Source organism: Musa acuminata, chromosome BXJ3-11, assembly GCF_036884655.1.
Source record: "Musa acuminata AAA Group cultivar baxijiao chromosome BXJ3-11, Cavendish_Baxijiao_AAA, whole genome shotgun sequence".
Taxonomy (NCBI): domain Eukaryota; kingdom Viridiplantae; phylum Streptophyta; class Magnoliopsida; order Zingiberales; family Musaceae; genus Musa; species Musa acuminata.
Genome location: NC_088359.1, coordinates 24,827,003 through 24,897,788, shown reverse-complemented (window position 1 = coordinate 24,897,788; position 70,786 = coordinate 24,827,003). Strand labels below are relative to the sequence as shown.

Below are 70,786 nucleotides of genomic sequence, written 5' to 3'. Positions count from 1 at the left end.
GTAATCCAAGCGCTCGAGAGAAATTATGAAAACTTAACAAGTCAATATCAATATAAAAGTTATACACAATCGAGAACTTATAATATTTGTTCAAATGCTTGAAATATTAATAATATAAGTATTTCACCGACTTCTAGTTTTATTTTAACCTAATGGTATAGTCTTTGATATTATCGAGAGTAATATAAAGAATATTAGGGAGTTTCGTAAAGGCGAATGCCTTAATGCAAACATCTACAAAATTAATATGTTATGTTTTACTAGTTACATGGTTCATAAATAGAGGCTTCCCAATACCACTGATAATAGAATGGATAAACTTCAGTATCTATAGAAATAAATAAATATTAAAATTTTTTACCTAAATAGGATAACGAAAAAATTGATTCTTTCCTATTGAAAGTTATGTTCCAAAAGGGAAAAATATGAATAGTTTATTCCAAGCATACCATTACCCAAACTCTGATAGTATAGTTCAATTACCACTATTGTGAAATTGAAAGATAAAAAAACTTACATCCAAGGATAATATATCAAGGGATCCTTTAGGTTTTAACGTGGTCGAAACTATTTTTAATAGTAATGAAGGATGGACAAGAGCACATAAAGTAGCCAATCAAAGAGTTCTTCTACTACTCTTCACTCTTTAACATCTCTTTCTTAGAAATTAATATTCTAATGGTGCTATTGTAGGAAAATTTGAGGGGCGACATCAGATGCGCAGTAGAAGAACATAAAACAAAATCCCTAATTTTCCAAAGATATGTTCGTTATCGTTTGAAAATTAGTGCGCAAAATCCACAAAATAGAAAACTGTGTATATTAAATATTATATTATCCAGGGAGATCGTATATCCCCAAATCCCTACAGATCTCTAGAGATGATGAAGGAGGTCAAGCGTTCTCCTCTCTAGTAATGATCCACATAGTAGGGTTGCGATGATGCTCCTCAAAACTCCAAGCCTGGTATTTGAGGAGGAAAAAGGGAGGAGAATAGGAGAGACAACCCAAAAAGGCTTTTGTCTATGAACCATTGATTCTCTCCTATTTATAGAGGTCTCCTATCAACTTAACCCTAATGGATCCTATTCTATGTATTGGATCTCCATTCAACTATCCCGGCATCTTAGATTAGTAAATATCTATCTAATAATCTCTCATTGGCTCTTATTGGATCTCATCCATATGATCCAATAATTCAGGAGCTTATTGGATATCCAATAAGATATGGGCTCTAGCAGATATCTCATATCCGAACCTCTACTTATCGCAATGCCTACTATATGTGTGTGACCCTCTAGGCCCAATATTGAGCTGGGCGTGAGTTATACCTGTCAAAACTCCTTCTAACTCAGTGAATTATTATCTCCATAATAATTCACTCGACTCATCGACTACAGACGTACTAGGCCACTACGCCGCAGTCTCTAGACGATGTAGAAAAATCCAATCCATTAGACTTGTCTGTCCTTACTTATAATGTATCTATAGTCCCTCGTCCATATAATATCCTAGAGACTGTATATCGAGCATGATATCGTTAGACCCATACAGTTTCTACTCGAGTCTTGCTATAATCGGATTCTCCTAGAGAACTCTTTCTCTCTCAATCCGAATGACCCTGGCCAAGGATTTGTCTAAGAAAGAAAACATGAGATATTCTTCTCATGACACCGAGAGTGGATAATTCTCTAACAACACTCAATAATCTTCGTAAGGTTGGCTATCACTCTCGATAACCAACTGTGCTAGATCTGGAACTTCCAGACCTATAAGTTCGGTATCAAAGAGTGGAGTACTCATACAGGACATCCTTGGTGTCTCAAGTCTAAGGACCAGATACACCATTGGGACTCGGAATCATTATATGATAATAAAGCATCATCAATCATCTAGCATTTCGTAAGCGAATCAATCAGTGAACTAATTCCCTAATGAGCACTTATATTGTATCCCTATTGTCTCCACATGAGCAAGTATGAGACCAGCTACATCCATCATATGTATGGGTATACAACACACTAGTCTATTCGGTTATCTCAATGTCCCTCTTGAGTAACCTATGATCGAGATTATTTAGGATTTGTGTTTAAAGGTGAATCGATCTCATTATTGTGATCTCATCACGATATGATTCCCATTGCACAGATCCATGGAAATCACAATATATTCAAGCAATAGGTAATATAAAGTGATAAAATATCAAATAATAATAATAAACAAAAAGACTGTGTCAAGTCACACATGTCATCACTCACGTGATTGGCTTGTAGGGCACCTAGGATTAGCAATCTCCCACTTGATCTAAAGTTAATCACCTATATGTCTGATCCCCATCAGACCCCTTTGACGCTCAAAGATAATTTGAGACAATAGCTTTGTCAATGGATCTACGATGTTATCTTCGGATGGAACTCTTTTCACTGCTATATCTCCTCAGGCCATGATCTTTGTAATAAGCTGGAACCTCCTTAGAATACTTCTGATGAGACCCGGGTTCCCTTATTTGAGTATCCGCCCTGTTGTTGTTACAATATAAAGGAATCGACTCCTCGCTTCCCGGTACGACTTCTAGATCTATGATGAACTTCTTCATCTAGACTCCCTTATTTATTGTCTCTACTGCAGTAATATACTCTGCCTTTGTGGTCGAGTCAATAGTAGTATCTTGCTTAGAACTCTTCTAGCATACTAGTCCTCCATTAAGGGTGTACATATACCCCGAATTCGACTTGATATTATTGACATCGAATTGGAAACTCGAGTCTATGTAGCCTTCAACCTTGAGGCTACTACCTCTATATACTAGTAAAAGATCCTTAGTCCTTCTCAAGTACTTAAGGATATACTTTACTGCTTTTCAGTGCTCCAAGCCTAGATTCACTTGATACCTGCTCGTGACACTCAAAGCATGCGTTATATTAGGCCTGATATATAACATGACATACATGATAGACCCTATCACTGAGGCATAGGGTATCCTATCCATGTTCACCCTTTCTTCAGAAGTCTTTGGGGATATACTCCTAGAAAACGATATCCCATGTCTCATCGGTATGAGACATTTCTTAGAATTTTCTATACCAAACATTTTGACAATGGTGTCTATGTACCTGGACTAGGACAAGTCAAGTATCCTCTTGGATCTATCTCTATAGATCCGAATCCCTAAGATATAGGATGCTTCCCCTAAGTCCTTCATGGAGAAGTATCTAGATAACCAAGTCTTAAAGGTGGATAACATTCTTACATCATTCCCAATGATCAGGATATCATCCACATATAACACCAAGAAGGTGAGAGTGCTCCACTTATCTTCTTGTACACACAAGGCTCATCTTCATTCTTAATGAAGTTATAAGATATGATTGTCTCATCAAATCTTACGTTACAACTTTGGAAAACTTGCTTTAGTCTATAAATGGACCTAAGCAACATACATACCTTATCTAGGCAATCCTTGGACATAAATCCCTCAGGCTATATCATATACACTTCCTCCTTGAGGTTGCCATCGAGGAATATGATTTTCACGCCCATCTGCTATATCTTATAATTATAATGTGCTGTAATAACCAATAGAATTCGGATGGATTTTAGCATGGCTACGGGTGAGAAAGTTTTGTTATAGTCAACACCTTACCTTTAATGATACCCCTTAGCCACTAGTCTTGCTTTATAGGTCTCTACCTTTCCATATAATCCGATCTTCTTCTTGAAGATCCACTTGCAACTGATGGGTACGATACCCTCGGGTGCATTAACTAGGTTCCAAACCTTATTGGAGTACATGAAATTCATCTCAGAATGCATGGCTTCTTGCCACTTCCTGGAGTCTATACCCATAATAGCCTTCTCATAGGTCTGAGAATCAATATCCTCAACATCCTCTCCTCTAATATGTCTCATATATCTCTCAGGAGGATAAGATACTTTGTCAGACCTACGTAAAGTTGGAACTTGTGTGCTAGGTACTCGAACAGACTCAGGCTGTGGAGTGATGCTTGAGCTAGGTTCTCCAACCTCACTTAACTCTATCATGCTCCCATTATCTCTGCCAAGAATGTGTTCCTTCTCAAGAAACACCTCTCTTAGCTACAAAGATATTTTGGTCCTCGGGACGATAGAAATAATACTCATAAGTTTCCTTGGGGTATCCCATGAACTTGCATCGCTCCATCCTCGATTCAAACTTATCGGGGTTGTGTCTTTTGACGTGGGTAGGGCAGGCCCAAATCTTAATAACCTTAAGATCAAGCTTCTTCCCTTTCCATATCTTATATGTTGTATACACTATCGATTTAGTTGAAACTCTATTTAGAAGGTAAGCTGCGGTCTCTAGGGCATATCCCTAGAATGAGATGGGTAGGTCAGCGATACTCATCATGGACAACACCATGCCTAATAGTATATGATTCCTCTTTTCAGATACACCATTGAGCTAAGGTATACAAGGAAGTGTCCATCGGGATAGAATCACATAGTCTTTGGGGAATTATGTGAACTCTATACTTAAAGTACTCACCTCCTTGATCTAATCAAAGAGTCTTGATACTCTTTCTAGTCTGGTTCTCCACTTCATTTTTATACTGTCTGAATTTCTCAAAGACCTCGAACTTGTACTTTATTAAGTACACATGTCCATACCTTGAGAAATCATTAGTAAAGGTAATGAAGTAGGACTAACCACCAATAACATGAGTTGACATGGGTCCACATACATCACTATATATGAGTTCCAATAGCTTAGTGACTCTCTATCTAGTTCCACTAAATAGAGAGTTGGTTAGTTTTCCACGAAGGCATGACTTGCAAGTTACATATGACTCGTAGTTGAATGAATCTAGATATCCATCCTTTAGCAACTTTTGAATTCTTTCCTCATGGATGTGACCTAGCCTACATTGTCACAGGTATGCACCGTTCACCTCATCACATTTCCTCTTGGACCTACTTGCATCCATGATAGCATCTGAAGCTTCTCCAAGCTTTTGTTTCACCCTCTTTGCAAGGTACTCTTTGTAGTTTCTCTTCTAGTGCCCATCTTTACTATAGTGGAAATACTGGCCTTTGTCATTTGTTGGGTCTTTCTTAGCAATCTTTGTTTTACCTAGTCTACCATTGCCCTTCTTAAGGGACTTTTCTGCTTTCCTTTTCTTTCTGGTCTCACTAGTGTAGAAAATAGGCTTCTCTTTCTTGATAGTGCTCTCTGCCTCCCTCAACATATTAAGGAGCTCAAGGAGAGTCACCTCAAGCTTGTTCATATTAAAATTCATTATGAACTATAAAAAGAAATATGGTAGGGATTGAAGCACAAGATCTACACACAGGTTATCCTCTAGGACCATTCCTAAGTTTGTGAGTTTCTCTATCTACTCAATCATCTTTAGGACATGGTTCTGAACCGGTGTCCCCTAAGTCATTCTAGCACGGAAGAGACTCTTGGATATCTCATATCGCTGAGTCATTTCCTGTTCCTCAAACAGTTTACGAACATGTAGGAGAATGAATTTGGCATCCATCTTTTCATGTTGTCTTTGTAACTTAGGAGTCATGGAGCCTAATATGTAACACTAAGCAAGAGTGGAGTCATCTATGTACTTCACATAGCAAGCAATCTCATCCTCGCTTGCCCCTTCCTCGGGCGTAGGTATCACTATATTAAGGACGTACGCGATTTTCTCCATCGTGAGAACAATTCTCAAGTTGCGGAGCCAATTCGTATAATTCGGACCAATGAAGCGGTTGACATCAAGTATGCCACGTAAGAGATTTGAAAGCGATATTTTCTGAAAATAAAGATACAACAAATATAAATAACATACAGATTTTGTAAAAATAAACAAATAAGATATGGACTTCTATCTTAATGTGCTCCCACTATTTTACTAGCGAGTCACGTGACACCCTCAGCACGTGAAACGAAAGTCTCCGATAGACTTCTAGTGGGGATTGGGATCCAATTAACGTCTTAGTGTAACCTCGAGAGACTCGACCAATCACACTAAGCCCAAAAGGTAGGCAACTCTTGCCGATCATAACTCCTTATGATTCCCGTCCTATTCAACCTCCAAACCATCATAGTCTCGAGGGACTCGACTAATTATGATGTTCGGTTAAGTCAACACTATCGTTACAAGATGAGTCATGATAATATGATATACCCTCAAGGGACTCGACCAAGCATACCATATCCTCAAGTCACTAGTGATATCTTTATGTCATAGACAAGATAGCGAATCGCGATATATGTGAGTCTCGAGGGACTCGACCAACTTAACCTACATTGAAAATCGGTCCCTATCTATAACAATGGAAGGCCACGTGGGTCAATATAATTACCTCATGTTTATCGACTTAATATTCTCGAGAGATGAGATTTTAATTTAGTCTCCTAATATAACATGTCACACACATACATATTTAATATATATCTATATCGCATGCATGTGTGTATATATATATATATATATATATATATATATATATATATATATATATATATATATATATATATATATATATATATATATATATATATATATATATATATATATATATAGTAGGTGTATAATCAATCATACATCACATAAGAAATCATACAAGATGCTTATAGACCACAACCTAATATGATCAAGCTCGAGCCAATGGGCCTAATCACTCGCATCAAGATCTATGTGTGTAGCGATGCATCTCCTTGCACTGTGATCGTCCATCTCGTTCTCATCAGTTTCGTCGGCATCTCGATGCATCTTCATGCATCGTGATCGTCCGTCTCGTGGGTCCCACTATCGCTTCCATGCTCCTACTGCACCTCCTCATGTGATTACAACTTAATCATAGGCATGCAGGCCCGACAATAAACGAGAAAAAAAATAGAGGCTCATAGGCCCCAATAATAATAATCACAAGAACACACATCACACGGTCCATGATCATCCGTCCACATATCATACATTACATATACACATCATCATCATGTAGGACTACTATATAATAATAATAATAATAATAATAATAATAATAATACTAATAATAATAATAATAAATTAAACTTTTTAATTAATTAATATTTTTTAAAATCAGGGGTATGTAAGAAATTTTATGAATTGTGAAGGATAAAGGACAGAAACTAAAATTTCTCAAATTTCGAGGGACAAAACTATCTTTTACAAAAAAAAACCCTAACCCTCTTCTCTTCTCCCTTGTTGTGTTGCTGTCACCTTGCCGAAGGCAGCCACTTTAGGGGACGAGGGGCGTCGCCCTTGCCCATGGGCGACGTCGCCCTTGTGGTTATGCACCCTCGCGAGCGGGCGCCCCTACGGTCGAGCGCTGGCCACCTGCACACAGGTGGCCAAGGCTTGGCCAAAGGCTACAAGTAGCCATTGGCCAACCTACGATTTTGACATCAAAAGATTTTGACATCACCTTTTGCGTCAACGATTTTGACATCAAAAGATTTTCTAAAACACAATACACATAATTCAAAACCAATCTTTCACACAAACAACCTGGCTCTGATACTACTGTAGAAAAATCTGAGGGGCGATATCACATGCGCAGTGGAAGAACATAAAACAAAATCCCCAATTTCCTAAATATATGTTCGTCATCATGCAAAGATTGGTGCACAAAATCCATAAAACAAAAAACTATGTATATTAAAGATTGTGTTACTAGGGAGATCGTATATCCCTGAATCCTTATAGATCTCTAGGAGAGAGTGAAGGAGGTCAAGCGTCCTCTCTAGTAGTGATCCACACAATAGGGTTACGACGATGCTCCTCAAAACTCTAAGCCTGTTATTTGAGGAGGAGAAGAAGAGGAGAATAAGAGAGACAATCCAAAAAGGCTCTTTCCTATGAACCATTTTCCTCCTATTTATAGAGGTCCCCTATCAACTTAACTCTAATAGATCCTACCCTATTGGGTATTGGATCTCTATCCAATTACCAAAGCCTCTTAGATTAGTGGATCTCTATCCAACAATCTCTCATTGACTATTATTCATAAGATCCAATAATTTAGGAGCTTATTGGATATCCAATAAGATAGGGGCTCCAGTAGATATCTTATATTCAAACCTCTACTCATCGTAACGCATACTATATGTATGTAACCCTCTAGGCCTAATATTGAGTTGGCCATCGATCATATCTATCATAACTCCTTTTGGCTCAGTGAATTATTATCTTTATAATAATTTACTCAACTCATCGACTGGGACGTACTAGGCCACCACGCTGTAGTCCCCAAATGATACAGGGAAATCTAATCCATTAGACATGTCTGTCCTCAGTCACCATGTACATTTAGTCCCTCATCTATCTAATATCCCAGAGACCGTATATTGGGAATAGTGCCGTCAGACCCATACGATTTCTTCTCGAGTCTCACTCTAATCAGATTCTCTCAGAGAACTCTTTCTCTCTCAATCTGAATGATCCTAACTAGGGATTTGTCTGAGTAAGAACACATGAGATATTTCTCTTATGACATCGAGAGTGGATACTCTATCGATACTCAATAGTCCTCGTAAGGTTGGCTACCACTCCCAATGACCGGTTGTGCTAGATCTGGAACCTCTAGACCTATAAGTCTGGTATCAAAGAGTGGAGTACTCATACACGATATCCTTGGTGTCTCAAGTTTAAGGACCATATACATCACTGGGACTACGATATCGTTGTTTGACAATAAGACATTATCAATCATCTAACATTCTGTAAGCGGATCAATCAGTAAACTCATTCCCTAATGAGCACCTGTATTATATTCTTAGTGTCCCCATACAAGTAGTTATGAGACCAACTACATTCATCGTATGGATAAATATACAACAAATCAACAAATGGGGTGGTGGTGGTGGTTGTTACCTCAAACCCTTACCACTCCTACCACTCGTGATAACCAAGAGGGGAAAAGAGAAAGTGATAGTTCTCGAGATATCTTAAAACCTCAATAGAGAATGTTGTCCTTAAGCTTTTGATAAGGTAGAAGAGGTTGTTGGCACAATAATAATAGAATGTGGGGTAACAGATAGTAGAATAGTTGTAAGTAACTCAATGTGGGGTAACAAACTTTGAAAACCAAGAGTAGTGGAAGGGAAAGGCGGGCCCACCCTTGCTGCACTGTTGGCACCATACGCACCCTTTCTAGTGATTTCGATTGTCTAAAAGGACCCAAATATTCGAAGGAGTATATATATAGTAAAATATTAAATGACAAAAGTATACATATATGTAAAGGCATAAGCACTAATATTCTGTCCGATCTCTCACCACAGCTCATCACAGATCCTCCTTTACACAGCCTCTCATTCTCTAGAATCTTCTCTTATCTCTCTACTCGATCCGTTGTCCTTCTTACATGCCATCCCATCCAACCCCACACGTTCATGTGTTCTGACCGAGTACATAATTACAATCCAGTCCTTTGGAATCCAATATTAGAGGAGTACCTCATCATCCCCATCTATCAAATTAAGGGTAAAATTGCACACACACATATTTTATATATATATATATATATAAATATAAAATGTTTAATGATGAAACAGAGATTTGATCTAACGAGTTTATTATCAACCCATTAATATTTTTATCAATTAAATTACTGGATGTCCTCTAAAAATTGTCACACATATATTGTTGTAAACACCTACAAACTTACTTTTATAATATTCACTATTTAATACTCTTTATCTTTTAATTTATTTCGAACTAATTAATGTTAGTCATAATTATTCTTATATTTTATGAATGTTAAAGGAGAAATATATGGTTAGGTCTCTAATACTTGGAGATACATGGAAAGAATTTCCTCAAAATAAGTGAAAGATGAACATTTCATTTCTATATATTGTTTAGTATTTATATGTATATGTTGTTGCAAAACCTACAAAAATTTATGTATATTATTATGATTACCCTTTTGCATATTTAATCCTTACTTTGAACTCAAACCAATTAATAAATATACGTGTATATCAAAATTTGCAAGAATAAATGTTATAGTTCAAAATTGACAAGGATAAATATGTAAAATCATGTTTAGTACAACACTCTCATAGCTTTCAATAAATATTAACTCATTTCTTTAATTATTTATATGTGAATAATGTAGCGCAGTGGATTTTACTACTGCCTTCGTCTTCTTCCTGGGAATGCGGTCAATTGTAGCTGTTATCGTTGTGGTTGGGCCGTTGGTGGATTGCGAAGAGACAAGGGGAGGAGAGGACAGGAGAATATGGATCACTCGCTGCTGAACTCGTTGCTGAGGGGCCGCCAGCTGGAGAGCTGCCTCGAGGCGGGGTTCCCGTCGCCGGAAACCGAGGAGCCGGAGGAGGACGGTCGCGGGTTCGTGGACGAGGACGGGTGGGCCACGGTGGTCGTCTCGGCCCTCCGGATCGTCGCCTGCTTCCTCACCATGACGGTCACCACCTTCGTGTGGGCGGTGGCCATGATCCCGATGCTGCCGTGGCCCTACGAGCGGATCCGGCAGGGCAACCTCTACGGGCACGTCACCGGGCGATTGATGGTAAGCAAAATGAAAAATTAAAATAAGAAAGTTCCAATCTTGATCATCATGTTCTGCTTGGATTTGATAATAATGCGAAAAAAAATTGCATTTTTTTTATATCTTGATTTCAATGTGCTTATTGTTTGTCGTGTGGATATGTGATCGACTGGACTTGATTCTCCTCTTTTCGCTTGTCGATCGGTCTTCTAAATCAATCGATTGAAATTTCCGCTCGTGTACCTGATTGTGAAGTTAATAGCCTCGGACAGCTTCTTGGATGGCTTGAGTTTTCTGTCCACAATTTTTGGGGCATGAAGATGTCAATGCTGCGAGGGTATGTGGGTGACACGAATGGTGGATCAAATTTTGATAGCATTGAATGGGACAGTGGGTTTTGATATTGTGGTACCACATTATCATGATTGTTCTTGGCTAGTATGTGATATGGGTATCATCCAATTAAAATCGTCTTTTGTGTTTAGTGGGGTTCTGTAAATTTAATGAGGGGACGATTTACTGCTTTCAACTGCAACTAGTTGTTTATTTTGTTGATAGTGACTTGGATCGAACAGAATTGGGTACAAGGCAAACATAAAGACACAAAGTTGATTGTGCAGCCAAGTCCGGATTCATGAAATGAACAATCAGATTTGTTTCAGAAAAGAGTGCTCAGAGATCGAGAGAATCCCTTTAATTTATTAGCAGTAACTCTTGACAATGTATCTTCTTATAAATTGTATGCTTTCAAATAGGAAAAAAAATTCAATCTACAATTATCCGTTCCCCCTATAATTCAAGTTTATCTTCCTTTCAATTTGAATGTTACATGACACTATGATTCAGAGGAGACATGAATTAGTTAAAACAAGATTTCCAGGTTTATCGATGAGTCTGCAATCTCCAATCAATCACAACTAAGCATCTCTTATCATTTTAGCTAGTTACTACTCGGGGTCTTCTCTTCAGCTCCTCCTTCGACATAGTACATAATGTAGTGGAAAACTTTATAGAGTACAAAGCTATGAAAGTACAAGTGCATTATCTAGGAGCATTAAGACAAAGTGCACACAATAACCATTGTACTTAACGTAGTATCTCAGAGAAACTCAGTATGATGCTACTGAATCATATTTGACTGATGGCTGCATTATCGAAACAGAATTTCTATGGCTTACATGCTTTGTCCAGAATCTAGTAGCAAGAGTATCAGGAACAGCCATAGTTTCATTGATCAAAGAATGTTGATCCTTCCTCCAATAAATGGTATATCTTTTTGGTCGACAAGATTATTTATTTTACACAAGGGTTCTGACCCACATATCGTATTTTGCCTCAAATGCAGAGGACAACATTCTTGATTACAGCACAAAAGGATATTTATTCACGTAAACAGAGGAAATTGATAGATGGTCTTATGTGGATCTAGTTTGAACTCAAGATGAACATAAGGCACCAACAAACCTTTTATATAACTCGATAGTTAGCTTAGTATTAATTCTGTATACGTACGTACTTAAGTACCTGCCAAGTGACCACAAGTAGATTTTCACATTATGTTGTTTGGTGCAATGCACGACTTATTTCACACACTAGTAGTATAGATAACTACAAAAATATAGGTTATCTTTATATTTGATGGATTGTCATCAACAAACACTTTCTGATTATTGTAATGCATACTATAGCAAAGTGGGGGAGGTATATTGGGATAGATGGTGATATGTGCAGGGGCTATCAAGTATAAAGGATTTTAGTTTTGGATGATCTTCTAGCTGACAAGTAAAGGATACATGCCACAGAGGATGGATTGCACAGGGAGCATCAATTGTTGAGAGGTTTTCACAATATTTTCGGGGACAGTCACTGGTAGTATCTCAAGACTGATATGTGGAATTAACTAGATCTTGTAGATTAAAAATATCTGGTACAAAACCAATGATGGTGAGAGAACAAATTGTGGAGTAAAACCAAATTAAAGAATGCAAGTTGCTCCACAACATTTTGAGTTGCAGGGAAGTTGTATAATTTGCTAGGTAGTGGTTTGACATTGCAGGATCAATGGAATTACTACAGCAACTACACAAAAAAACTTAAAACTAGCATTCATATGAAGTTGGCTAGTATGATTGTGACAAGTATGCTTGCATTGGCTGTATAGCAGTAAAGTCTATATGGTGGCACTATGAGCTATGTGAAGTATCAGATCATGAGAAGCTTTAGGGCTTTCTAAACATCCAACTCTACTCAAAAAGCTCGTCTGACTTCTTGAGACACCATCGTGCATTTAGCTAAATCAGGGAATCCATCCGCTAATTGTTACCTCAGTCAGTTATTCCTCCGCTCATGGAATGTAGTTGCAGTGAATATGCCGTTAATAATGGTGGTGGGGCCCAAGCAGCAAATGTACTATCATACTGGTTTTGAACTTTGTTGCTTCAGTACCATTTCCCTACAGACTAACAAACTGATTCAAGTGCACAATTATTGAATTTAGACTCAATATCTTGAAAGAAGCTTGAACATATAAGATCTATGCAAATCTAGTTTGCATCTGCTCAGATCTAGCCGACATCTATGCAAATTTATGTCATGTTGGTATGGATCTATGTCTAATCCATATGAACTTAGTCTAGATCTAGGTGAATTCTTATAGTTCTATACTAGATCTATGAAAATCTATGAAAACTTAGGTCAAAGCACACATCTGTTTTTATGTAAATCTAGGTCAGAGCTGTGCAATCTGACCTAGATCTATATGCATCTAGACCAAAATTGAACAAATCTAGGTCAGGTCCAGATGGATTTTCATTGGATCTGCATTACTTTTGGTCCGATCTGGGTGGATTTATCTTAAAATCATGTAGATCTATGGTAGAGTTTCATTGATCTGTCTCCTTTCTATAAGAAATTACATAACATCCATAGATTTATGAACAATCCAAATTCTAAGTCAAAATCCATAAATTCGTGACTTCAAATGAAAAAAGAAGATGCTAACCTCATTCAACAAAAATTAAGGCAAATTTTTAAATGAGGTTTGGATATACCTTTGTTTTTGAGAAAAACAAGTTCTTGAGAGTGAGGCTTGACTTGTTTAAGATTGTCCTTGAATTTGAGAAAAGTCAACTTTGGAGAGTAAGATTGAGAATATTTGGTGAAACAATGGGGAAAGAAGTGGTTGAATAGGGGTTTAAAAGGGTGGAAGATTCAGGTGCTCTTGGATTTGCATACTGAGGGTATGCTTGCCACCCCATAAACCTAGTTCCAACATTCAAAACAGCGTGATGGGCCTGGTATGGTAACCACTGTAGGTGGTAAGCTCAGTAGGAACCTATACTAGGTGAAAACAACTGCTTCATGCATTGGGCTAGTTGTTGAGCCAGTAAATACCGGTCTGTGCCAAGAGCCTACATGTATAGGCTAAATTTTAAATCCTAAATTTGATAATAGTGATCATGAAACTCACGCAAATCAGAACATCTATTTTTTATGTGTGCCTCACATTGTACTCTTGGGAATAGCACAACATGTTGATATATTGCATAGTTGGTTGTGTTTTCAAGAAAATAATAGTTTCATAGGTGAACATCTGCAGTGCATCCATCCTAGAAGTCACAAAATTAAAGCTGACTGAGCAAAATAAACTTAGTAAAGAAGCATTTCCTTAAGAACTACTTTCTTTAAGTATTTATGTCGTAGATAACTGATATATCCCGGGAAAGACTTGGGTCCAGAAAAGGTCAAACATATAATACCAAAAAGAACAGTACATGAGACATACTTGTATGACCAACCTCCCACTAAAATGTCTTTGGTATTTTTTAGTGATGAAAAATATAATAAAAAAATAATGTACATATGTAGGGATTCATTTGTCATAAAGAAGATAAATATGTAAATTAATATAATGTTTGTCAGGCTACATGGTTGAGATTTGGTTTGTTATTACTGGGTATGCTTATTAGAAGCTTGTGTATTCACCTAAAAAATCCACCAGTGTATATTCAGATAACAGATGACAGAAAACTTTTATGTACTGTTTCTTCCTGAGTGCCATCTTATGTATTTCTGTAAGGTATTTAGTTACTTTTTCTCATTGTTTAAATGCTCAGCCACTCTCTCCAAGTGCTGTATCTCTGGTTATTGCATACATGAACTATTTACATTTCAAAATTATAATTTTTTTCTCATATATGATCTTTGATCCTTCTAATTCTTGCAGATGTGGATTCTAGGAAACCCCATAAAGATTGAAGGTTCTGAGTTTTCTGACACAAGGGCTATATTTATCTGTAATCACACGTCGCCCATAGACATTTTTCTTGTTATGTGGCTGACCCCAACAGGCACTGTTGGCATAGCCAAAAAAGAGGTCAGTGTGAAACTAAATTTTGTTGTCATCAAAGATTATCTCAGATATCAAGAATTAATCTTATACTGATAACACACATCTTTTTCCCAGATCATTTGGTATCCTCTGTTTGGGCAGCTTTACGTGTTGGCAAACCATCTCCGTATAGACCGCTCCAACCCTTCTGCTGCCATCGAATCCCTGAAAGAGGTTGCACTCATTCGTGAACAGCATATTCTTTAACAATTTTTAAGATATGTTTAACAAAGTTTTGTTCTTGAGTTCAGGCAGCTCATGCAATTGTGAACCATAACCTGTCACTTATCATTTTTCCAGAGGGTACTCGATCCAGATCAGGGAGGCTTCTTCCGTTTAAGAAGGTAATCATCTTAACTCTATTTGCATAAATAAATGCTTCTGTTTACATCATGAGCTGAATTTATCGATCTTCTTAGGGTTTCATGCATATTGCACTGCAAACACAGTTGCCAATTGTTCCGATGATATTCACTGGCACACATCTAGCTTGGAGGAAGAATAGTTTGAGAGTCAGACCAGCCCCAATCACAGTAAAGTACCTTCCACCAATAGAAACAGATGGGTGGAAAGCCGAAAACATGAACGAATACGTAGAAATGATACATTCATTATATGTTGAGCACTTGCCCGAGTCACAGAAGCCACTGATATCAGGCGGCGCTGATTTCTGTTAAGAACTGAAAGACATAGTAGGTTTTGCTGTGTTGTTTTGTATGGCATTTGTTACACTTGAGATGTAGTAGAAGATGATTGTAAAGTTGTCTTGTAAATTGAACTGCAGATTTAGCTTTCCTGTTACATTTTTGAGTGCTGTTGTTTAGAAGATATAGGTAGTAAATGTATTTTAGTTGGAACCATTGATCCTCAAGGCAAACAATGTATTGTGTTTTCTGGTATGGATGATGTAAATGGATCATATATGTCTCCTGAAATAGCCGAGCAAGATTGTTTTCCTAGTCAAAGTCAAGGTGGGTCATTACAGGCCTAATTAACTTGCTTTATTGAGAGAAAAAATAAAACACTTCATAATAATGTAATAGTTGTGCTGTATATGGAAAAAATGTCTTAGTATTATTACATCATAGTATATAAAATGAAGGCACATTGTATTTACAATGTGAAACCATCATTGGATTTGTTCACCTGCATGAATATGGGATTTGATTTTGGATTATAATTTGAACTTTGGATTTTGATGAGACTGTCAAATCTAAAGAGGCAAATCATAACAGCCCAAATTTTTTTCTTCTCTAGTACAAGCAGAATATAGCAAAGATGATATAACATGTCCAAATTTTTGATGATCCATGTCCAAGCAGAATATAGTACAAGCAGAATATAACAGCCCAAATTTTTGATGATCCATGTCCAATTTTTTTCTTCTCTAGTACAAGCAGAATATAACATACTTTCCATATATAACATCTCAAAGCAAAGATATTGAAATTAGCAATGCTCGGTAGAAACGGCTAAACATCCTTTAATAATAGGTAATAAAATCAATAACAAAATAAATATTAGTAAGTCAAAACATTCGATCATAAATCTGAGTAGCCGGTCTCAGTAACAAGATTCAATATCAGAACATTAGGTGGATCACTCTGCCATGAAATTATCTTATCTCATAACATGACAAGATGGATTCTCTATTCTCTTAATAACGGATGAATAAAATATATATTGTGTTAGAAAATAAATAGATAAACAAGTTGTAGAAGAAGTTGATTGTTATTAACATATCCCCCTTCCTTTTATACAGGTTAGAAGGAAGAATTTTTTTCAACAGGTTAGAGGATTTCCCTCAACAGAGTAGAGAGATTTCCTCAAACAGTTAGGGAAATCTCATCTACTTATCATGCCCCCGCAAGATGGTACTTCGATCAAGGAGGCTAATCTTGGACAGATGTAATGCAAAAAGTTTACGAGCTAGAGGCTTCGTAAATGAGTCGGCCAACTGATCAGCCGTATGAACATGAGAAACACGAAGTTGACGGCGGACAACTTGATCGCGTACAAAGTGGAAGTCGATAGCAATATGTTTCATGCGGGAGTGGAATACCGGATTAGCGCATAGATAGGTAGTTCCAATATTATCACAATATATTGTAGGGGTGGAATCGATGTTGAGTTCCTGGAGTAGATTCGTGATCCAATTGAGTTCTGCAGTGGTAGCGGCAATGGCATGGTATTCAGCTTCAGTTGTAGACCGGGCGACTGTCTTTTGCTTCTTAGAACTCCAATTGATTGGATGAGCACCAAGGAAGATAATATACCTCGATGTGGATGTTCTATTATCAAGGTTACCTGCCCAATTAGCATCGGTAAAGGCATGAAGACGAAGTGGAGAGTGTTTACGAAAAAAATAGACCATGATTTAGGGTCCCTTTAAGATATCGTAGAAGTCTCTTGATCGCAGACCAGTGTAAAGTAGATGGTTACTGCATAAACTGTGATAATTTGTTGACAGCAAATGAGATGTCTGGACGCGTGAGAGCTAAGTATTGTAAAGAGCCAACAACTTGACGGTATTGAGTGGGTTCCGTAGCAGGACTTCCATCCGATAATTTGAAAGAACCATTAGTAGAGATGGGGGTTGTAACTGCATTTGCATCCTGCATGTTTGTCTTTAATAACAAATCTTGAATGTACTTACGTTGTGATAAAAGGAGACCGGAAGACGTGAAGGTAGCTTCGACGCCCAAAAAGTAGCTCAAGGGTCCGAGATCCTTAAGCGAGAATCGAGCTGCCGCCTGTTTGATGAACACTTGGATGCTGATGGGATTGTTGCCTGTGATAATAATATCATCCACATATACCAGAATATACATTGTGTTTCCATGATGATGTCGCAAAAACAACGAAGTGTCAGATTTAGAGTTAAGAAAGCCGACAGAAGTCAAAAATGAGCTAAGTTCAGTGTACCAAGCTCTCGGAGCCTGACGAAATCCATAAATGGCTTTCCGAAGTTTGCAAACATGCTGTGGATACTGAGGATGAGTAAAACCAAGGGGTTGTTGCATAAAAATATCTTCGGATAGAGATCCCTGTAGAAAGGCATTATTAACATCTAATTGTCGTAATTGCCAGCCTTTAGTGGTAGCCAAACTCAAGATAAGCCGAATTGTAGTGGGTTTAACAACAGGATAAACGTCTCAGTGAAATCAACTCTAGGTCGTTGATGAAACCCTTTGGCGACCAGGCGTGTCTTATATCGGGCAACAGAGCCATCTGGGTTCCGCTTAACTCTAAAGACCCACTTACACCCGATGATGTTTTGTGAAGGATGGAAAGGAATGAGATCCCACGTTGAATTATGGAGGAGGGCATTATATTCCTCACTCATGGCAGTACGCCAATGCGGAGATTTTTGGGCTTGAGTGAAGGTGGTGGGTTCAACGTTGGGGGATGAGGAATTCATGATAGCTTGTAGGTTAAGTACTTGACGAGGTTTAAAAATACCATGCTTAGAGCGAGTGGTCATAGGATGATTGGAGACGACAGGATTGGGAGGTGATGTTGGGTGAGGATCTGTGGCACAAGCCGGGTCAAGTGGAGACACGTCAGGGGCACTTGGGCGAGAAGGAGGTAAAGAGGATGGTTGTGTTTCGGAACATATTGCCCAATCAATTGGGGAAGAGTGGAGTGGAGTAGGAATAGAGGAAACAGGCAAGTGTTGAACTGGAGTGATATAGTGCGGATCAGGAGGGGAGGAAGTAGACGAAGTCATGAGAGGCTCGTCCGATTGGTCCGAAGGTATACTCCAGTGAGATAGTGAAGTGGTCCGTATAGTAGGATATGAAAGGGTTTGGAAAGGAAAGTTAGACTCAATAAAGACAACGTGACGTGATATGAAGATTTTGTGAGTGTGGAGATTATAGCAGCGGAAAGCATTATGTTCAAGTGAGTAACCAATAAAGACGCAAGGAGTAGATCGAGATGTTAACTTATGAGAGGCATAGGGACGTAACCAAGGATAACATAAACAACCGAACACTCGGAGTTTACGAAGGTTAGGGGGTTTGTGAAATAGTGTGTCAAAGGGGGACTGGTATTGTAGAACTAGTGTAGGCATTCGATTAATTAGGTAGACAGCAGTTTGAAAGGCTGCTGTCCAAAAAGTTGAAGGCATGGAAGCCTGATGTAGAAGTGTGAGTCCAGTTTTTACTATATGCCGATGTTTGCGTTTGGTAGAACCAACTAATTGAGGAGTATGTGGGGGAGACTTGAGATGTTGAATGCCACAAGCTGAGAGATGGGATGCCAGGGCTTGATATTCACCGCCACCATCAGAGTAGATTGTTTTAATGGTAGACTGAAAATAGTTTTCGACCAACTTCTGAAAAGTGGAAAAAATACGAGAAACGTCAGATTTATGAGAAAGAGGATATATCCATGTGTACTTAGAGAAGTGATCTACAAAAATAACATAAAATCGAACCTTATCAAAAGATAAGATTGGAGCAGGACCCCAAACATCAGTATATATAATTTCAAAAGGTTTAGAGGAGGAAATGGAAGATGAGCTAAAAGGCTGCCGATGACTCTTATTACTAAGATAAGCATCACAATGCATCATAGAATTAGTGGACTTAAAAAGAGGAAGAGAGTGACGAGATATTAATTTCTGCTGAATAAAGGACGAGGGATGACCAAGCCGACGATGCCACACATCAACTGGAGCTGCAATAGAAGAATGAATAGTGGGCTGGGTTATTCGAGAGGCTGACGGCCATTCGTAAATGTTGTCTTTATTCGAGCCTTGGACCAATGATGCCCCCGTGCTCAAGTCCTTAACAAGAAATGAATCAGGAAAGAATTCAATGGAAGTATTGTTATGTTTGCAAAATTGAGAAACAGAAATGAGGTTGCGTTTAATATGAGGGGCGTATAAAACATCATCGAGGGTAAATGTATTAGAGTCAGAATTAAGCATTGTGGAACCAGTATGAGTTATAGGAAGTCCTTTACCATCACCGATGATGATATCTTCATCGCCGCCATAGGGATTGTGAAGAGACAAATTCTAAAGATCAGCGGTGATGTGATGAGAGGCACCAGAGTCGACAATCCAGTTGGACTGGCTAGGTGTCGGAGAAGTTAGGAGATTTGCCTGAGGCCAGTGTGACGGAGCAGGGAGGCGGGGACGAGACCGGCAAACTTTAGCGGAGTGGCCGACTTTGTCACACAGTTGGCAAACGACCCATCTTTGATGGCTCGGTAGGGCAGGACGCCAAGACGGATGATGGCTGGAGTTACCACTTTGCGAGAAGTGATGACTAGGAGGATAGGAGGGGTGTTGCATGGAACTCATAGAATCAAGAGGCGCATTAGCCAAACCTTGGGTGATGTTCGGCGAGTACCGAGTGCTCTTCCGTTTAGACTTGTGACTGACTTGAGCTGTGACAGTTGATCCAGGCAGTTTGTCCGCACGCTTCAAGTACATCTCGTAGTCAGTCAGTTTATCATAGAGATCTTCAAAAGAGACTGGCGAGTCGCGTGCTCAAATTGCAATAGCCAATTCCTTGTAGTTGGTGTCGAGACCATTGAGGGTATGAATGACAACCTCTTCGTCACATAGGGAATGACCTATCAAGGCTAAGTCATCAATGATAACCTTGATATGTTGTAGATAATCAAAGATAGTACTTCCCTCTTGTTTCGTCACCATAAGCTTGGATAGAAGACTGAGCTTGCGAGTACGCGAATGATTTGCCAGGGTGGTTTGCAGTGTAGACCATGCATCGGCAGTTGTCACACATGAAGAAATCAAGGGAGCAACGGATCCAGCAACTGATGCTTGAATAGCTTGGAGGATGAGACGATCTTGATGTAGCCACAGTTTGTGAGCTGGATTGGGTACTGGACTGGGATCGTCGGGGATGTTGAGCATGGCTAGAGGACAACTGAAAGAGCTATCAATGTAACCTAACAAGTCGTATCCAAATAAAAGATTAGAAAATTGAGCTCGCTAGGACGCATAGTTGCCACCCTTTGATAACTTAAAGGGGATCAGCGTGGCAGCATTGATGGAGATAAGCCCTGTAGAAGAACAAGAAGTGGGAGTCCCTACAGGAACTGAAACATCAGAAGAAGTGAATGAAGACTTTTTTTTTTTTTTTTTGTAGAAGATGCAGCGAACCTTGTGTGAGATACTCAGGTCACACAAGGTGGAGAATGAGGGAGGGGGCTGCTGCTGTAGATTGCTACTTGCTGCAGCAGATTGTAGAGGCTGCAGTTCGCCGGAAGATGGCCGTGAAAACTGCAACGATACTCAAGACTGCGGATTGCCGGGAAATGGCCACGAAAATCTGCAGCGGTACTCAAGGAAACTGCAGTGAGAGAAATCTGCGGCAATTAGATGTATAGAGGAAAGCGGCAGCGAAAGCTGCTGCGGTAGAGGAAGGAAGATGCAGCGGTTGTGGCTGATGCTGGCCGGGAAGCGACTGCGACAGCGAAGGAGGAAGACGCGGCAGCCGTCGTTAAGCAAGGAAGACTAAGCGAGGAAGACACCGTCGTTCGCCATTCGTCGCTATTGAGGAGGAGGACACCGCCGTTAAGGAGGCGTCATTGTGTAGAGGGAAGCGGCAGCGAAAGCTGCTGCGGTAGAGGAAGATGCAGCAGTTACGATTGCTGTTGGCCGAGAAGCGAGGAAGACACTGTTGTTCGCCGTTCACCGCTATTGAGGAGGCAGTGAGAGAATGTTTTCCTCCTTGCGTGACGGCGACGGAGAGTGTCTGCTGTAGGCAGCAAATAGGAGAAGGAGCAAGGCCGGCAAAGAAAAGCAAGACCGGCGATGAAGGAGTGGATGAGCAGAGCCAAGACGGTGCGACGATGCTCGTTAGCACTGGCTCTGAATCCGTGTCTTGTGCTTCTTCAATGACTCCGCTTAAGGCACCGTGTTACTGTGGCCGCTTGGCTAACACACGGCGATACTGCTGTCGCCAAGGAGGAACTGCTCTGATACCATGTTAGAAAATAAATAGATAAACAAGTTATAGAAGAAGTTGATTGTTATTAACATATCCCCTTCCTTTTATACATGTTAGAAGGGAGAATTTTCCTCAACAGGTTAGAGGATTTCCCTCAACAGGGTAGAGAGATTTCCTCAAACAGTTAGGGAAATCTCATCTACTTCTCATATTGTACTCCCAATAATAAATAGAGTGATCTTCCTTTCTCATCAAAATAAGAACATATTTATCTCAATAATGATAAAGAAACTATCTAATAATCCTTAAAAGGAATCGTGCTTGCTAGTCTTCTTATATAATTTTTATAACTTTCCTAGTATCATATTGGATACATTTATCATTTTTTGTATATTTTTATCTCTCATATAAATTATTAAAAACTCATAAATAATCAATCAACATAAGTAAGACGATGAGTCACACCCTATCAACCGACATAAACCCTAATTGAATTGGTTCGATTGACTTAAACTGAACTTAATTCAATTAGAACTGAATTGAATCAATATAAAATCCTACTAATCCAGAATCATCCTAAACTAATCTAATTTAAACTTAATTATATCTAATTTGAATTATACAGGGTAGAATCATCCTGAACCGGTCAAACCGGTCTCGTTCGGTGTAAATTAGGAGCCAATGAGACTTGCGCAGCAACGGGCTGTGCTCACCAGTGGACTGGGCATGCTCGCGTGCACTGCACGTGCGAGAGAGAGGCCGAAGACTGGGCTTAAACACCAGGCCGCAACGGCCCGAACCGAGCCTCACTTCGCAGGCCTAAGCCGGGTTCAGCCGCTCTACCAAGCCGGCCTGTTAAACCCGAGCCGATCCCTGGACCGCATGCGTCAGTCCCTTTGCGCCCGGTCCGAGTTGGGTCTGCGTCTTGGGTCGGGTGATCTGGTTCGGTCCATGAGACCCGAACCCAGTCAATTCTCAATCAATTTGTTTTCTTTTTTTTAATGGAACCTCTAAAAATTCGATAATAAAAATTTCAATTAAAATAATATCAGAATAAATATGTAAAATTCGCAGGTAATATATATATATATATATATATATATATATATATATATATATATATATATATATATATATATATATATATATATATATATATATGATTAATAAGATTCAAAAACTATTTTTTTGAATTAAAACATCAATAACTAGTATTTCCGAATTTTAAAAGTCAATAGTTCATGAATATTTCCGATGAAAACTTATGAAATAATTGCAGTTTATATCAAATACCATATGATCAGAATTATAATCTGAAACGAGGTTTTAAACATATAACAAACCACAGATTTCATGTATATTAATATAAAATATAAAAAAATAAATCTAAATTTCTCGACAATCTAAATATCACAACTTCTAAATGCTAAAATATGAAATTAATATAACAGAGCAGGGGATCCATTGCAATAATTTAAAACTTCTAATAATAATAAACATATAATTTAAATTCATTGCAATGAATCAAACCAAACTCAAAACCATTAAAGTTTGTGTAATTGTCAGATTCAGAATTATGTGGACAAAGTAATGCATTTATTAGGAATATAAATATCAGAAACTTTGAGCTTAAGCACAGTTGAGATGTTGTTCATTCAGACAAATAAATTTTCTGCATTCACCAACTTGAAAGAATAGAATAGCTTGTGGCAATCCAACAGTTTATTCTCGGAAGGCACACTCAAACCACTCAAACCAATGACGCCAAAAAGCTCGATAACTCCACAAGCGATTCATTTGCTCCCCACCTCACAAAGCAAGTAGTAGGACCGATCCAAGGAGGGAGCCAACCATGCCCATGAAGCCGACCTTCGTCGACGAAGCCATGTTTGGCGGAGAGGGAGGAGATGGAGGATTGGGTTCCTCACCCGAAGGTGCAGGTCCCGGTGCTGGTGTGACTTCGGCCGGGCTCGGTGGCGGCGACGGAGGAGGAGGAGGAGATGGCGCTGAGGCCGTCGAAGGAGAAGGCAACGGGCTCGGCTCCCTCGCGACTGGGGTCGAAGGAGAAGGCGACGGGCTCGGCTCGCTCGCACCTGGGGCTGCGGCTCGGTTGCTCCGATCCGCCATGACGACCACGACCACCGACTCGTTCTTCAGGCAGTTGGCTTCCACGCCACTGATGAAGTACACGGGCCCCGACCGGTTGAAAGTGACCACGGTGTTGCCGTGGTCGTACTTCTCGACGTAGGCATTGGTGTTGCAAGCGTCGTAGGCTTCCTTCCCGACTTGGAGGACGGAGTCCTTATCGGGTGGGTAGACGAACACTGCAAGAACACCAAAGTCAACGTACTCGATATCTTCGCAGATCGACTCAAAGTACACAACATAGAAGCTTTTCTGCTTGCTTACACAGTGAATCTCCCACACGAAACCTGTTTCTTTCAGCCCACTGGTTGTACGACATTGCACCGGGGTCAGGCACAGACCACCCCTTCGATCCTCCGACCCTGAACTGAATCGCACCCGCCATGGCTATCATCACAGCAACACAGGCTAACACCAGGCCACATGAGGTCGCCATGAGGGAGAAGGTGCAGGAGCTCAAGATGAGGGCCTCAGAGAAGAACGCTATGGTGTGGGGCATTTGTAGGCTTCCTGTGACCTTTACAAGTTGGCGCCTTAACCTCTAAAGCAAAGCATATGGATGTGCTGAGGTGCAAAGGTATTTGTTCTCGAGATATTTACCACAGAAAGTTATATACTTTGCTTGGTGCCTTGGAAATGTGCATTGCTTGTTCATCAGTTCATGTTATGTATTCATGCTGTCAACCATGTCCGAGTTGCAATTCCAATGCCTAACATTTGGTGTTTTGACTGTTCTTTACGAATATCATGATAAATTCTATAACACAATTGAACTTTTGATTTTTTTCATTTTTTTTCCCTTTTCTCTAAAATACAAGTAATTAATTGGATGTGCAGGAATTAACAGCTCAGTGCTGCTTAGGGTTATAGTCGAAAGCAAGCATCCAATGCTGGCTTCTTTGCACCTGAGTGAGGAAAAGAATAGAATGACAGTCAGACTTCAAAGAACAAGACAAAAGTAAACAAATCAAAGAATCATGCTTCATCCCAATCTAGTAAAATACTGTACACCGACCAAATCATTTTGTGTTCTTCAACTGAATCTATAGCTATAGAATCGAGTGTTGTTCAGGCAAAATAAAATTAAGATCGATATGTAGAACACTCCAGAGACCCTGTTATTTCACCACCATCCTCGATCGCAGTGAAGTACGAAGGTCTCGACGTCGACGACCTCGACGATCGCGCCGACGATGTGGGAGATGCCACCTTGTTCTTCTTCTTCTTCTGCTTGGTCTTCGACCGGGGGGCTTTTGGTATGCGAGGCAGACGGTGATCCATGAACATGGCAGAAGCTGTTTGAAGCTCTCTTGGTCGATCAAAATCTGCAGCAACAATTGTTAGCAAATCATGTAACGACAGACTCTTCAAGCAAAGAAAAAGAATGCACTGCTTAGCGTTGAATCCAACACAGTAGTAGAAGTTGAGCCAAGACACTTAAATTATGGGAAAATGAGCAATAACTGAAGAGATGTATGAGCACTTTGATAGGTAAGGAAATATGGGAGGAGGACTTACTGGTCTTCTGGTTATTGCTCAAGATAATTTATGGACTGCATTCTCTCAATAAACAGATTAACATATAATTATCAATTTATGTTTGGTTAAGATTTAATTATAGGAAAATATGCCAAACTACTGTGAATATGAGGACTACACATACATTAGCATGCAACTAATTGGCTTGGAAAGGTCATGTAATGACATTTGTGGCATTATATCATGCCAAATATAAGCTATGTTGATAATATTATGCCTACGTACTAAAAGAAGAATCTTATGTAGTGCCAAATGGATGAATAATTTAATCGGTGAAGACAAAAAATATGGTTGAAAATATGGATACATTATGTTAGGTTATGACCTAAAAAAGGTAGCTCTCAATGATAGAGATGATTAACATTAATCGTCGATGATCAAAATAACACCATGTACAATTTACGGTAGAATAGTTACACGTATGAGAGATGCAAATAACTCCATCGATCATTATATATCAGAATAATACTAATTTGTTTGGGGGTAAAGTGACTCCCTGATTATTATGTAAACATACATAAAATCATAGAATCATCCATGGATGTCATAGAGTTTCACTTTGCTCTCTTTTTGGGGATTACATGTTCTAAGTTTAACATAACACATGATTATTTGTTAGGCCTTCAAAATATTAACCTTAAATAAAAATGGTTTTCAAGTATTATATGATGATTCTGAATTTTTAGGGGACAATTTGAGAGATGTCTTGACTTTAGTACCTTTATATATATATATATATATATATATATATATATAGAGAGAGAGAGAGAGAGAGAGAGAGAGAGAGTATGCCTTGAGAAACCCAAGAGCTATGTGCAGACTCATAATTGCTGAGGGAGCCTGAGAAATCAGATGCTGACTTGAACTCATCCATCTGCACCACAATGTTGCAGACCAAAAATATATGAATTAGCAAATTGATCATCTCATGCATCCTCAACAACATCTATCTCACAAGCAGAGAAAGATTCAAAGTGATTACTTGAGAGAGAGGAAAGAAAAAAGGAAGAAAAAACAGAAGTTGCTCACCCAAAATGGATTGTCAAAACCAATATGAGCAACATGCTTCACATCTGTCGGGTACCCAATCTCCATCTCATGCTCCTTGTGCACTGCAAGTGACACAGCAAGAGGAAGAACCATGCCCAAAATCTAATCAGCAAACATAGGTTTAGACATCTGAGTGAAAAGCACATAAACAAAAACCAGTACCAAAGATGTGGGTGATGTATTTTATTCCCTTGAGGAGCCCTTTCATCTTGCAAGCCATGGAAGGAGGCTTTCAATCTCAGCAAGTCCTTGAGCATTAATAAAAGCAAGCAAAAGATGTTGCTAATGGAGAGAAAAAGAGAAGTATTTTGCTGGTGTATACAGTTGAATTATGCTCCACTCCATATGAGAGGCAGAGCCAAACAAAACTAGACTCTGTACTGCAAACAATGCCCAACTTGTGTGATGAGTAGCAGGGAATGCAATGGAAGCATACCGTGTGATGAGTAGCAGGGAATGCAATGGAAGCATACCTCAAAGATGTTTCGCAGTCTTCCTTGGACTTAAACTGAAATGGGATTCGGTGGAGAACTTCATCTAGATCAACAGCTCCATCCCCACCCACTTCATCTCTAGTGTTGCCAAAAACTCACAAGAACACAGACCATGTAAGTACTAAAACTACACAAGATCCCCCAAAGACAAAGGTAGTCGATTTTGTATATTGAAGAGAGAGAGAGAGAGAGCTGTTGCACAAAGGTCAGATAAGGTAGATTAAGAGGGGACATAGGTTTGGGAGATGGTGGGCAATATCAAAGGATGAGAAACCCTTAGCTGTCTTCAAACTAGTATTAATTGAAAGCTTAAATTAGATACATCAATTGTCTTCCATTGTCTATAATAGCCTACAAAATCCATTGTTTTCCTTGCAATACGAGACCTAAACTGATGGAAAGTTTTTGACTAAATTGATCAAGTCTACAAGATAGGATCCTCTCGAACTACCTCCATGAGACCTTAAAACAAGGTGCTAGCATGTATATGTTTAATGCTAATTTATCACCATCTAATTAAGAAGATAACAACAACACTACCATTAATTGTATTATTTGTCAGAGACAAAAAAAATAAAGGAAAAATTGCTTTGTCAATCCATAGCTTTATACAACCAAGGAATTCTCTGGTGATTACCAAGTTGCAAGTAATGGGTATCATGACATCACTTGTCTATTAAGCTCCAGCTCCAACTAGCTCTCCCCCAACACCATTTCCGCTGCCCATGAAACCAAAACAATCTTCTTCACTATTTCTTTCTTTCTTCTCCCATGAGTTGAATTCTTTTAACAAGTTCAAAGAACCCACATTAGCAACTTCATCTTATGAGATGAACCATTTTAATTAATTGATCAGTTGAGTTATGGGTTAATTAAGAAGAACTTCCTAAGATCTAGGTATCATACCAATAGTATAAGCTCTCATTTGTTGCCCACCATATGAGAACATCCCAATGATGGATCTCTTAAAGAATTCATCATTTTCTTTCTTTCTTTTTAGTCTCCACTAATCATGCCATTAGTTTGCATTGGATTTGCTAATGCTAAAGTGAGAAAAACAAAAAAAAAGGGAAAAAACATCTTTTCAATGTTCTTGTTTGAATTGTTTTCTGGACTATACAACTTGATGAATAAACATATTACTCATTGAGGTTAAGTTGGCATGTTAAACACCCAACCAAGGCCTTAAATTTTCTTCATTCCATATCAAAGAGTATAATATGTATGAATTCATTGCATTTAGTTATCTCATAAGTATATAAAAACCATATGATGCAGCTATGCACATCAACAGCAGTAGATCAATTTGCTGGCATCCATATCTAATAAGTGGGATTCAACTAACAAAGAAGGTAACATATATCTATTCCATTATTATGAAAGAACAAGAAATAAAAATAATATATTCTCTCAAAAAAAAAACTCATAATAGAAAAATTGCTTCTGTTGCTGTTGGACAACTGGAATAGCTGCTAATTTATGCTGTTATGAAATTTAGGTCAACTGCTTGGCTGGCTCCCATTGATGTGAATTTTTTCTGCAAGTCAACAAAGGCTTGGATCCATGGTTGACTTGGTCCTATGTATTCTTGCTCATATCTTGTGCAACTTAGGAGAAAAGAAAAGGAAAGCAGTAATTTCTCTAAACTGTTGCAGTAAACTCTATTTGCCCGTCTTATTTTGGACAATGCAAGAACCCTAACCCTCTGCAGCTGAAGCACTTCCATTCTAGCCTTAGGGAATGAAGATCAAAATGAAGTCACATCTCCAATACATAATCTCATAAATGATCAAAATCCATGGTGTTCATCAGATCACAGTTTAGTAGCTTCCCTGATTCCTAGTCTTATGGAAATTCCATGATCAAAATCCATGACATTAGGATCATTGCACTCGAGGATGGAAGATCTAGATTAACAAATACATTATCATCTCTGACCCACCATCATGATATGAACAAATTATGAAAATATTTGTAATATTAATGACATATAGTTAGTTATATGTATGCAAACAGAAACTTTAAATTGTCATCTAAAAAAACACATCACTTGAAAAAAGAAGCATATATATTTTAATCAATTTACATTCATAATTTAATGTAATGAAAACAAAATAAATCCTACACCAAATCCAAACTCAACTTTACAACATAATGTTCATCCAACAAAATATTTATGACAATCAAATCAAAGGATCAAGAAAGCACATCACTTTCGAATTATTTATGGTCAATGAATATCATTTAGAAAGAAATAAACAAAGTCTAATTACGTAGGAAAATCTTAGTCTATTAATGTAGGAAAATCTTAGGACGACATCATACGCACAGCGGAAGAATAAAAAATAAAAATCCCAAAATTTTTCATCATGGTACAAAAATTAGTATGCAAAAACCCGCAAAACCGAAAACTGTATAAGAAAGATGTGTTACCTAGATATGTAAGATGATGAATGAGGTTAATTGTCCTCCTCTCTAGTGGTGATCCACACGGTAGGGGCTATGAAGACGCTCCTTAAATCACTGTCCAAATCTCTTCCTCGTGCACACCATACAATAAAAAAATGGTTGCCCCTTATGTTCACACGCCACAAATAGGGGCTGTAGATCGAGGAGGAGAAGGGGAGAGGAGAATAGGAGGTGACAGCCAAAAAAGCCTAACCCATGACCCTTTGATTCCCTCCTATTTATAGAGGCCTCTATCAACTTAACCCTAATGGATCTTGCCATATTGGGTATTGGATCTCCATCCAACTACCAAAGCCTCTTATTAGGTATTGGGTAGTAGGTCTCTACCTAATAATCTCTCGTTGGTTCTTATTGGATTTCATCCATAGTATTTAATAATTCAAGGGCTTATTGGATATTCAATAAAAAAGAGGTTTCAGCGGATATCTCATATCTGAACCTCTACCCGTCGTAACACATACCATATGTATGTGACCCTCTATGCCCAATATCGAGCTGATTGTGAGTCATACATATCAAAACTCCTTCTGACTCAGTAAATTATTATCTCCATAATAATTCACTCGACTCATCGATTGCAGACGTACTAGGTCGTTACGTCATAGTTCATAGATGATACAAGGGAATCTAATCCATTGAACATGTCTATCCTCAGTTACCATATATATAGTTCTTCATCTATCTAATATCTCAAAGACTATATACCGGACGTGATACTGTTAAGCTCATACGGTTTCTACTCGAGTCTTGCTCTAACCGGATTCTCCCGAATAACTTTTTCTCTCAATCCGAATGACCATGGCCAAGGATTTGCTTAAGCAAAACACATGTGATATTCCTCTCATGACACCGAGAACGGATAATCCTCTATCGACACTCAATAACCTTCGTAAGGTTGATTGTCACTCCCGATAACCGATTATACTAGATATAGAACTTCCAGACATATAAGACTAATATCAAAGAGTGAAATACTCATACAGAACATCATTGGTGTCTTAAGTCTAAGGAACAGACAGACTATTGAGACGACGGAATCGCTGTCTGACAATGAGGTATCATCAACTATCCAACATTCTGTAAGCGGATTAATCAGTGAACTCATTCTTCAATGAGCACCTGCACTGTATCCATAGTGTCTCCACACGAGCAACTATAAGACCAACCGCCTCCATTATATAGACGAGTGTACAACACACCAATCTATTTGGTCATCTCGATGCCCCTTTCAAGTGACCTATGACCAGGATTATTTAGGGTCTGTGTTTAAAGGCGAATCGATCTCATTATCGTGATCTCAACACGATCTGATTCATATTGCACAGATCCACGGACATTATAATATATACAGCATGCATGATAAAATACCAAATAATATAATAAGCAAAAAGAATACGTATCATATCACACGTACCATCACTTACGTGATTGGCTTGTAAGGTACCTATGACTAGCAATTAATACGTCGACACCAAAATGACACTATCATAGACTCGACACATTGTCAACAATAATATTTAAACATTCACATAAATGACACATCATCGTCATTCACCCTAACTGGATAACATATCATAGTCAGAAAAGCAAAGAACATGGACATAGTTGTGTATGTACACATGATAATTTTTATAGTACCTTCAAAATAAGAATGAGTAATAAAGAAGAAAAAGGGATCAATCCACATAGCGAGTTTTGTGTCTCCTCCAACACTTAATCAAATGATGCGTGGTGTCCACTTACCTTCAGATGAGCAATATTATCAGGAGCATCCACTGATACATTGTACCCAGAAATATACATCTCATTTGGTTGCTGTCCACAGGATGTTGACTTCTGTCAGACCAAAAACACCATTTGATTCAACTGATGACACAAAGTAGGACTAGCCCCAATGCTCTTCGTTCAAATTAGAAGCAACAAAACAATTTACATCAAGCATAGCTAGTGAGTTGCATTCATGGCATTCCAAATGTACAATGGAAGGGCAATTACTGGAGAGAGATTGGTGACTCAGATACTCAAGTGACAATCTTAGCATGAAGCAAAAAGCTTCTCTTAGCATACATAATTGGTCACTCAAACGAGCTATCTTGATCGAGCGTCTTCGACGGTGAGAATTCCAAACATGTCATAAACAAGTTGAAACAAGCTTAGATGACAAACTAGTCGACTAAGTATTAAGAACCATGAATCTTATCGTCTTCCTTCTTAACAATGCCAGCCTCCACCAAAAACACAAGTTGGCAGTAGAAAGTCATTGAATCTCTAGAATCTAAAGCAACATTTGGGACAAAATTTAATGTACAAGAAGAACCCAGCATTAAACAAGTTGGTCTAAAGGATGAGTGTAGGCAGTCAGTGTGCTGAAATTTTTTCTAACTATTTCAGAAACTACAACATGTCTGTCTCAAAAATCAGTCAACAATCCACCATATCATGGAGAGAACAAAATATTGGAATCATCACAAACTATGCAAATTGTTGTATGCTAGCATCGTATTGAGGAACCACAAAATCAACATATACACAAGAATAGCTAATCACTCCAGGAAATTCCTAGACAGGTGAACAATTGATCAGAGTAGAAAAACAATTGGATGGGTACACATGATAATTTCTTAGCAATCCCAAATAGTTTAAGATATTAAGGGTTGCCGTTGCTGCTCCTGCTGTTCTTGTACATTAATGGTGATCTCTGATAACTTAGACCCTTTAATACCAAGACAGTAAGCCACTCGTCCCACTTGCCCATGCACACCATCCTACATACAAGTTCTAAAACAGGAGAAACACCCTTGATTATTTATTTAAGTTCTGCAACTTAAAACAACCTTCATTGACTCTTCTCTTTTTTAAACATGGGCTTGTATCTAGGTCACAAGTATTACTTATAAACAAAAACAAACTGGAAATGGTCTTGCAGTTTCCTATTTGCTTAATCACAACAGAAAAAACTGAAACATGGAGTTAAATGGAAAAATAAAATGAACCAATCCCTATGACTTGGTTGATACAATAGTTGCAAGTACAATATGTTAGAACATAGAGATACTGTACCTGAACTAGGAAATTCAAAACATTTATTCTCTAACCACCTTCGAGTTAAATAACCTGCCATCAGAGAGAGAACAACCATTTGCAGGCACCACACATGGCGGCAGCTGTAACTTATATCAGTGGAATACCTGGCTTAGTTCTGGATCTTAGATAACAATACCATTGTACCAGAACTCCTTCAAGTCCATCAAGATCTTGTTATAGCTGAACTCCTTTTACAGTGGTTAGACTTCCTACCGTTCTTCTGTTGTATACAAACACGCACATACTCCTTTGCACCAGCCCCAGAGTCGTCAACATTTGCCTCAGCAAATGGGCCTGCATAAAAAACATTTAGACATAAATCATAGTTCAAAAATGTATGAAACCAATTAATCCACTCACCAAAAGCAGTGGGAAAATGGACATCAAGATCAGACATGAACTCTTGGTCGTCGCAAACCGAGGACAAGCAAATACACTTCTGCCTTTCTTATCAGTTCAAGCTGAAAGAAGCTAATATCAATGATATTTAGAGGCTGACATGCAACTCACACAAAAAGCAAGCTCTGTCTTGTTTTCTTTCACTTGTTCCAGTAGTAGGGTAAAGAAACCACCTTGTATGAAATCACATGTAGTATCTTAAGTAAATTGTTTTTGTTTATAATTTTTCCTCAATCTCAATGGAGATGTCACAACATTTCATAGGCATTATTACATATTAAACTAAATATGTCAAAACATAGCTGTACCTAGTCAGCATATGAAAAAAATAAATAAAATTAAACTTATGATAATGGTAATCCGGTTCATCCCAGCGACACAAGTCTTCATCTTTATATATTATGTCAAACTTCATTTCTGTATATTCCACAAAATAGAAGCACAATGTTGATATAAGCATCAACAATGATGATCTATTTAAGAGCTAGACAAAGTACCTATTATCACCATAAGTTATAGATTCAGTAAGAAAAGGATAATGCATTATGTGCACCTCATTCTCTCTATCTCCACAATAGAAAAACAACAACAAAGCAGTAAGTACCAACTATTTCTGAATGTTATCCCTCGCTATCTCCACAATAGAAAAAGAAAAAAACTTTCAATATACTCATCCCTTCTTCCATTTCATGAAAACCGAAAAGAAAGGACTGTACAGAACTCCCAACAAATGCTTAGCAAGATTTCAAGACATTAAAAAGGATTTTGAGTTTTAGAGAAAAAAAGGATCAAAAGGTAAAAGTTACAGGAATATTTATTTGACATCCATCAAAATGCACAAATCTTTCCTCAAATGAGAGCCAAGGTCCAACATATTCTCAAAATGAAATACATTACTAATTTGCTCTATCCATATCGGTCTATGGAAGGGTGGCCTGCTGCACTAAAAAAAAATTATGAACCAGTGATAATAAGGTAGATATCATCAGCTCATCCAATACCCTATCTAATTAATACTCTTCTGATTTTATTGTAAGTTCTAAGACTCTGCCACATTCCCAAATCGAGTTCATGTAAGAGAATGGAAAAAAAAAGCTAGAAACAAAAAAATAAACTGTCTTTTAAAAGATAACCAAATTAAGAATACACAAAGAGGATTACACCCAATAAGAAAATAATAGTCCATTAATCAACCTCAAAAGTGTAAAAGGGAAGACACAAAGTTGTAATTAACAACTTTTTTTCCCTAATCATGATCTAATTAGTTGATTTTCAAATTTATTGTCAGATCTTAGGAAATGAATATTTCATATTTCATATTTGTTTGAGATATTTTAATAAGTATATTAAAAAATAAAAATAAATTAATTATGAAAAAAATATATTTCTTACCTATTGGGGAGGGCTCACCTCCTCCTATTTAAAGGTGATTCCTCTCCCTCGTTATGTACCAAGCTTGGTAGTGGGAGGAATGGAGTTTCGTTAAGAGATAGGTTCCTGCCTTTCTTGAAAATCTTTTTTTATTCTTTTTAGTTCTTTAAATCTTTATGCATTTAGATTATATCTAAATGAATTGACGATGTGTTTAATTTGAAATTATTTTTGGATTTCGATATTATGATCTTTACTGATTCAAAAGTTTAAAATATATATGGAAGAAGAAAAAAAATGTATATATACACGTTTGATGTTAAATTACTTTAGGTTATTAGAGTATTATTAATTGATTTTCTTTATGTTCACATGATAAAAGTTGATTAATTGAAATACTCTTTTTTAATATAATTTTTTCATGTTACAATTGAATTCATCTACTACCATTTAATCATGTACCAGTTTTCTTATGATTTAACCATTTGATAATAAACATTCTATGTTAATTTAATATTGATGCTGCAAAAAAAAAAGCTTAAATTGAATTGAACACGAGAGGGTCAATTGGGTTCGATCCAAGTTAGGCTAACAACTAGACTCGATCAACCCAATCACATGCACTTGGTTCTGGTCCAATAAGTCCAGGCTCAACCTAGCTTGCAAGCTAATGCTCGGCCCAATGCTATAAGGCCTAGCCTAAGTCTCTTTCCTATGATTGACTTAAGCCCTATAGTTGACTCATAATTGCACTAGACCGATTGATCGGTTCTAGTTCAGAGTGACTTCAAACTGATTTGACCAATTCAAGCCCATTTAACTAAAATTAAATTAAATAAAGTCCAAATTAGACCAATCTAAGGTAGTTCCAGACAAGATATAATTAGACCAGTCCAAATTCATTTGTAACATGATAAAATTACATTAAGAATTAGCATTTCAATGAATCAATTTTCATCATGCAAACAAAAGAAAAATCAATTAATAATACTCCAATATGCTAAAATAATTTAGCATGAACTTTTGAATCAATAAAGATCATAACATTGAAATCCAAAAATAAATTTTGAATTGAACACATCATGAATTCATTTAGATCTAATCTAAATACATAAATATTTACAGAACTAAAAAGAATAAAAAATATTTTTAGAAAAGGTAGCGGAACACTGAGAAGCACAAACATGTCGATTTGGTGGTTGCATCCATGTTGGACACGTCTCGGACACAGATACATCGCCGACACGGTTGGACACGTCTTTGCTTTCATTTATGTTTTTTGGACATGCATATCCATGTCGAATACATCTCCCACACCCTTCCTCACTGTTCACTTGTCCAGTGGATTTGCACCAAGCCCACCTGTGTGACTATGTCCAATGGAAGGCTGAAGCCACCATCATGTACCCTTGGCGACCACAACCCATTGCGCGATGCTCGCCCTCAGCGACTTGCAACCTCACCGACACCCTTTGTGCGACGCACATAGCCATAGCCACAACGACCCTTGATCTCACTGACACCCGCCATGCGACTCGTGCCTTGACGACTTACACCCTTAACGACCAGCGCCCTCGGTAACTCACAATGCGCACCATGACTTGTCACCTATCATCGTGTGCCCTCGGCATCCATCCCACCCTCAAGGATCCGTCACCTAACACCAAGAGCCTTACTCGTGCAAACCTCGGCATCCTTCCAGTCGACTAGTCACCTATCACCCACAGCCTCAACGCCTTGCTCGTGTAAAGCGCAAACCCATGACCTTGGTTGTGGAGGTGCCTTTTACCTTCTGTTTCTTTTTAGGATTTTTTTTTGAATTGATCACCACATAAAGGATATTTATGTTTTGACATATCCTTGTCACATAACTATATTGAACTGTTAATTTGTTAGTGCCTCTTATTCTAATTAACTTGTATTGTTAATTGTTTTATGTAATGCATAACAAGAGTAAGTTGTGTGGACAAACGTTAGGATTTTATTAAAAGATACCTATAAAAATCAGGTTAATTAAATATTATATATATTAAAAAATATATTTATCCTCACCATATCTGTGTTGTAATTTTTTTTTAAATGACATAGCACTGTCTGTCCTGTGTCTGTGCTTCTTAGGTGAAAAAATGAGGAAGAGGAATCTTGAGAAGACCCAATAGGTAAGACATATATATGTAAATGTATGTATATATATCTTACTTATTGGGGAGGCTAAAGATTCTTTTTTCTCGTTCTTTATATATATATATATATATATATAACCTATTGGGGAGGCTAAAGATTCAATTTTCACTTTCTTTATATATATATATATATATATATATATATATATATATATATATATAATTGATTTTTTAATAAGTTTACTAAAATATGTCAAACAAATATGGAATCCAAAAGAATCATTTTCTAAAATATTAATTTAGCTAAAAGAACACTAAAATGTAATAGAATCTAAAGAAAAACTCAATATCATACATACATACATACATACATACATACATACATACATACATATATATATATATATATATATATATATATATATATATATATAATTGAATTTTTTTAATAAGTTTACTAAAATATCTCAAACAAATATGGAATCCAAAAGAATCATTTTCTAAAATATTAATATAGCTAAAAGAACCCTAATGTAATAGAATATAAAGAAAAACTCAATATCACATTCACATCCTCTTAACATTTATACAACAGCTCAAATATCTATAGAACAAATAATTTAATGCATAAATGATTTCAAAGGAACCCGACCACAGGCTCCTCGCCCATCAATTTCCGAATGCAAGACAAGCAACAGAAATCGAAAAATAGTAAACCCTAAACCGATGCTAATAAAAATCCGAGATTCATTGCAAGAACTAACAAGATCAAGAACAGAAACCCTACTTTTATGCAAAAACAGAAGACTCGGAAGGGTAACGTCTCGCACCTGAATTGAGATTGGGGTCAGAAACACGACAACCTTCGATCGAAGCGCGAAGAACACCAAAGGCTAGATTCGTTTGATGGACCAGCTGACGATCCAACGAAGGATAAGCTTCCTTTTCACCGAGAGCCAACCGACCGAAGACAATAATCTCCGCGTTAATACCCGCGTTATGGTTGCAGGGAACGTTTATATGGGTCCCACATGAATCAATCACATCATCGAGTAAGCGTCATGCGTACATATTAAGAGTAGGTTTAGCGGCATCTTCATCGCCAGCTGTCACCGTTGACGGCGTCACGTAACGGAGACTTACCTTAACTCACGGAGGATTCTGGAGTGTTCAATTACATTCGCGAGGGTTCCACCGAATTCGCCGCCTTTCTCGATTTGGGCGGTAACGTCACCTGTGACTACCCCTAAGGCGCTCGGCAACGATAAATAGGGCTCCTCCCCACACAGTTTTCTCCGTTCCAACCTGATTCTCTCCGATCCAATCAAATCTTTTCGAAGCGACCCAAAAGGCTTTAGATTTCGCCTCTCAAGGTATCTTTCGTTGCCTTTCTTCTTGTTGCTGTTCTGTGTTAGACGATGACGGTGTTGATTCACATAGGAGTGGTGATCTTGTTACGTGTTTGTGTGTGTGATTGGTTGATCGTTTCGGGTTTGATGCTCGTTCTTGTCTACGATCTGTGGTAGATTCAATGTGCTTCGATGAAGATTTTATCTTCGGCGTGTTGTTTGTTAGGATCTGATGGTTGTTCTTGTTTAAATCTGATCACTATTTGAAAACATTTCTAAATATTTTTAGATGTTGATTTGATCTTTTGCGATCTCTTGCCTTCTATATACCTCCCTCCGATCATGTTTGTGGGTTCAATTGTTAGAACAAAGGGTTAAAATTGGTTCCTTTTTTATGGTTTGTCTCTTCTTTCTTTTGTTTTCTGCTTTAATCGTCTTTGATTGGCGTTCATGTCAGCGTTTTTCTTATTCAGTTATTCGCTTCTAACTTTTTGTCTTTTAATCTACAAAACAGATGCAGATCTTTGTGAAGACGCTCACCGGGAAGACGATCACCCTCGAAGTCGAGAGCTCGGACACCATCGACAACGTGAAGGCCAAGATTCAGGACAAGGAAGGCATTCCACCGGACCAGCAAAGGCTCATCTTTGCGGGCAAGCAGCTCGAGGACGGCCGTACTCTTGCAGACTACAACATCCAGAAGGAGTCCACTCTTCACCTCGTCCTCCGCCTCCGAGGTGGGATGCAAATCTTCGTGAAGACGCTGACGGGGAAGACCATCACCCTCGAGGTCGAGAGCTCGGACACCATCGACAACGTCAAAGCCAAGATTCAGGACAAGGAGGGCATCCCGCCGGACCAGCAAAGGCTTATCTTTGCCGGCAAGCAGCTCGAGGACGGCCGCACTCTTGCTGACTATAACATCCAGAAGGAGTCCACCCTCCACCTCGTCCTTCGCCTCCGAGGTGGGATGCAAATCTTCGTCAAGACTCTTACCGGGAAGACGATCACCCTCGAGGTCGAGAGCTCGGACACCATCGACAACGTGAAGGCCAAGATTCAGGACAAGGAAGGCATTCCACCGGACCAGCAAAGGCTCATCTTTGCGGGCAAGCAGCTCGAGGACGGCCGTACTCTTGCAGACTACAACATCCAGAAGGAGTCCACTCTTCACCTCGTCCTCCGCCTCCGAGGTGGGATGCAGATCTTCGTGAAGACGCTGACGGGGAAGACCATCACCCTTGAAGTCGAGAGCTCGGACACCATCGACAACGTCAAAGCCAAGATTCAGGACAAGGAGGGCATCCCGCCAGACCAGCAAAGGCTTATCTTTGCCGGCAAGCAGCTCGAGGACGGCCGCACCCTTGCTGACTATAACATCCAGAAGGAGTCCACCCTCCACCTCGTCCTTCGCCTCCGAGGTGGGATGCAAATCTTTGTCAAGACTCTTACCGGGAAGACGATCACCCTCGAGGTCGAGAGCTCGGACACCATCGACAACGTGAAGGCCAAGATTCAGGACAAGGAAGGCATTCCTCCGGACCAGCAACGGCTCATCTTTGCCGGCAAGCAGCTCGAGGACGGCCGCACCCTTGCTGACTATAACATCCAAAAGGAGTCCACCCTCCACCTCGTCCTTCGCCTCCGTGGTGGGATGCAGATCTTCGTCAAGACTCTTACCGGGAAGACGATCACCCTCGAGGTCGAGAGCTCGGACACCATCGACAACGTGAAGTCCAAGATTCAGGACAAGGAGGGCATCCCGCCGGACCAGCAAAGGCTCATTTTTGCCGGCAAGCAGCTCGAGGACGGACGCACTCTGGCCGACTACAACATCCAGAAGGAGTCCACCCTCCACCTCGTCCTCCGCCTCCGTGGCGGTTGCTGAACTCTGCCAGTCTCTCAGCGGCGGTGTTTGATTCGGAGGTGTCGTTACAAGTCCAGTTTATGAGTCGAAGCTTGTCTAGTCCTGTCTCCGTTCGTGCGATCTGCTGCCGCTATCGTCGTGTTATCTGCTGTGCTTTCCTCTTCCCATGCGAATGCTATGTCCCATCTGATAATAAGTGAACAATATTCTGCCTTTCTTCACCATTGTTGGTGCGTGGGCTTCGCCAGTTCATTCTCGGTGGTGATTGCTGTCAAATGCCTTCCAAAATACTCTGTTTTATGAAATCGTGTCGAGATTTTCCGTTTGTATTCACATTTTCATATTGTTGATTATATTATATTATATTTGTTTAAAGTGGTAAATTTTTATTTTAAGAACTGTTAATAATGGACTTTTACATATAGCATCGTCGTATTTGATTTTTCTCAAGATTTTTTTTATAATTTGATAAAAATATTTTTAATGGAATCATAAAAATATGATAATTATTTTTGTTTAGATTTGATTTTGTTTTTAGACGAACCGAATCAAATCTAAATCTTAAGTAATTTAATTTGATTTAATTAAATCTTAAATTATTTTTTATTTTTTTTAATTATCCTTATCTCCTCTTTGCTCGCCTCTTTTCCCTCCCTTCTCCTCCTCTATCCTCATCCTTTTCCCTCTCCCTCGATCTTTTTCTCTCTTCACAGTTTACTTAAAAAATTATTATTATGCTCGAGATTAAATATAAAAAATATATTATTTTAAAAATTTATCATCCTAAATATATTAAAGATTAAATATATTATTTTATAAAAATAAAAATATTAATTATTATCCTAATAGTTATACAGAAATTTAGATAGGTTTGATGAAAATTAAGAGGTACACTTAGACTCACCGATTTAATTTAAAAATATTTTATTTAAAAATTTATTCATCCTAAAATTATAAAAAAAAATTAAAAATAATATTAAATATATTATAATTATGTGCTAGTAATTTTAGAGAAATTTATATTGATTCGGTGAAAATACCACAATTACACTCATATTGCGCTTAGATTATACTCATTCATAGATTCAACAAAATTCAACCTAATTCATTTTGTATCGACCTAACCCAAAACTTAATGTCTAAATCGAACCAAATCTATACATGGATTTATGGCTTGAAATAATCTAATTCAATAGCATTATCAAAATATTTTTCTAAAAAGGATGTCTCTTCGTACAAACAGTTTAGTTCTCCTCTTGTATGGGCACTTTATATGATAAAAACCCATTCCTAAAGGTTTTATTTTGGTAAATTATCCAATAAATTTTTTTTTACCTATTTTTTAGTTTGTTAATAATTATAATGTAATGTACACATAATATCTAAATATTTGGATGAGTTATGATCGGGAATACACTATTGGCTAGTCATCTTTTTGACACATAATCACCACACTATCAGCTAGTCATCTTTTTGACACATAATCACAACGTGGAGTTCAAGTCACATTCCATCTATCGAACTGCATGGATAAAAGTCCAAAAGTCCAAAGAATATTCTATGGAGTGTTATCTCTTACTATAAAATATTTCACAGAATATTTTATCCATCGTGATCGGATATAAAAATATATCCTTAACACAACGAGAGAAGAATATATCCTTTTTTTTTTCTACTACTCATGTATGTTTACTAACTTAACATTAAAAAGGATTATATCGAAAAACCTCTCTTGATTTTAATCTTTATATAAGTGACACATCAGAAACTTAACGTTTTGCATGTGATTCCATTTATATCATAAATGACTAAAAGAGTTTTAAACCTATCGGTTTCTTTAAAAAACCAAATAACTTTTTATACTCTCCTAACACCCCAAAAAAGGGGAAAACTTTTGTTACCTTCCCACAATCAACACTACGTTGTATTTACTTTCCCTGACAAAATATTTTTAGCAGAAAAAAGATAACTTCTTCACATAATTAAGACCATGAATAAGAAAGTGCAGATTTTCCACAATAGAACATGAGCATAATTAATCTTATAAACTACGTAGTTTACAGAGACAAATCTTATTCGTAACCTACAACAACACAAAGGCATTTAAACCAGGTAACTGATCCCTGACAACTATAACTATTTTCAGACAAGCCTTCCGTTGAAGCAAATAAGGTCTAGGAAATCTATCTTAAGAAACTAAACATGAAATCAGCCCAGAACAAGTAGCATCAGCAACATATATCCATTCTGCAGCTCGATTTCCAGGTTGCTTATGCAACAGGTGGACATTTATCTGCATCCTGCGACGTATCGACATCGGCGGGGGGCATGAATTGCCACATGGGAAAGCTGGGGTAGCCGACGACAGGAACCATGAGCTTGTGTCCGGCAGCCTGCCCTTGGGCTGGGAAGAGGCTTGGAACCAGCGGTGGCTGAGGTACAAAGCTCGGTCTTGCATTCAAGAGCTTTACTTGCTGCTCCAAACTCTCCTTCTCTGCCTTCAGCTTCTGCTTCTCCTCGCGAAGCTCATTCTTCTCGGCCTGCAGAGAAAGTAACTTTTGATAAACTCAACGGTGGAGGAGTTGGTCAGAAGACCTAAAGTTCTAACAGGCAAAAGCAACTTAAATAATCATAACCAAGTAATGAATTGAGCAAAGAATAGTGGTACAGCCCGAATTGAGGAATTGGCTTAACACTTGTGCCCTAGATGCCCTTGTCATCTTATAAGAAAATCTACATGCTACAAACTGAAACATATGTAATTTTATGAATTTCTGCCATATCAAAGAGATCTCACAGTAAATATTTCTACAAAGAATGTTTTATAATTTGAAATAGATAACTAAAATGTTGTTCAAACTGCCATAATTACATTTGGTATATTACTATTTTACAGAAGTACTACATGTTTCGGTTGTGTTGCACTCCCTGATTTTGCTAATCTATATTATATTCATATCAGGACTCTAAGATACTAATTGATTTCAGAAAGAAAAACAGAACAATCATAAAACATATCCTATTACTACTAAAAGTTGGTAAGCAAGCCTGATTAGCTGCTCCTTTCTTCACTAGGAGAGTCCAAAGAAATGGTCAATCCACTCCCATTCCAGCAAGAATTGAGCCTTTCAATTCTCCAAAACCGTGGTGTTGTGGTGCAATTGTGAACCATGTAGGGTTTAGGATCTGACTCATATCTGAAGTTATGAACAAGATGCATCCTAGATTCAACAGCCCTGTGAACTCTAAAATATCACTACTTCTAGAACTCAAACTTTGAATCAGATCTATAGAAACAGCAGAATCCAAAGCAATTCATGAGCCCCTAGATGATATTCATGAGAACGAATCTGCTGAACCCCTAGATGATATTCATGAGCCAAACCAATTCATTGAGACAAAAAGAAAAGAATCCAAAAGGAGAAGTTTACATAAAAGAAAATAGATCAAGGTGAAGAATTGTATCTGCTAAAGAAGGACAATTTGGGGACTTCACAATTCACCAATCTACAAAGAATAATGGTCCAAGAGATTATTAAGATTTTTATATAAAGGTTGATGCAACAATGGGCCCCTACATTCATATAAAAGAGGTGAGACAACATATCAGCATTGCTCTAGGACCTACCTAGCCTAGTTTGACAGAAAACAGGGTACAACCAAGAAAAATTGATTGATGTGGTCCTAGGTAAGAGGATATACAGTATTTAATACGAAAACCATACTTTTATAATAGAATACATAAATAAAAACATGAAGTGTCTCCATCATAGTATGTTCACAAGAAAACTTGATGGCAAAAAAAAAAAAACACTCCAGTGAATTGGAGGACAGACATAGTATAACAGCAGAGGATGCAAGATTACTAAAGAATAAAAAACAAGATGATGAAAAACAATGACCAAAGTGGAAGAGAGGCAGGTGGTGAAAGAGACTAATATAAGATGGAGCCGAAGGAAAAAAAAGCAGATGACAATGAGTAGATGATAATGAGAGCGAATGAGGACGACAAGAGTAAATGGTGATGAGAGGGAAGATCGGATCAATGACAAAGATGAATAAAGAGAGAGGACCGGAGTAGAGTACCAAAATTTTCTCTCACAAAAAAACTGGAATAATCTCAAAACATATCAAACGGATGATCACAACAAAGGGCATTTTAGTCATATGGATCAAAAGCAGTCCAATTAATAAACCAGACTGACCACAGGTCTAATTTCCAGTTGTTCAGACAGACTGATCCAGTCTAAGTTCTGTACCTATAGAACAAAACAGCAGTCGGGGGAAAAATGAATTCACCAGTAGTTAGATATGAAATGCTTGAACAATAGCTAGCAAAATCATTAGATAAAACCGAAAATGACCTTGAGTGACTTAACATTTCATTGAAGATCATATTTATTACAATCCAAATTAGTAATCTAGGAAACAACTTACAAGGAAACAAGATAAATAAACAAGTCTTAATCATCCCAACACAAATAATATTATATCAGTAGGCTAGGAATGCTATCTAGTAGAAGAATATGTCTGGATAACAACCAAGACGGGGGAAACAAAAGGTGGGAAGGGTCAAGTTTCCCCCAGAAATGTTCATTTGTTGTGTAAACAATGTTCCTCCAGGTGTTTCATAAAGGAGTCCAAGAAAGATCACTCATTGCAATTTTTCAAGCACAGCAAAAATGTGGAGAAAACAGTCAATAGAAACTTAGAACTTAGAAGTGCAATATGAGAAGTTAGAACATAAAAATTCAAAGGCACAAGAGACTGACATTAGAGCTGGAAAAAACAAATGGTAAATGAAATTGATTCTGGAAGAGTCAAACAATTGTCAACTTTGGCAAAGAGTACTATCTTCAATATTGGCTTCAAAGGAATCAGCCACATGTGAAGAACATGGCACAGCAATCATAAATCTGATGGCATATAGTACCAGTCACTCAGGAATTCCACACCATTCCCTACATGTAGCTTCTTACTGTCATAAGTAATTGCTAAAACAGTGGTCTCAATCTCAAATTAATAAAATCAATGCTGCAGTAACTATTTCTGAGCCATGACATTTTATTCAACACTACTAAAATGGAAAACATAATTTAACTGCTATCCTAACATGAAAATTTATGATTATTAACATTCAATCATAATTAATATATAATTACAATCAATAAAATAAAATAAATATCAAAGACTACTAATTAAACAAAACAGAAGATTACTAATTGAACAACTTAAACATTATTTTGATTTCAAAGTCATACAAGAAAGAAGATGAAAATGAGTACAGACAGCACACACACACACACAAATATGGCATAAGTGTAACATGAAAGGACCGCTTGCCTTCAGTTCTTTTATCTTTTCCTGGAGACTTTCATTTGAATCTTTTAGCTTCTGTGCTTCGTTTCGTAACTGAATCACCACACGAGCAGCGTCACTTAAAATAGCTGCTTTGTCTGTCTTTGGTGGATTCCCAGGATCAAGGAGAGAGCTGAGTTCCATGAACCTAAAATTGAGAAAATGTGAAAACCCTGAAGGCATGCAAGAAGGATGATAATCCACAACATAAGCAATAACCATGTGATAATGAATTAATTTACCTATCATTTAACTTTTCCCTTCTCATCTTCTCCCTACAAGCTTTAGAGGCAGGTCTACTGCAGGATTCTGATCTGACACTGCAACGCATAGATGCTTTGCAATTACAAAGTTGATACACACTGATGTACATAAAGTAATGTACTAAAATTCCCTAGTATCATGCTCAAAAGGACTCGAACCGTTTTGCAGAGCCGGGTTCCTTGAGTCCATCAGAATTTACAAACGGGCTATCAATATCCACACTGCCATAGAGAACACATACGTATGAAATTGGAATATCAGAAACAAGATGGAACAGAATAGAACAAAAATTGCATCTAAAATATGTGTTCCAGTGTGGCAAGAGGATGCAACACAATGGTAACAATTAAAAGCAGAACAAATGCAAGGTTCAGTAAAAAGATAGCAGCAGGTACAGAATTCTTGCAAGTCATGGACATGGAACAGCAAATCTTAACATCGGCGGTATGGAATAATTTATTAACACAAAATATATCAGAAAATCCCAAAACTATTGAATAATTTATTAATTTAAAATTCAATAATAGGTACATACAAGTTTTGACTTCAAATCCCGACAGAGCATAATGATGGGAGATGCAATTAGCCTACAGAATCTGTTATTAGAAAATAAAAAAAATACAAAGCAGAACTTTGGCTAAACCACAAATAAGCAGAGGGATATAAAGCAGTGCACAGGACAACAGGGAACAGTCAGGCCATGCCAAGACAAATGGAAACATCAACTCCTAACCAACGATTTAAAAAGGCGCTCGGGCACTCGCCTAGGCGCTCGGGCGAGGCGAGGCCTGAGCGCCTCGTTAAATTTCCAGGCGGCACGCTTCAAAGAGGCGCCGCCTGGGTGCTCGCCCGAGCCCAGGCGCTGGGCGCTTCGGGCGAGCGCCTGGGTTAAACCAAGCGACCGAACCAGGATTTTAGGTCTGGTTCGGTCTCCGGTGGTTAGTTGGTTCAATCGAACCAACTAAAACCGATATCAGATTTCGCTGCCCAACCCTAACCCTCGTTGTCGTTGCTGCTCCCGATCCCGCTGCTAGCCGTTGTTGCTGCTCGCAACAGCTACCGTTGTCACCGCTGTCGGTGCTCGTCGCTCCTGCTCTCGCTCCTACTACCGCTGTCGCTGCTCACCACTATCGCTGTTGTTGCCGCTATCGCTGCTCCCGCTGCCGCTGCCTCCTTACACTCCTGCTACCGCTGCTGCTGCCTCCTTACACTCCCGCTGCCGCTGCCGCTGCCGCTTCCTCTTTTCTCAGTCAGCACCCCCTTACACTCTTCCTTCTTCTCCTTCTGTATATCGTTAACAGTATACAGTATACTAATAATAGTATTTGTATTTATTAGATTAATAATATATTATTTTAATTTTAATACTATTAATTTTCTTAATTTAATAAAATATTTTTATTTAAAATTTTAAATAATTATATTTATTAATTATATTATATATTTTTATATTTTAGCGTCTCGCTTCGTTCGGGCGAGCGCCTAGCGCCTCGGGCGTTTTTGGACCTTAGCGTCTTTTGGCGCCTGGCACTTTTTAAATCACTGCTCCTACCACACCCCAAAGAAAAAAGAAGACAAAAGTATCAGATGGCAACATGTCTATCGTCACTGTCCAATTGTTAGCAGCATCTTGTATGTTGATGTTGCCTTGTCAGTGCAGGAGTTTGCCTGGTTTATATGGATGAGCAGATTGTCAATATAATTTTGCATCAACATCATGTTGTTGAGCGCCTTGATCAGAATATAGGAGATGTCACAAAGCTTAACTCATCAAGGGAGAAACAGGCGGTAAAAGAGCAATTGCATATGGTGGTCACTGTAGAAGTTTTTAGAAGCAGTAACCAAAGATGTCCCTAAAATAAACAGTTACAGATGACATGCCCTAATCAACTCTAGTATAGTTCGAGAAAGAGAAGTCTCCACAAGAGACTAGAGAGAGAAAAGAGTACTGCTAGAAAATAGAGAGCGTTGTCTAAAAAGATGCTCCACCTTTCTATAAAACTTGTTCTACTTTTCTATAATATAATAGAATAAGAAGTCTACCCAAGGAGGTTCGCAATGCCCTTATATAAAACTTGTTCTAACTTTCTCCTAGTTATAATAGACTAATAGTAGAAAGAGAATAAAAATCTGTGCAACAGAAGCTAATCTCCCCGCTTTGGTATGATCAAACAGTCAAGGTTAGACTTCTAATTTGGTCAGACTTTTGTTTGGCTGTGTTAGACTTCAGCCTTCATCTGGGTCCTACAATGACACTGAGCAGCACGTTGAGACAATCTAGGGTTCATTTCCCTTGTCTTGTGCCCAGTGAGATACCAGAAATCCCTGAACAAGTGTTAGTCTTCAGCCTTCATCTGGATCCTATAATGACACTGGGCAGCACATTGAGACGATTTAAGGTTTAGTTCCCTTGTCTTGTACCTAGTGAGGTACCAAAAAATCACTGAATGTTTACAGAAATCAGGAAATTCCAATCTCTTGTTCACATAAGGATAGGCCTCACCAGATGGCCACCGGGCCTTGGTGACTGACACCCAGTGCTGCAGCTGTTACTCATCCTCATCTGCTGCTGCTCCTCTAGCTGAGTCAGTACATGCCTGAGTTCATTTATTTGACTCAATTGTATCATAACAGCTTACTCTTATTTCTAGTTTTCTACTGCAGTAACTGATGCATAACTATGTTCTCAAAATTATCAAATGTGAAGAAATGACAACCTATATAGACTCCAGCTCCATAATAGAGGTTTAAGGCATGATCTGCCTTTTTCAAGTTGAGTATTTGTCACTAAGGCATATGAGAACCATCCAACTAAAAAATTTCTGTTTGGACCAAACAAAACGAAATTCTCTCTCCTGCACCAGGCCTTTCCAATAAGCAGAAAGTGCCAGTCCAATCATGATTCAACAGGATGAGAGCCTTTTAAAGATAATATCCTATATGTTCTATAATTAAAAATATTCATTGGTTCATGTGTCTGATCTATTTATTTGCACAACAAGGTTTTGTTGATAAGCAAATAAAACAATCGTAAGGATAATATTCTATATGCAATTATGAGACATCCCAACAAACATCTTTAAAAAAAAAAAAAGGTTCGCTCCATGAATCTACCACAAACCTAGAACTTAATAGTCGTCCACTTCATTATGCAGTCTGATGACCTTATGTATTGGATAATCACATCTCTCCACGTATTAGCTCACTGATATGTTCTTCTCTTAGATAGGAACACATGATGCAGGACAAGAGTTAACAGTGAGAAGAATCGCTGATAAGCATAAAGTACATAATTTTCTCCAACCAGACCAAGTAACCTAAATTACCAACTCATATAAAGCACCAGGCGTTTCCTAGACAATTGAAATCAAATGGATTATCAATCTACAATGCCTTAAAAACCAAAACTAAGCTGTAAATTTATCTGATACAATATCAAGTTGCTGATGCAAATATATACTTTGCTTCACAATTTTCTATACAGACGATGAGGGAAATATTAAGATCCTATTAAAGCAGCATATTATCCCAGAAAACACTAAGAAAAACAGGTACCATTATACCAACTGGTACATATCATCAAACTTGTTCTCGATCATGCCAACAGTACAAATAAGTCTAAGCAGTATAGCAGGTGAGATCATCCATGACCATGAACAAGTTATTAAAAGTCTTCTTCCATACAATTGTAAACCCTAACAAACAACTACAGATGGTTTGTCCCCTAGATCATACATGTTTATCATAATATATATAAAAGAGCATCAACCAAGATGCATCAATAGCAGCACCAAGCATTAGATCAAGGACCACCCTATCTAAACGAACAAGGGAAACAAAAGATATAAGAATCACATCTTCCAAAGGCTAACAAGCGAGATCTGGGTTCCATCCAACACGCAGAGCGATCGGGACAGTGTAAGAACCAAAAAACCCCAAGTCTCCGACTCGAATTACCTAACACCGGAAGAGGTGTTGAAGCCCTGAGGGGGCCAGCAGAGCCCGCCAACATCGTTCGCCGCGAAATCGCCCCCCGCGTGGGGGATGTCATCGATCAGGGAGCAATCCAGGAACCAATTGGGGTTCTCGGAGGATCCCATTCTCCGATCCGTCACCGGAAACCTAGATTTCTCCGGCAGGGCACAGGGACACGATTCCGGCGACGATCCGCCGTTGCGCAAAGATGGCTTCCCTTTTTTCTCCTTTAATTAGTCGCTTGGTCGTCTTGAAGGGCGAGAAGATAGGGTTCGAATTTTAAAGCAGAGACCGAATCACAAAGCATGACGTGGCAATAATACTTGGGCCGAGCCTAATCCAGTAGGATTTGTGGAACTGGGTTGGATGATCTGAATCATATTTTTTTGATATTTTTATGATATGAACTTCGATAGCGTTGGCAAATAACATAGAAATATGTGCTCTTTGTTTCGTTAACGGGAGTGAAACAAGAAGCTAATTTTTGTGAGGAGCTCACCTTTTCTCATCCACGTACTAAAATGTCACTCACAAATAAATCTAAAAATAATATTTAATCTTCTCGTTAATCCACTCCAAACATCACAAGAAAATGGACAGTTAAAAAAAATAGTGATTTCGATAATCCAACTCAATCCCACAAATAACAGGACGGAAAGATTCGATAAAAAAAAGTTTCTGATTGATAGGAAGAATAGCATCGATCAATTATCAGCCACAACCTTTACTTGGTACTCAATTGAAAGAAAAGATTAAGATTATCTTCAATTTATCTACCCATATGGACAAAGATTTAAGATAAGTGATAGTTATAGGTGATAGGGGAGTCATCATAGAGTCAACGGGAACACAGACTGTGACGCCAGCCATTCCCTGGTTGGACAATCGAAGTGACTCCCCTCAGGGAGTAATGGCGACAAGACTGGGGCTGACGCCACCTGTCCCAGATGACATCATCACGCCTCAGCACCTGGTCAAACGAGCCAGAACGTCGACCGAGGCACATTAAACATTCTGCCCAGGCTCGGTCTCACACGCCACGCCAGCACCAGTGTCAGACGCTACCTGCTCCTGCAAGGGGGCACATCAGGCACAGTAAGCTTCCCTATAAATACCCTCGCATGCTAAGAGGAAAAGGGGGGGAACGAACTCACACACAACACTCGTAGGGAGGCATCTCTTCCTCGAAAACCCCCTCCACATCGCTAACTTGGCCGTCGGAGGGGTCGGGCCTGGCTCCCGGCCCGACCTTTGTGCAGGTGCCAGATGAGGTCGACTCTTCCCGGCGCTGTGGCGGAGCTTTCTCCCGACCTGACCTGCCGACCCGACGTCCCGACCCGACGTCCCGACCCGAACCACCGTGCTCGCCCGCCGGGAGACCCCGAGGGACGCCGCCCGAGATCACCGCCTTCAGAGATTCAGCGGGCTCGAAGAGCGCCCCCCACGGAGACCACCGCCTTCCGGACCCGAACCAAGCCGCGACGGCCCCGAGGCCACGGCTTAAACAGGTGCAGACCGCATCAATAGGCTCTCTCCCATAAAATATTTAACACTTTTATAACTAAGCATAAAAGCTCATCTCCACCCTTTCCGCACAAGGGAGCATTGACCTAGGCATAGACATTGATGAGATATTGGCATCTATTCAAAAACCCATATCTCTCACCCCTAAGGATGGCCTCGAGCTACTTGCTTGTCTCTATTGAAATGTTATTAAATTTCACTTGTATCATCCTGTATCTGCATCATGCCCATTCTAATCGTCCTGTATCTACATCTACGTCGATAAGAGGTGAGATATCTACGTCTGCCTTGTGTCGCTCTACATCTGTGTCAATGGGACGTAGGGCTTTTACCTCACTTCTCATCAACATATATGCAAAGTGGTGCCAATGTTAATACAGGATGATGCAAAGCAACTATCATCCTCGTCCTTTGTCTCCTCTCCCTTTGTATCACCTTCCATCGTCGCTCTTCCTCCTCTTTCCCCCACAAGAAGCAGGTCCCTCAAGCTCCACCTTTAGGATTCTACCTTGCCCATTTCCAAGGATATCTTCGAGATCCACCAACATCATCAAATCGCCATCATTGTCATGATCGTCGCCTCGCCTCGATCGTTGAAGTTCGGATCGACATTGATAAGGCTGACCACTGTATCGTTTTCGTCAACTACCACCATAACAACTACCCATGAACCTCAACGATATCGCTATCTGCCATCACCATAATAGTTGATTAAAAAAATTTAATTAGGATATAATAAAAAAATATAATTGAGATATTAAAATTATCTTTTTATTTATCATTTTTATATTAATCATATATGCATTGTCTCTTCCGCTGATCAAGTCAATCATGTTAAGATAAATAAAATTAAATATTTTATTTTAATAATTATAATAATTTTAATATAGAATTTTTAAATCTAGCATCAACGATCAGATTGTTAAAGATTAACTACAGGAGTCCCTTATTTAAAAGCAAAGCCCGCCTCTCTCCGAACGCTATCAAAAGCACGATAGTGGTAGCCAAATCTCTACTTCTCCGATTCCCAAGTCTTGAGTACGTCATCGCCATGGTCGGTCGGGGGAAGTCGATCGGCTCAGCCGCGGCAAAGAAGTCCATGTCGAGAAGCAGCAACGCCGGCCTCCAGTTTCCCGTCGGCCGGATCGCCCGTTTTCTCGCTGCCGTACTGTCACGGACAAACTTTGAAACAGGATGTTTGATGTAATGCTTATATCTATCCGTGTCTGTTGGCATGTTCATGGCTTGTACAAAATGTAGAGGGGCGGCCGAAGGCTTAATAGTCCCACTTTAGTTGGGTTGGTGGCCTCTTTAGGCTTGTAAATAAAGGTTGTGTCATGTGGACACGTGCGAGAGCTTTTCGGTCTGTAATGGACCATTTTACCCTTTGTTGTGCCACTGTTCAGAGCTTGTAAAGTCTGTTTGTAATTTGCATTGTCTATGAAGTGTTTTTTCGGACATGTTTGCTTGTGGATCCTGATTGAGGCGTTCTCTTTAACCCGTTCTCTCTTTTGTTGGTCCCAAGGGACAATGGGAGTCTTCGGGGAGGCTGACCTTTGCGGACGGACACGCAAGGGTGCCGCACGACTTAGGCAAAACCAGCTAAGTCCGTGTCATATGGTATCAGAGCGGGACAAGCACTCATAGAAACACTTAGCATGCAAACGTGGGGGACCTAGCGGGACTGCGTTGAGGGCAGTCAGCACACGCGCGACCGTTTGAGGGAAAACGGGCATGGAGATGTAGGGAAAAGAGTCGCTCAGAGGAGCGGGCATCTGAGATTGGCATTCAGAGGAATGGCCAACCCTTCGCGCAAGAGGCACCACGAGAACAAGCAAGCTTGGAAGAATTTTGAGCGCACAAAGGTTGGGATGGCTGAGTTTGAGCTACGGCTCAACGTTGACAACTATACTTGATGGTGCTCTAGGCAAGCGAGGCGCTTGGCAAGAATGAGACCATCCAAGGTGCAATGAGTTGCTCAACGACCAAAAGAGTTATGCAAAGCTCACAGAGGTGAGGGGAATTGCTAACTCGAAGAATTTGGTACTCATGCATGGGCTTGTATGCGGACGATGGAATGTTCGTGGCCATCCCAAGGCGACCGAAACTCGGCGCCATGGAGCATTGAAACTTTCTCTTCGGCATGTGAAGGATACGTCCATAGGAGGTTGAAGTGTGCAATGAGTTCAGCATGTTGCTAGGCCTTGAGGGGTGCAGCGGGGGCTGTATTGACGGGGAGTCACAATCTAGCAAAGTGCGTTTGCAGGAGGCAGAACAATGCACAGTTTGTTCAGCAGATCGGAGTAGTCCAAGGGGATGGTGATCTCCGAAACGAAGAGAGATGTTGCTCCAATGTGATAGTTATCCAGGAGGGGTAAGTCCCGACTCTCCAGAGGGAGAATCATGTGAGACGGACCTCACAAGTTGAGGAGGAGTACCTCAACAAACAACAACTCCACGAAGCTCGATGGATTGAGCAAGCGGCGAGGAGTCGTCGCATGATCTCGCTCGAGAGAATGCATTGGTGGATGCATTGCGAGATCAAGTGGGGGAGCGACCTGAAGCAACTTAAATGAAGGCACACTTGGAGTCGATGTGGAGATCGGACTTAAGGGAGGGCTGACCCGTGGAATGGTGGGCGTGAGGGCCACCATCGACTCAATGCAGAAACGAGGAGCGGAGCAACTTGGGTGTAACTTGGCGAAGTACCCAAGCCGCATGAAGGGAGCCAGCATAGAAGTTGGAACATGGAGCAGAGGCACAGTGCTTTCCTTAGATAGAGGTCAAGGACATGAACTCTTGCAGAGGCAAGAGTAGGATCATGTTGTTCCATGGGTCTTTCATTCTGACGAAGCGGACTCATCTTGCATGGTGCCAAAGACGAAGGGAGCTTCGGGGCACATGCACCTTATCTCGGAGGAGCATTTGAGGGAGGAACTAAGGCGACTCAATTTGCGGAGGCGAAGTTGGGTTAAGAAGGCCTTAGCACGGGGCAAGAGGACGCAGAGGCGGGTGCTCTTAAAGAATATGCCACAGTGTTGCCATTCAAGTTGCCGTGAAGGAAGCGGTGCGTAACGGAGATTGTGCTGGTAGGGGCAGAGGTCCAGGATCCAGGCAATGGTGCACAAATTACAGTGAAGTCAGTGGACTTCAGGAGCTACTAGGCGACGGACTGTCTTAGAGCGGTGCTTCATCTAGGTGTGACCCAAGAGTGGGAGGATGAAGGTCGATTGTCGATTGCCAAAGGAGCGAACAAAATCGAAGGTGGAGGAGACCCTGCGATGTATTGGCAGAGGCCACACATGGAGGGTTCACAATTCGAGTTTATTCCACAAGGATCAGAATGCAATGGAGATGTCACCAGGAGGCGACATGGTGCAGCGGATCGTGGTGGAACAGTTCGTGGCAATGCGATAAACACAACCTAGTCCCGTGAGGGATGAGATCATATGGAGGTATGATCGGGAGCTACTGGGAGCTCCGCTTTGGTGAACAACACGACGGCAAGAAGGGCTATGGATTCAAGGAGTGAAGGATATGGTACCGCAGAGGCGGGTCTTCCGGGCGTGCACCGAATTTTGCATCGGATTAAAACCTTGGTCATCAGCATATGGGGGCTGGGTTCCACCAAGGGAAAAGTTTGAACGCAAGTACCAGTGAGTCCCATGGGAGGGACTTGATCATGCAGAGGTATGATCGAAGCAGTTGGAGAGTTGGACTGCTCTAGAGCTCATATTCGCTTAAGGGAGCCCGATAAGTCAGAGGACAAGGTCGAGTAAGCGAACGTTGCTACCAAGGAAGCTAAGGAGAACAGAATTGGTGCAAACCCTACAACGCGATGGCAGAGGCCATGCATGGGAGTTGCAGTCTGTCTTTCCATCGACCAAACAGACTGCTTGGAGAACACAGAGGTGTTGAAGCAGGGGGTCGAAAGGGGCGAGGAAGCGACGACGAGTCCAGAGGGACTTAGCTACCCAAAATCAAGCATCAGTTAGAATGGAGGTGGACTCAGAGGAGTGCCACGGAAACATATCTACTGATCGTGAAGAAAAGGGATGCAGATGCGAGGCGACGGATAGTAGTGCCATGGGCATGACAGCGCCATGGTACCGCAGAGGCGGGACTTCCGTAAAAGTCATTGATCCCTTGCTCTCACGGAGGGAGAGCGTTTGGTCGTGAAAGGGGCCGAGGAGGTGGAGCATGCAGAGGCAATCTCCAAGTACCGAGACAAGGCTGAAGGGCAGAGGCCAAGAAACTTCGTAAGACCGGTGTCAACAAGTTTCTCATCAAGATAGCCGTAAGTGAAGGACTTCGGGTCATGCAAGAGTGCACGACCAAGGAACGAAGCAAGCAGTACGCGGTGCTGTACCTTTGCTACTCAGTGGAGTAGGCGGCAGGATTGATGGAGAAGACGGTACAATCCCAGAGGTGACCTCATCATCTATCAGAGAATTACTCCAAGTTGGGGTGAAAACTTCCCGCATTCCAGAAGTTCGATGGCATTGAGAAGGTGAATCACAGTAGCTAACTCAACGCAAGGAGTGCAAACACTTCAAGTGCTTCAGAAGTGGGAGCAAAGAGCAGGCGAAGGCAAGTAACCAGCTCGATGCATGAAATACAACCTCGAGGAGGCGGGCGAAGTCAAGTAACCTTTGCCTTCTCAACTCTCAAGAGAATGGGCGAAACCGAGTACCCCAGTTCTCCTATCTATCCAGCAGAGGAGCTCTGCACAAGTTCAAAGACCCTTCGAAGATAATGGAAGACAATAGTTGTCAAATCCTCACCAACGGTGATCAGTGCTACTGAGAGTAGATTGTCCGCTTCATTTCCCAACGAAATGCCAATCGAAAGTGAAAGTGATGCGAACCTACTTGGATGTGACAACTAACTGAAAGAAGAGTCAATGAGCAGATTTTGTGGAGGAATGACCCAAAACTTTAGAAGTTTGCGAGGCGATGCTCGTTAAAGCTCCAACAAGCATCTACCCAGTTCAAGCAGCATGTGGAAATTTTGAGAAACTGGCGCAGTAAGAATGGTCTTTTCCTTCATTTGGTAGATCCGCAGGAATCAACGAGGATCAACACAACTCAGCCAACCCCACACCAGAGTCAGAGTCATTGGTGAATTGAAGCAGCATGGCGGATCAAAGTTCGACTACTAAAAAAAAAAAACAGCAGCGGAGAGCAGTTGGGAGCCAGGAGGCGCATTGCAACTAGAGCAGAAGATTGAAGACTCAGCAAAGGTGAAGAGTTGCAGTGTTCACAAAGGCTTCGACGAGGACGTCGAAGGGATAAGTGGGGGAGAATGTCACGGACAAACTTTGAAACAGGATGTTTGATGTAATGCTTATATCTGTCCGTGTCTGTTGGCATGTTCATGCCTTGTACAAAATGTAGAGGGGCGGCCGAAGGCTTAATAGTCCCACTTTAGTTGGGTTGGTGGCCTCTTTAGGCTTGTAAATAAAGGTTGTGTCATGTGGACACGTGCAAGAGCTCTTCGGTCTGTAATGGACCATTTTACCCTTTGTTGTGCCACTGTTCAGAGCTTGTAAAGTCTGTTTGTAATTTGCATTGTCTATGAAGTGTTTTTTCGGACATGTTTGTTTGTGGATCCCGATTGAGGCGTTCTCTTTAACCCGTTCTCTCTTTTGTTGGTCCCAAGGGACAATGGGAGTCTTCGGGGAGGCTGACCTTTGCGGACGGACACGCAAGGGTGCCGCATGACTTAGGCAAAACCAGCTAAGTCCGTGTCAGTACGCCGAGCGCGTTGGCGCTCCCTTCTATCTCGCTGCCGTACTTGAATACCATGCCGCTGAGGTGCGTGGATCCCCTCCCTTTCTCGAAATGTTCCCTTACGATTGTATGCTCTCCCCCGTTCGACAAGGGTCTTTTTTGTTGATTTGTTGAGTGTAATCTGTGTTCGATTCTTCTTGCGATATATTCTCTGTGTCTCCTCTTCAATTTGGGGGATCTTTTCTTGAAATCCGTGGTTTGTGTTGTTTATGCAAAATCTAGGATTTAAGATCCTTTATTTTTTTTTCATGCGTGTGAAATTTGGGTTCTTCGGCGGTTTCCAGCAATATATTCCCGGGTTTGGTTGCAATTTCCCTTCAGGATTTGTAGTTTTTGGATCTGGATTAGTCTTGCAATTAATTCTCTTGATTTCCTTCTTTCCAGCTTTAGTTTTTCGTGTTATTTTTGCTGTCGTTTGGTTTGGTGTGGCTCATTCTCTGCTTTGTGATTAGGTTTTGGAGCTAGCTGGGAATGCGGCGAAGGACAAAAAACACTTGAAAATTAGTTATAAGATTTTCTGAGTTTTTTAAGGATATAAAAAAAGTTTTTGAAGATTAGAGTTACACTGTTTTTATACTCTATTTAAAAATAATATTAACTTCATTCAAAAAGAATGTAACTCACATTCCATATTTTTAAAAGATTCTTAAATTTTCAGAGAACATTGTAAACACTTACAATGCCTGTATGACCATTTTTTTTTTCTATTTTTGAACCATTAAAATAGACAAAAATTATATCAACCCTTTAAAAGTACGAAATTATGGTTTTTATTAATTTACCCAATTTAAGCTGAATTTGCCTTAACTTTAGGATTAAAAACCACTTAAATATTATTGTAAAATATTTTTTTGTGAGATTTTAAGGATATTAAAATATACTACATACAAGTGGAATATTAGTTGTATGCCGTAATCAAAGTCAAAATGGTATTCCTATTCTGCCCTATAAAACAACTAGGAAGTTTTTGTTATTTGGAAGGATTCCAGAAAGAAAACTATTCGTGGAGTTATTTACTAATCCTTTTTACCTTTTTGATTTCTCCTAAACATAATCATGAACAATGAATTATGAATTTTTTATCTATTATTCTTTCTCATTTGTTAGCCATCTCAGAACACTTGCTTTATGTGAGGATAAGTAAGATAAATACTGTTTAAAAAATAATACAAAAACATGGATACATGAAAATTCTCTAAAATCAATAAATTGCTGCAATGTTCAAGAACAACAATATTTGTAACAGAAGACATGGGTCATCCCATATCAGAAAGGTGACCAATTTATCTACTGTACATCTTGTACATATTGAGACACTGAACCTTTGTGTTGCTTGTTAGGAAAGAGAAGAAATGCCAAAATTTTGGCAAGACAATACCTGTGGCAATCAAAATCTTTGTTTCATCTCATAACAAGGAATCTCATTGACACTTTCATATTTTTCGATATAGAACATACAAGTGAAGCAAATGAACAAGCACTTACAACCCAATTGAAAACACTGAAACAACCGAGAGAGTCTAGGGAGGATCAGTGTACACAAACTTATCAAAACAAATAAGAAGTCAATGGAGAATCTGGTCCTATGGGATCACAAAGTCAAACTTTGAGTTGTTGTGTTAAATATAACAAATTCATAGATAGGAGCTAATATTTGGGCAAAAAATGTCTAACTTAAGGCTTTTTAGGCAGTTTTTTCAGGAACAACACCAATGGCTACTTTTGACATGGACAGTTTAAGGACATATTCTTTTCTTTTATAGGAGTGCTTTGATTGGTATTTGCTAGAATTGGATGGTGAGTTCCTCAAGTCTCCTCCCCTTCAAACCTTTAAATTAGTTTTGCTGCACAAGTTCATGTATAGCTTTCTCCCCCTCTTCCTCTATTCTTCTTCTGCTCATTATAATCTTTCTCCATGATCAGGAGATGTGTCAAACTTCATCAGATTATCTTCCCAACATCATACCCTGAAATGATCAGGAGTTGTGTCAAGACCTCACTCAGGCTCTTGACCCAAAGGAATCACCACAGCAATGCATCTTCGTTTGCGTGGGAAAAACCTTGTTCCGGGTGGATCAAGTTGAACTTTGACGGAGCTTCCAAGTGCAAATTCAGCAAAGCCAGCATAGGTGGTGTGTGCCGGGACCACGAAGGGCTGTTCATGCTGGGATATGCTGAATGCATTGGGGGGGCGACGAGCTCCGTTGCAGAGTTAGCTGCTTGCAAACGAGGCCTTGAGCTGGCCTTGCAGAACGGGTGGCACAGTATCTGGGTTGAAGGTGATGCAAAGACGGTGGTGGATGTTTTCATGAACGAGGTGAGATTGAAGTCCAAGGAAGATCTAAGAATTGTGAGAGAGATTAGGGTGTTGATTCCCCAGCTGAATGACTTCAGTGTATCCCATATATACAGGCAAGGGAACAGAGTTGCTCATGAGTTTGCCAAGCTGGGATACCGATATCAAAAGCCACAAATTTGGCACGACATTCCCCCCAATGAAGTACAGCGACTTCTTCGCCATGATGCTGAAGCTAAAGCTATTATTCTTAAGAAGTAGATTTCTCTAAAGATGCATCCTGCATTTCAGTAAGATGTGTCTTGAGTCAAACTCGGTCGGGACCATCACATTAGAGATTGAATACTAATGTAAAACAAAAGTAACTTAAAAGCTTAAGCTGTTAAGCTATGGGTGAAACTTTAATCATTTAGCTTTTTCAACCCTTAGCAATATATGGCTGTGATTTAATTTTCTTTCAATCTTCATCTTATACATAAATATTTTCCTAACATCTACTTGTTCATGTGTGAATTCATCTATTTTCCCTTTATCCATAAGTTTTAAGTCAATTATGATTTGACATATTATCTGGCTCACTTTTTTATTTTACTCATTTCTTTTATCAATCTTGGGTCAGATGAGTTTGAGCCAAACTAGGTCAAGACTACCATTTATGAGATCGGATACTAATGAGAACAATGGGCTATTAAGTTATAACTCAAATATAACAAAATATTACCCATTTTTTCAAATCCTTAGAAATGTGAAACTATTATTGAGTCTTTATCTAATCTTTATCTCACATATGAATATTTTTCTAATAGTATATTACCTAGTTGAAGAGGATCCAATGCCTTCAAGAGAATCCTGCTTCCAAAGAGTTTACCTGAGATTTTGAACGTAGTTAAAATCAAACAAAACTTACAAGGGGTAATTCAATGGATTTTCAAGCACTTATGCAACCTCTATTGCATTGTGCTTTAGTAGATTAGATTTCGAATGCTACTACTCAAACACCTCAATGCCATAGATCTTCCAATCATATCTGTCTACAAGTGTGTATGGGAAGGTATTGAAAAGTTCCATGTGCAAGAAATCTCACCTACCATCATGATCATCATGATCATTGGAAAACAAAGATGAAATTAAACGCATCCTAAATGCTTCTTGGGTATCACAAGCTATTACTCTAATCGAACACTCTGTCCCACACCAGCAAATCAGCATACCAGTCTTCTTACATATCCCAGATGATTGTAGGTTTTGCTCCCTGAGCAGAAAGGATATCAACCATGTGTTTCTAATGTGGCTTTTCCTTACAGATACAGAGATCCATTTTCGATGTTTCTAATACATTTGATGAACCTGCTAACTTCAGTTCCTTTTGGAATAACGGGATAAGAAGACATTTTATCAAGAATCATCAATTTGTTAAGATATAAATCAATATATTATGTTTCATCTAATGATTTAAACTTTTAAATGAAATGCTTTGACTCTCACGTGCTTTGTTTGAGTCAGTCTACCACCCTTATGTGAGGATGAGCATTAAGAATATAGCTCATAAAATCATGTCTCAAATACTGGATTAAATTTTTAGATGAAACAACAAATGTAGCTTAAGAGGCTTGAGAAAAAGAAAAAGATGAATCGTTCCTAACCTGGCAAGTAAGTGAGAAGGAAGTCTTGACATGCTCTCTTTTCCATGTTCACATGATAGATCCAAAGAGCTCCCTCTTCTTCTTCTGTTCAATGTGGTTTCTCTATTTTGCAATCGGCAAATTGCTTTCACCACGCTCCACTTTCCAATATATTCAGTAGATTGCTATCCTGTCCTTCAAGAAAAAGTATCAACTGCTAAGAACTGAAACCAGATCTCATTACTCTTTTTTTTTTTGGTAGAAAAACTAGAAATATTTACTTTGTTCAAAAACCATAACTTTGCATGTAGAATTCCCTCATCTGCTTCCAACTTTCTTCCACCAGGATAAGAGACATGCTGCTAAAAAGTACTCGTGCACATCCATTAGTCCCACTTATGAATGCAACCTAGTCCCTTTGTTTAATGCACAAGGAGAGGCATGTTACCTGGTCTTCATCACTGAGAAATTGCACAAAGATCATGGACATGCCAGGACACCATATCTGCTTCCACTCGCCAACAAACTACCTTTATCTTGGGTTAGTAATTTGAGTCAAATGGTTCGATCCTCCTAGGTCATGGCAGTCTTAGCTGCATTTCCTCAAACAAATGAAGTGCTGCATTTCTTCAAACAACTTGAAGCCCAACTCCGCCTGACCACACACGCGACAGACACATGTATAAATGAAGTGCTGCATTTCCTCGAACGACTTCAAGTCCAACCCCACCTGACCACACACGACATACATATATCTCATTGAGGTGCCACATTTCCTCGAACACCTTCAAGGGCAACCCCACCTGACCACACGGCATAAATATTAAGGTGCCTCGTTTCCTCGAACACCTTCAAGCCCAACTCTCACTCGTCCACACATGGCGCACATTTTTATCAATGAAGCGCCGCATTTCCTCGAACAACTTCAAGCCCAACGCCACCTGACCACAGACGGCATACATATTTATCGATGCAGTGCCGCAAGCATATCAATCGAGAGTCCTGGAAAACACAGTCATCTTGATGCCGTTGCTCCTCGCGCGGCCATGGCAGCGCTTCCCCTGCCCCAAGGGCCCTCCACAGCACGAGGTTGCGCCCCACGCTGCCGCCCAGAAACATTCGGTTACTTCCCTGAGTGGGTAAATGACGGCACTTTGACTTTACAAGTCAACCGGCTCCACCAGGCCATTAATGAGGCCACAACCCTCGCCGACTTCGGTCACTCTCCGGTCCTCTTACCAGACCTTATGACATCATCATACATGGCATTAATAATACTAATAATATTAATAATGTACATTATATCGTTATGGAACAGAAATCGTTACAAATCTATCATGCAAAAGCTTCTTGCCGATAAAGAATTTCTATTCAGTCAGAATAATTTTTGTGGTTTGGATTTTGATCATTCATATCATATAAAATATTACATTATTTTTAAATTTTCATAATAATTATTCTCAATACATAAAGATCAATTTTTAGTAATTTGAATTTAGGTCAATGCAACCTAATTTTAATAAATTATTTTTAAAAATAAATTGTCACATAATACTGAATAAAATACTGAAACACAGGGGTAAGTCAAGGAGCGGTGATTGGATGTGGCTGACCAATAACTATGCCGTGCCACCTCACCCATCCACCCACCGACTCTCTCTCTCTCTCTCTCAAAAGAAGGTTCCCGGACTCCAAAGCAGACCATTGAGCTTACGGAGGCCAGCGCAGTGGCTTCTTTTACGTGCCCTCGGTAGCGCGATTCATACCGCAGCGATCTGGTCCCCCGCCGGCGATTGAGAAGGTGCAGGACTCTGGTAGCCGATCTGGGAGGTGTTCGCCATGGCGTTAGCCGAAGTCAAGGCGGGGACGGAGGGGAAGGGGTGGGGGATTTGCCGGCTGCCTTTCTTCGGCGGCGGGGGCGGAGGTGATGGAGGATCGTCGTCCAACTCTTCGTCGACGTTCATTTTGACGCATAACCACCATTACCGATCGTCGGGGCAGGGCCAGACGGGGCAGGTGGAGGGAGGGGCCGCAGCGGCGCAGGCCGGAAGGCGCAGCTCCGGCGCCACCTCGGTCTCGTCGGTTGCCAGGTCGCTGCTGCCCACCAGACGCCGCCTTCGGCTCGATCCGCCCACCAAGCTCTACTTCCCTTGTGAGTGCTTGCTCTCGTAACTATTTTATGGGTTCTTGTTGTCGGATTTTTCAATCTTTTTTCGTTAGATCTCGTTTGAAGCTTAGAAAGGAGTGATCTTTTTCTCTTTTTTATTGGGTGTTCGCGGATCTCGAGACTTTTTGGGGGCTGAATTGGCCAAAAATTGTGGCTTTTGCTTCTGATTTGGGCTCTTCTTTCTCGTAAAAGTACTTCTTTTGGTGGCTACTGTTTAAATTTAGGTAATAAAAGGTGGATTAACTTCTAAATTTGTAGATTTGTTCTTTCGATCCATTATCTCAGATGCGAGTTATGGAGACTCAAAGCACCCTAACTTTGGGTCTCTTTCTATGGATCGTAATCCAATTTAGACATATTACACCATTACATTCTGTAGTTTTACAGCAAAGTTGTTTTCTTTTTCTCTCCTGGGAAACCAATTTCTGATTGTTATAGCCATTTGCTAATTCGATACTTTCTTATGATCTGTTGTTATAATATTAATTGCTGTAATATTAGTCTTCCTTTTCTGTCTCTCGTTAACCTTGGTTGTTGTTACAGAATGATTCAGTTGCTTAGGTTTGAGTTTTGACGTTTGCTTCTTTCCCCTAAAACTTTATGCCTGATTACCTGATAAAAGGTTCTTTAATGTGTTCAAGTAAAGAGGTTGTAGTATGGTTTTCTACCGTTGGATATTAGTCAATAAGGTTGCTCCTTTTTTCTTGTCTGTGTTATGCTTTTGAGTATTGTTTTTTTTCCTTATGTTATTCTAATGTCTTCTTGTTTAGCCAACAAAAACTGTGATGGTCTAATGAAATTAAATATAGCTTCTGCTTCTAGTTTGAGAATTCTTTTTGAGAAGCTGCCTGTCAGAGAATATATGCCGGGGTGTTCTGTGATTAACCTTCTAGTTTATATGGTTTCTTTGTTGAAGATGAACCTGGAAAACAGGTGCGAAGTGCAGTCAGGATTAAGAACACCAGCAAGTCGCATGTGGCATTTAAGGTGTGTGCGATCTTTCATCTTATTCTAGCTATTACCTGTTTTCTGACTTATTTCTTAGTAGTAATACACAGTCTTCAGCTTAATATATGTTCTTTGTAATAATTAATTCTTCTAAAATATTTTTTATGTTTTTCATCGAGCATGATGTTTCTGTTTGAAATATCAACTAAAGTTACAATGGCCTACTTTTTTCCATGTTCTTTTACTTTTTCTAAAATATTCTTGGGCAAATTTTGATTATTCTAAGTGGATTTAGTTTCAAACAACTGCACCAAAGAGCTGTTTCATGCGTCCTCCTGGAGGTATACTCTCCCCAGGGGAGAGTATCATTGCTACTGGTAATTTTTTTTCCTCCTTATGTTATTCTTAAATGATTTCTCTAACGGATGCAATAATCAGCTCATATCGAGGATGTACTTTTTAAAAAAAACTTCCACCCCGGTGGCAGTTTTCAAGTTTGTTGAGCAACCAGAGAATAATGAAAAGCCAATGGATCAAAAGAGCAAGGTTAAGTTCAAGATTGTTAGCTTGAAGGTGAATGGTCCTATGGAATATGTACCAGAGCTAGTAAGTCTATTTTTATCTCTTCCTTTCAGCTTGATTCCATATGTCTGTTTCTCTATGGCTGAGCTTGTGTTCCATTTTGCCAAAACTTGAAATTTTAGTTTAATCTAAATCAACTCATCACTAAATATGAAAGTTTGGCTGGTTTTAACTGGATATGGCTTAATCCATTTTGGGTCTCATTTCACCAGTCTATTAAAAGTTTAATACAGAATATCTTTTTCTAGAGCAACTCTTCCAGAGGATTCTACCATTCAATTTTTTTTTCCACTGTTGCTTCAAATGCATGGTTATGTTGAAATAAAGAAAAAAAAAAGCATCCATGGTTATGTTGAAATTCTATGCTCTTCCACACCATTGAGGATATCTCTACTAACTTATTAGCTATTTTAGTTTTCTAGTGATTCACTATGTTTGGAGCCCCTTCTAGTTATCTAACAAATTCATATTTCAGAAAACCTTGGTGTAACATGGAAAAATAAATGTGAACAATGTGAAGTAATGCAATTATTTAAGTGCACAGATATGTGATAAACTTATGGACTTTATATTACAAACTTTATCATGAGAAATATCATCTACCTATTTCATAAGTGAATAGTGTGTTCAATTTGAGTATATTTTTTATATTTTCATTTTTTATCACACAGGTGTATAGAACACAGAACTATTTGTCCATCCAAAAGTTCTTTTTGTTTCAGAATTCTGTTGAGTATGTTGAAAATGCTATGAGAGTACCAGAGCTTCTCAAAAGTGCTCGATGAGAATGATGCTTTGTAATAGGCATCTTCAGTCAGTTTCTTAACTTAATGTCATGTGAAGCTATTGCTGTTATATACCTGTTCAACAGTTTGATGAGCAGAAAGATCAGGTTGCAGTAGAGCAAATTCTGAGGGTTGTCTTCCTGGACCCAGATCACCCCTGCCCTGTAAGCCAATTGCACACACAGTAATTGTTCTTATCATGGACTAGTAGATGACTTGTGGTGTAAATTGCAATATACTTTTTTGAAGCAAATGGAGAAGCTGAAGAGGCAACTGGCTGAGGCTGAGGCCGCGCTGGAGGCACGCAAGAAGCTCCCTGAAGACACAGGTCCTCGGATTGTTGGAGAAGGACTGGTTATTGATGAATGGGTAATACTCTTTTTCCTTGCTATTTGGCTTCTATGCATTTTCTTCTTTCGAATGAGCATTTTTTCCAGTTCCCTTCCTTGTTTATTTTCAGAAAGAAAGAAGAGAACGATATCTTGCTCAGCAGCAGCAGGTGGAAGGGGTTGATTCAGTTTGAAGTATGATTCCTTTTGTCAATGTAGCTCTTGTATCTTCTTTTGCTTGTGTTGTATTGTATGATCTGTTTTGTTTAAGAGAAAGAACATGTCATTTGTCCCCCTATAATGTTTAAGACTGAGGAGGGTGAAATAATGGAGTTCACATATCATGATCTCTTTTGGATTTGGAAATATTGTACTTGAATGAGGATATCATGCCGTTGTAAATAATGGTATTATTAATCTTGTCAACAAATAAAAGATAAGTTGAATGGCAAGGTCCAAGAATTTTCTCGTCTTTGTTCCTTTAGGTTCTCAAATATGACCAGTGACTTGAGGTTTATGTTTGGCACCTTTTTATGTGAATCTTGTCTGCACAATTTACTGCCAAACAAGGTTATTAACTCATGTTTCACCTTTATGTACCTTATCTTGTAGGTGTTGGCCAAAGAAATTAGTCTGACAACTTATCAGTGGGAGCTATTCTGGCTGCTATATCAGATTAGTAGAATTGTAATTGCTGAATGATTGGCTAACATCATGAACGGGAGCTATTCTGGCTGCTGTATCAGATTAGCTGAATTGTAATTGCTGAATTATAGGCTAACATCATGAACCAAGGATACAAAACCATTGTAGGGAAACCATTGTTCTTTTGGCACACAACAAATTATCTTCATGCCGTGAGAGTTGGAATAAGTTCCTCCTCAAAAGAACAGTAAGATCCATTGAATTATTTATCGAAAATGGATTGCATCTTGAATCCCTGAACTATTATTCTAACTCTCTAGATGGGCATCTTCATTGCACCTGTGTGAAGATGTGATTTAAAGAGGATAAACATCAATTGCATAGTTTTGAGTAGGAACTAACCTAGTGTTCCTCACCCATGTTAGTGCCCTGTAAATTAATCACATGATGACATATGTGACTTGATACATAGTCTTTTTACTTATTATTATTATTATTATTTGATATTTTATCACTTTATATTGTTTGTTATTTTAATATATTGTGATGGTCATGGATTTGTGCAATGAGAATCAATGAGATCACGATAATGAGACCGATTCGTCTTTAAACACAGATACTAAATAATCCCGGTCATAAGTTACTCGAGAAGGACATCGAGATAACCGGACAGATTAGTATGCTATATATTTGTCCATATGATAAATGTAGTTGGTATCATAGTTGCTCATGTGGGGACATTAGGGATACAATTCATTGGAGAATGAGTTCATTGATTGATTCGCTTATGGAATGTTGGATGGTTGATAATACCTCATTGTCAGACAGTGATTCCGTAGTTCCAGTGATGTATCTGGTCCTTAGACTTGAGACACCAAGAATGTCCTATATGAGTACACCACTCTTTAATACCAGACTTATATATTTGGAAGTTCCAAATATAGTATAATCAGTTATCATGAGTGACAACTAACCTTACGAGGGTTATTGAGTGTCGATAGAGGATCATCCGCTCTCGGTGTCATGAGAGGAATATCTTATGTGTTCTTGCTTAGGCAAATCCCTAGCCAAGGTTATTCGGATTGAGAGAGAAAGAGTTCTTCGGGAGAATCCGATTTGAGGGAGATTTAAATAGAAACTGTATGAGTCTAACAATACCATATCTAGTATACGATATTTGAGATATTAGATATATGAGGGACTATAGGTATAGAGTAACTAAGAACAGATAGGTCAAATGGATTGGATTCCTTTGTATTGTCTAGGGATTACGACGTAGTGGCATAGTACGTTCGCAGTCGATGAGTCGAGTGAATTATTATGGAGATAATTCATTGAGCTAGAAGGAGTTCTGATAAGTATGACTCACGATCAGCTCGATATTGGAACTAGAGGGTCACACACATATGGTAGGCGTTGTGATGAGTAGAGGTTCTGATATGAGATATCCGTCGGAGCTCCTATCTTATTGAATATCTAATAAGCCCTTGAATTATTGGATCCTATGGATGAAATTTAATAAGAGCCAATGAGAGATTATTGGATAGAGATCCACTAATCTAAGAGGCTTGGATAGTTAAATGGAGATCCAATACCCAATAGGGTAGGATCCATTAGGGTCAAGTTGACAATGAACTTCTATAAATAGGAAGGAATCAATGGTTTATAGGCTAGAGCCTTTTTGGGTTGCCTCTCCTATTCTCCTCCCCTCTCCTTCTTAGATAGTAAGCTTGGTGTTTTGAGGAGCATCATCGCAACCTTACTGTGTGGATCATCGCTAGAGATGAGGACGCTTGACCTCCTTCACCCTCTCTTAGAGATCTGTTGGGATTAAGAGATATACGATCTCCTTAGGTAATACAATCTTTTATATATGTAATTTTAAGTTTCGTGGTTTTTGCGTACCAATCTTCATACGACGACGAACACATCTTTTGAGAAATTAAGGATTTTATTTTTTATGTTCTTCCGCTGTGCATGTGATGTCGCTGCCTAGATTTCCCTACAATGGTATCAGAGCCAAGTTGTTTGTGCGATAAATTGGTTTTGAACTACGTGTATTGTGTTTTAGGAAGACTTTTGTCGTCAAAATTGTTGACGTAAAAGGTGAGAGAGGGCAGCAACTGTTGCTGCCCTTGTAGGTTGGCCAATGGCTGCTTGCAGCCTTTGGTCGAGGCCTGGCCACTTGCGTATAGGTGGTCAGTGGGCAGCAACCGGCCACTTGCGGCCAACAGCCTACAGCCCGCAGGTAGGCAACCGCACAGGAGACTTGCCTACAAGGGCAGGCAACCGCACGAGCGCCTGCCTGTAACGGCGGGCAGCACTCGAAGCGCCGTGTGGCAGCTGCGCTTGTATGTCACGGACTTAGCTGGTTTTGCCTAAGTCGTGCGGCACCCTTGCGTGTCCGTCTGCAAAGGTCAGCCTCCCCGAAGCCTCCCATTGTCCCTTAGGACCAACAAAAGAGAGAACGGGCTACAGAGAACACCTCAATCAGGATCCATAAGCAAACATCTCCGAAAAACACTTCATAGACAATGCAAATTACAAACAGACTTTACAAGCTCTGAATAGTGGCACAACAAAGGGTAAAATGGTCCATTACAGATCAAAAATCTCTCGCACGTGTCCACATGACACAACCTTTATTTACAAGCCTAAAGAGGCCACCAACCCAACTAAAATGGGACTATTAAGCCTTCGGTCGCCCCTTTACATGCTGTACAAGGCATGAACATGCCAAAAGACACGGACATACATAAGCATTACATCAAACACCTTATTTAGAAGTTTGTCCGTGACATTCTCCCCCACTTATTCCTTCGACGTCCTCGTTGAAGCCTTTGTCGACACTGCAACTCCTCGCCTTTGCTGAGTCTTCAATCTTCTGCTCCAACTGCAATGCGCCTCTTGGCTCCTTGCTGCTCTCCGCTGCTGTTTTTGAGTAGTCGAACCTTTGATCTACCATGCTGCTTCAACTCACCAATGACTCTGACTCTGGTGTGGGGTTGGCTGAGTTGTGTTGATCCTTGTTGATTCTTGCGGATCCCCCAGATGAAGGAAAAGACCATCCTTACTGCGCCAGTCTCTCAAAAATTCCTCATGCTGCTTGAACTGGGTGGATGCTTGTTGGAGCTTTAACGAGCATCGCATCGCAACCTTCTGAAGTTTTGGGTCCTTCCTCCACAAAATCTGCTCATTGACTCTTCTTTCAGTTAGTTGTCACATCCAAGTAGGTTCGCATCACTTCCACTTTCGATTGGCATTTCGTTAGGAAATGAAGCGGACAATCTACTCTCAGTAGCACTGATCACCGTTGGTGAGGATTTGACAGTTAGCTACTGTGATTCACCTTCTCAATGCCATCGAACTTCTGGAATGCGGGAAGTTTTCACCCCAACTTGGAGTAATTCTCTGATAGATGAGGTCGCCTCTGGGATTGTACCGTCTTCTCCATCAACCCTGCCGCCTACTCCACTGAGTAGCAAAGGTACAGCACCGCGTACTGCCTGCTTCGTTCCTTGTGTTGGGAAATCATTGGGGGGCGACATCATATGCGCAGCGGAAGAACAAGAAAACAAAAATCCCCAATTCCCAAAAAGATGTTCGTCGTCGTGCGAAGATTGGTGCGCAAAAATCCGCAAAACACAAAACTGCGTATAGAGATTGTGTTACCTAGGGAGATCGTATATCCCTGTTTCCTTGTAGATCCTTAGGAGAGGGTGAAGGAGGTCAAGCGTCCTCCTCTCTAGCGGTGATCCACACAGCAGGGTTGCGACGACGCTCCTCAAAACTCCAGGGCTACTCTGAGGTGGAGAGGGAGAGGAGAATAGGAAAGGCAAGCAAAGACTCTCGCCTATGAGGCTGTGAATCCCTCCTATTTATAGAGATCCCGTGTCAAACCCTAATGGGTCCTTCCTTAGTGGGTATTGGATCTGCATCCAATAAGACAAGGGCTCCGTCGGATATCTCATATCCAAACCTCTACTCATCGCAATGCCTACCATATGTGTGTGACCCTCTAGGCCCAATATCGAGCTGGCCGTGAGTCATACCTGTTAGAACTCCTTCTAACTGAGTGAATTATTATCTCTGTAATAATTCACTCGACTCATCGACTACGGACGTACTAGGCCACTACGCCGTAGTCCCCAGACGATACAAGGGAATCCAATCCATTGGACCTGTCTGTCCTCAGTTACCATGTACCTATAGTCCCTCATCCATCTAATATCCCAGAGACCGTATATCGAGCATGGTGTTGTCAGACCCATACGGTTTCTACTCGAGTCTCGCTCTAATCGGATTCTCCCGGAGAACTCTTACTCTCTCAACCCGAATGACCCTGGCCAGGGATTTGTCTGAGCAAGAACACATGGGATATTCCTCTCATGACGCCGAGAGTGGATGATCCTCTATCGACACTCAATAGCCCTCGTAAGGTCGACTACCACTCCCAATGACCAGCTGTACTAGATCTGGGGATAGCCAAACCTATAAGTCTGGTATCAAAGAGTGGAGCACTCATACAGGACATCCTTGGTGTCTCAAGTCTAAGGACCAGATACACCACTAGGACTACGGAATCGCTGTCTGACAATAAGGCATCATCAACCATCCAGCATTCCGTAAGCGGATCAATCAGTGAACTCATTCTCCAATGAGCACCTGTACTGTATCCCTAGTGTCCCTACACGAGCAGCTATGAGACCAGCTGCATCCATCATATGGACGGGTATACAACACACCAGTCTATCCGGGTATCACGATGT

General features: G+C 39.7%; 6 protein-coding genes across 13 annotated transcripts; 3 read left to right on the top strand and 3 right to left on the bottom strand.

Annotated features, from left to right (window-relative positions):
- Positions 1-10,130: 10,130 nt before the first annotated feature.
- Positions 10,131-15,827, top strand: LOC103971379 (1-acyl-sn-glycerol-3-phosphate acyltransferase-like). Its single transcript, XM_009385381.3, has 5 exons — positions 10,131-10,539; positions 14,744-14,893; positions 14,984-15,082; positions 15,160-15,252; positions 15,328-15,827. The coding sequence occupies exons 1-5, from the start codon at positions 10,249-10,251 to the stop codon at positions 15,583-15,585; spliced, it is 891 nt and encodes a 296-aa protein (XP_009383656.1). The 5' UTR covers positions 10,131-10,248; the 3' UTR covers positions 15,586-15,827.
- A 7,612-nt stretch (positions 15,828-23,439) lies between these two features.
- Positions 23,440-24,499, bottom strand: LOC135653239 (early nodulin-like protein 18). The gene is made up of 2 exons (XM_065175000.1): positions 24,250-24,499; positions 23,440-24,164 (listed from the first exon to the last, which is right to left on the bottom strand). The coding sequence occupies exons 1-2, from the start codon at positions 24,482-24,484 to the stop codon at positions 23,650-23,652; spliced, it is 750 nt and encodes a 249-aa protein (XP_065031072.1). The 5' UTR covers positions 24,485-24,499; the 3' UTR covers positions 23,440-23,649.
- A 445-nt stretch (positions 24,500-24,944) lies between these two features.
- LOC108951660 (CRIB domain-containing protein RIC10-like) lies at positions 24,945-37,487 on the bottom strand. 5 transcript variants are annotated; one of them, XM_065175005.1, is made up of 9 exons: positions 37,345-37,487; positions 32,726-32,915; positions 32,598-32,651; positions 31,281-31,373; positions 27,048-27,146; positions 26,737-26,822; positions 26,554-26,636; positions 26,317-26,398; positions 24,945-25,310 (listed from the first exon to the last, which is right to left on the bottom strand). In XM_065175005.1, the coding sequence occupies exons 6-9, from the start codon at positions 26,792-26,794 to the stop codon at positions 25,069-25,071; spliced, it is 465 nt and encodes a 154-aa protein (XP_065031077.1). In that variant the 5' UTR covers positions 26,795-26,822; positions 27,048-27,146; positions 31,281-31,373; positions 32,598-32,651; positions 32,726-32,915; positions 37,345-37,487; the 3' UTR covers positions 24,945-25,068. The 5 variants fall into 5 exon arrangements, with proteins under 5 accessions (XP_065031077.1, XP_065031076.1, XP_065031073.1 ...); XM_065175004.1 differs by adding an exon at positions 32,982-33,082 and having other exon boundaries at positions 31,281-32,915; XM_065175001.1 differs by adding an exon at positions 32,982-33,082 and having other exon boundaries at positions 26,737-26,954; positions 27,048-32,915.
- Positions 37,488-37,747: 260 nt separating this feature from the next.
- On the top strand, positions 37,748-39,951 carry LOC135652871 (polyubiquitin). The gene is made up of 2 exons (XM_065174173.1): positions 37,748-37,887; positions 38,378-39,951. The coding sequence occupies exon 2, from the start codon at positions 38,378-38,380 to the stop codon at positions 39,749-39,751; it is 1,374 nt and encodes a 457-aa protein (XP_065030245.1). The 5' UTR covers positions 37,748-37,887; the 3' UTR covers positions 39,752-39,951.
- A 1,788-nt stretch (positions 39,952-41,739) lies between these two features.
- Positions 41,740-49,568, bottom strand: LOC103971382 (transcription factor ILR3). Its single transcript, XM_009385388.3, has 5 exons — positions 49,310-49,568; positions 45,511-45,573; positions 45,331-45,408; positions 45,074-45,236; positions 41,740-42,270 (listed from the first exon to the last, which is right to left on the bottom strand). Exons 1-5 carry the CDS (start codon positions 49,450-49,452, stop codon positions 42,001-42,003), a joined length of 717 nt encoding a protein of 238 aa, XP_009383663.1. The 5' UTR covers positions 49,453-49,568; the 3' UTR covers positions 41,740-42,000.
- A 12,655-nt stretch (positions 49,569-62,223) lies between these two features.
- LOC103971383 (vesicle-associated protein 4-2) lies at positions 62,224-66,212 on the top strand. 4 transcript variants are annotated; one of them, XM_065173236.1, is made up of 8 exons: positions 62,231-62,713; positions 63,645-63,715; positions 63,972-64,053; positions 64,164-64,282; positions 65,130-65,207; positions 65,293-65,412; positions 65,504-65,567; positions 65,985-66,212. In XM_065173236.1, exons 1-7 carry the CDS (start codon positions 62,401-62,403, stop codon positions 65,564-65,566), a joined length of 846 nt encoding a protein of 281 aa, XP_065029308.1. In that variant the 5' UTR covers positions 62,231-62,400; the 3' UTR covers position 65,567; positions 65,985-66,212. The 4 variants fall into 4 exon arrangements, with proteins under 4 accessions (XP_065029310.1, XP_065029309.1, XP_065029308.1 ...); XM_065173235.1 differs by lacking the exon at positions 65,985-66,212 and having other exon boundaries at positions 62,232-62,713; positions 65,504-65,713; XM_065173237.1 differs by lacking the exons at positions 63,972-64,053; positions 65,985-66,212 and having other exon boundaries at positions 62,229-62,713; positions 64,115-64,282; positions 65,504-65,713.
- The last annotated feature ends 4,574 nt before the right edge of the window (positions 66,213-70,786 follow it).

What these genes read in the sequence shown, in the direction of transcription:
- LOC103971382 (XM_009385388.3), bottom strand. Translation starts at nt 49,452, where the DNA reads ATGGGATCCTCCGAGAACCCCAATTGGTTCCTGGATTGCTCCCTGATC. An exon ending in GAACCCGGCTCTGCAAAACG is followed by an intron (nt 45,409 to 45,510) that starts GTTCGAGTCCTT and finishes TATGCGTTGCAG; the next exon opens with TGTCAGATCAGAATCCTGCA. An exon ending in AGGGAAAAGTTAAATGATAG is followed by an intron (nt 45,237 to 45,330) that starts GTAAATTAATTC and finishes TCTCAATTTTAG; the next exon opens with GTTCATGGAACTCAGCTCTC.
- LOC103971379 (XM_009385381.3), top strand. Translation starts at nt 10,249, where the DNA reads ATGGATCACTCGCTGCTGAACTCGTTGCTGAGGGGCCGCCAGCTGGAG. An exon ending in TTGGCATAGCCAAAAAAGAG is followed by an intron (nt 14,894 to 14,983) that starts GTCAGTGTGAAA and finishes TCTTTTTCCCAG; the next exon opens with ATCATTTGGTATCCTCTGTT. An exon ending in GGCTTCTTCCGTTTAAGAAG is followed by an intron (nt 15,253 to 15,327) that starts GTAATCATCTTA and finishes CGATCTTCTTAG; the next exon opens with GGTTTCATGCATATTGCACT.
- LOC135652871 (XM_065174173.1), top strand. Translation starts at nt 38,378, where the DNA reads ATGCAGATCTTTGTGAAGACGCTCACCGGGAAGACGATCACCCTCGAA.
- LOC103971383 (XM_065173236.1), top strand. Translation starts at nt 62,401, where the DNA reads ATGGCGTTAGCCGAAGTCAAGGCGGGGACGGAGGGGAAGGGGTGGGGG. An exon ending in AGTCGCATGTGGCATTTAAG is followed by an intron (nt 63,716 to 63,971) that starts GTGTGTGCGATC and finishes AAGTGGATTTAG; the next exon opens with TTTCAAACAACTGCACCAAA. An exon ending in ACCCAGATCACCCCTGCCCT is followed by an intron (nt 65,208 to 65,292) that starts GTAAGCCAATTG and finishes ACTTTTTTGAAG; the next exon opens with CAAATGGAGAAGCTGAAGAG.
- LOC135653239 (XM_065175000.1), bottom strand. Translation starts at nt 24,484, where the DNA reads ATGCCCCACACCATAGCGTTCTTCTCTGAGGCCCTCATCTTGAGCTCC. An exon ending in TCGTGTGGGAGATTCACTGT is followed by an intron (nt 24,165 to 24,249) that starts GTAAGCAAGCAG and finishes GTGTTCTTGCAG; the next exon opens with TGTTCGTCTACCCACCCGAT.
- LOC108951660 (XM_065175001.1), bottom strand. Translation starts at nt 26,794, where the DNA reads ATGGCTTGCAAGATGAAAGGGCTCCTCAAGGGAATAAAATACATCACC. An exon ending in ATACATCACCCACATCTTTG is followed by an intron (nt 26,637 to 26,736) that starts GTACTGGTTTTT and finishes TGTCACTTGCAG; the next exon opens with TGCACAAGGAGCATGAGATG. An exon ending in GTTTTGACAATCCATTTTGG is followed by an intron (nt 26,399 to 26,553) that starts GTGAGCAACTTC and finishes ATTGTGGTGCAG; the next exon opens with ATGGATGAGTTCAAGTCAGC.